At 48.7% G+C, this 66,522-nt stretch overlaps 3 protein-coding genes across 5 annotated transcripts in view; 2 read left to right on the top strand and 1 right to left on the bottom strand.

Annotated features, from left to right (window-relative positions):
• Positions 1 to 1,513, top strand: part of LOC119564794 (adhesion G protein-coupled receptor E2) — a 23,964-nt gene extending 22,451 nt beyond the window's left edge. The window contains exons 10-11 of the mRNA XM_043533242.1: positions 221 to 325; positions 1,115 to 1,513. Of these exons, the coding sequence (XP_043389177.1) occupies positions 221 to 325; positions 1,115 to 1,150 (141 nt within the window). The 3' untranslated portion in view covers positions 1,151 to 1,513. The remainder of the gene's footprint in view (positions 1 to 220; positions 326 to 1,114) is intronic.
• Positions 1,514 to 9,532: 8,019 nt separating this feature from the next.
• Positions 9,533 to 30,796, bottom strand: LOC102938297 (adhesion G protein-coupled receptor E3). The gene is made up of 12 exons (XM_043533245.1): positions 30,557 to 30,796; positions 28,496 to 28,572; positions 28,053 to 28,142; positions 27,334 to 27,517; positions 26,238 to 26,354; positions 25,136 to 25,335; positions 22,793 to 22,963; positions 16,303 to 16,497; positions 15,353 to 15,588; positions 14,584 to 14,650; positions 13,086 to 13,177; positions 9,533 to 9,692 (listed from the first exon to the last, which is right to left on the bottom strand). Exons 2-12 carry the CDS (start codon positions 28,517 to 28,519, stop codon positions 9,662 to 9,664), a joined length of 1,407 nt encoding a protein of 468 aa, XP_043389180.1. The 5' UTR covers positions 28,520 to 28,572; positions 30,557 to 30,796; the 3' UTR covers positions 9,533 to 9,661.
• Positions 30,797 to 55,815: 25,019 nt separating this feature from the next.
• Positions 55,816 to 66,522, top strand: part of LOC102937852 (C-type lectin domain family 4 member G) — an 11,382-nt gene continuing 675 nt past the window's right edge. The window contains exons 1-8 of one of the 3 annotated variants that reach the window (XM_007053745.4): positions 55,822 to 56,076; positions 58,287 to 58,412; positions 60,045 to 60,107; positions 61,720 to 61,782; positions 61,969 to 62,031; positions 63,079 to 63,168; positions 63,992 to 64,143; positions 65,712 to 65,818. In XM_007053745.4, coding sequence (XP_007053807.2) covers positions 55,884 to 56,076; positions 58,287 to 58,412; positions 60,045 to 60,107; positions 61,720 to 61,782; positions 61,969 to 62,031; positions 63,079 to 63,168; positions 63,992 to 64,143; positions 65,712 to 65,818 — 857 coding nt within the window. In that variant the 5' untranslated portion in view covers positions 55,822 to 55,883. Of the gene's footprint in view, positions 56,077 to 58,286; positions 58,413 to 60,044; positions 60,108 to 61,719; positions 61,783 to 61,968; positions 62,032 to 63,078; positions 63,169 to 63,991; positions 64,144 to 65,711; positions 65,819 to 66,522 lie in introns of all 3 variants that reach the window. The other 2 variants (XM_037888101.2, XM_037888100.2) reach the window with 2 other exon arrangements.

The raw sequence follows: 66,522 nt of genomic DNA, 5'->3' as shown, positions 1-66,522 counted from the left end.
GATTAAATCTGGTAAAGTCAGCAAAAATGGACATGGCGTATTTATTCACCATTGTCAACAGCCTGCAGGGAGCCTTCATCTTCCTGGTGCACTGTCTCCTCAATCACCAGGTAACGCCCATGGCGCATCATCAGCCACCCAGTGACTTCACGGGACTTAGTAGTGGCCTGTCTGAGGGTGTTAGTTACATGATGTAGTGACCATGTCCCTTATTCTCCAGGTGAGAGAGAAGTACAGGAGATGGATTAAAGGCACAAGAAAACCCAGCCCCACAACTCAAACGTTTAGTCCGTCTGTGTCCACTGTCCCTACCAGCACCAAGATGGTAAGAGATCCTCTATTCTGTTCCAATACCAGCATCCAAAAGTCGCATCCATCTGGGTCTGTCAGAGCTGCTGAGATGCCTTGTCCCCTGAGTGACACATGCTTGTTTTAACCCATCTGAGAACGGCATTGGGAGTCTTAGTGAGGTTTAATTGCTTCCAAATCAAGGGGGAATCCCAGGTCTCCTAGAACGCAGCACAGAACTCGTCTTTTCTTGCGCACCTCCACGTTCCCTTCCCTTTGCTTCTTTGCAAGCTCCATGCATCACTCGCTGTGGAATGGGCTGGGATACAAATTCAGGTAATTATCCAACTGGGGAAGTTTGCAAACCAAAACCTGGGTGGAAATCTTCTCAGTGCAGATGGGCCAGGCCAACGAAGAGTTAGCACTGGATGGAATTTCCTCTGGCTCCGTTACCTCTACTGGGAAAGGATCCAGAAGCTTTGTCTGGAGCGAAAAGTGGAGACTTATAGCTGGGAAAATCTCCCTGCTCCAGTCCCAGCACGAGACATCACAACCTTTGTCTGGAAGTACACATTTCTGGTTTATTTAGAGCAGCCTCTATTAAGTGCTACTTTATGGCTTACCTGTGCATGGGTTGGGGAAGGGAGCGGGCTTTGTCTTCTCTTATTTAGTTATTTTCCTGCACGTGATGTCACTTCAGTGGAGGCTGGCTGAATTTTGCAGACTCTGCACTATTCCTGAATGAGGACCCAGTCCTGATCCCATTGAAGTTGACTGGAGTTTTCCCTTGGGATTTGCACTCAATGTATATTTGTTTTGCTGGCAGGTGAGTTGGGGAGAGCCCTCCACTTCATCTCCATGAAACAATCACCTCTCCAACCAACAATGTTTATCGTACAGCCAGCTTTGCTGTGTCAGCGGGGCAGTTGCCATTCTTCATCACAACTACATACAAAACCTGGAAGGGGAAGCGGGATTGGACAAAATCCTCTCTCTAATCCAAATCCAAAACTCCTACTGAATTGAAAGGCCACCCTAGGGTTTTAGCTGCGTGTGTCTCCCAGATTTAAAGGGCCAGATCCCAGGTCAAAGAGCAGTTATTTCTTAGGGAAAGCACAACATGTGATGGGGGGAGGTGATTTGCAGAGCCCTTGCGTGCTTTGTGTGTGAGCTAGCTCTGCTGTTTCACTGTAATGTGTAAATAATAAAATAATCTGCTTATGGACCTTGGTTGCTTCTTTGGTTTGAGGGTTTGCTATCGGGTTCTGCCTGTCCTGGAAACCTAGGGCCCAATTCTAAAGCCTCTTTATGCCAATCTGGCAGTGTAAAGAGGCTTTAAAGTGGGCAGAAATGGCCCTGTGATTAGCCTTCCTGGGCAGGAGTCCTTCCTGGCTGCTGTAGAGCTGGCATAAAATCTCTCCATTAGCCCTGCTCCCAGCCCCTGGCAAGGGGGTTGTGACTGGTGGGGTGGAGGCTGCTGAGGGCATGGCTGAAGCACACTGCTTCGTGGCTATTGTCTGCTTCCCAAGGCCCCGAAGGATCCTTGGAAATGCACGAGTTTACACAGCTGAGGACCTGGCCTGTAACTGCACCACTAAATGCTCTTCTACCTTTTTTTTTTTTTTAAGGACATTTGTTTCAAACCGTGCTGTCCCCGCAGCACTAGGAAATTCGCTGACGTCATCGTTCCGTTAGAAACTTCTCCAAACTGAGAGCAGTGACGGTGTCAGCCCACTGCTGTTCGCCGTATTTATTTATGTGATCTGGGCACGTACAGTCCCACTGTGCGTGGTGCTGTACATACACGCAGTCAGAGACAATCCCTGTCCCAAAGAACTCACAATTGTTTACTGTCAATGAGAACACACTGGGAATTCGTTTCCATGGATCTTAGATATGCTGTTCCCCTCCTGTAATCCCTCACACCCTCCGCATGCCAAGGTCCTTCCAAACCAAGGCATTTGACCCTCCAGGGTTGCTTTGTTGCCTTCTCAACTGGTCTCTGAGAGTGGACACATCTGCGCCGAGGGAGGAGAGTCTGTTTCTCAAGATCCACAGGGTCAGGGCAAAGAATGTCACATTTATCTGTGGAAACAGCTGAAAATATTTCCTGTAAAACGTTTCATCCAGGGCCAATGACTCGAGCTGAGGCAGAGAACGATCCCAGGGGACAGATCTGAACACTGCAGAACCAGGGACCATTGATCCCCTCTTCTGTAACATCCTCTGGCAGCTCTCGGTCCCTCCCCATGCACAGAGCTGATGGCACAGCCAGGGGTGAGATGGATCAATGGGATCACAGAGGCCAGATTCTGCTTAGAGTTAAAAAGGAAGTGACTCCAGCCTCCAGTGGGCTCAGTTTACACCAGTGTAACTGAGAGCAGGATCTGAGTCAGAGTTTCCAGCGCCGGTCTTTAGGCTCTTCCCTGCCACTTTCAGGCTGCAACTAATCTCCCCATCCCGGGCTCTGGGAAGAAACCGCATGGACTTTGTCATCTTCACTCCACCCAATGCAGATCCTTTCCCCCACCAAACACTGCATGATGCAGCCCCTCCCTTCCTCATTCCTTGGGTCAGTAACTGGACTAGACCAAACTCTTACTGTCCTGAAGGTAAGCTCCCACTGGTTTCTGTGGCAGCTGTGCCCGAGTAAAGGCTTTGGCCTGGGGATACAGCCATACATACAGTTTTATGGGCCATGTTCTCCTCCTGGCTTCTCTGAAATCAGTGGGGTTGCAGAGGTGAGAGGAGAATGGGGCCCTGTGGTTCTGTGAGGTACCCACCAGGATTATGGCACAGGCTGGACCCAGGAAGCTCCAAAGAAAGGCTCTCTACAGGCTGAGCCAGCAGCTACAGGCAGGGAGGAAGAAGAAGTGCATTATCCCAGCTCAGTGACATTAATATGAGTATATTACCCCTTTTCAGCCACTGGAGTAGAGATGGGGTCTGATGGGTTGGGTCACAGAAACCCCTTTGGGAACTGCCACCTGATGTGCTGTGACTATCTCTGAGCGCGTTTTCCCTGGCATCTTGGGACTTCAGTACCTTGCCTGGTTGTGCCAGACACACTAGCCTGCTACAAACACAGACCCAGGTCCAAACCACGTCCCCCAAAAGCTGCAGGCTTTACTGAAAACAGCTTAAGAAGTGCTCCTGTCTCCAACACCCAGATACCCAGTTCCCAATGGGATCCAACCCCCAAATAAATCTGTTTTACTCCATACAAAGCTTATACAGGGTAAACTCATAAATTGTTCGCCCTCTATAACACTGATAGAGAGAGATTCACAGCTGTTTGCCCTCCCAAGTATTAATACATACTCTGGGTTAATTAATAAGTAAAAAGTGATTATATTAAATATAAAAAGTAGGATTAAGTGGTTCCAAGTAATGACAGACAGAACAAAGTGAATTACCAAGTAAAACAAAACAAAAACACACAAGTATAAGCCTAATACAGTAGGAAACTAAATGCAGGTAAATCTCATCCTCAGAGATGTTCCAGTAAGCTTCTTTGACAGACTAGACTCCTTCCTAGTCTGGGTCCAGCAATCACTCACACCCCTGTAGTTACTGTCCTTTGTTCCAGTTTCTTTCAGGCATCTCTTTGGGGTGGGGAAGCTAGCTCTTGAGCCAGATGAAGACAAAATGGAGGGGTTTCCAAAGGTCTTACATAGTCTTGCTTATGGGTGGAAACCCCTTGTGTTTTACTATGCAGAATCACAGCTACAAGATGACAGGTTTCAGAGTAGCAGCCATGTTAGTCTGTATTCGCAAAAAGAAAATCCACTGAATGCATCCGAGGAAGTGAGCTGTAGCTCACGAAAGCTTATGCTCAGATAAATTTGTTAGTCTCTAAGGTGCCACAAGTACTCCTTTTCTTTTAGCTACAAGATGGAGTTTTGGAGTCACATGGGCAAGTCACATGTCAATGCAAGACTCAGTTCTTTACAGGCCGACACCATTGACTACATGTTAGTTTGAACGTTCCCAGGAAAGCTCAGCTGTGGGTTGGCATCTTTCAATGTTCATTGTTAGTTAAGTACTCCTAATTACTTGAATAACCACTTCACACTATGTTGACCACATCTGTTTTATGTGCTTCCTACAGCAAACACTTTAAATATAAGCATAGAGCCAATGCTCATAACTTCATATATAAAAATGATACATGCATACGAATAGGAAGAATACATTCAGTAGAACATAGCCTTTGCAAAGACGTTACATGGCATATGTAGCAAAAAACATATTCCAGTTATGTCGTATATGCATTCATAAGCATATTTCTATAATGCATTATGGGGTGCAATGTCACATGGGGATTGTGTCCTGAAACAAAAAATGGATTAGACTGAAAACCTTGAACACAGTCCCAGAGCCAGGTGTGGGCCCCAGTTATACCAGTGTAAATCCAGAGACACTCCATAAGAATCCATGGAGTTAATCCTGATTTACACAGGTGTAAACACTCAGAGCTCAGATACCATGGTGATGGGTGTGGAATAAGAACCTGGGGGGATAGAGAGAGATTAGAGAGACAGAGATGTGAGCAAGTCTGGCCTGCTGGTGCCAACAGAGTATGCAGATTACTCTCTCTCTGGCAGATGCATGCAGTATTGATGGAGAGCCAGAGACTCAGCTGATGTAAATCGGCTTTGCTGCATTGAAAGCAGGGGAACTACCTGATTTACACCATCCGAGGATATCGCCTGGAGTGTCTAGAAGAAGCCAAACCCTTTTTAGTGGAAGTTCCTCCTGTTAGAGGAGGAAGAAGGGAGAGGGGATCCTACGGGCTTTGTACACAGGAAGAAAGTTGTTGGTTTCCTATCCACCAGCACCACAAACCCAGCCTGGGACCTAGGAGTCCAGTTAGGATCATTAGTGGGGTGAGGTCTGCGGATGTATGGCAGGTGGGCAACTCATCGATAGCACTCGGGGCAGCTTAGTGTCACTGGGGAGGATCTGCATTTACTGTTGGGGAGTTCTGTAGCCATCTGGGTTGAATGCTGCAGAAATAGCCACCACCAGGCTGGGAATCCGTAGCCGAACGGGTACATGAATCTCTTCTTGAAACAGCTGGCACTGGTGTAATTCATGACCTTCAGGTTCCCGATGGTGAGGAAGAGGTGCAGCCCCTCCAGGAACATCCAGGTGAAGCAGGCCAGGAAGAGGTAGTGTAGGAAGCCAGCAATGACAGCACATGCCACCAGGGGGAGACAGAGAACCCAGGGACACTGCAGTGGGGAAGGGAAATGCTGAGTATGGGGGAGACCTGCCAGGGGGTCAGACTGGGATTCTTGTTAGCACAGCTCTCCAGTTATCGTGCTCTGTGACTTAGAGACGGCAGGTTCCTCGGTCTATTGAGGGTCCTGTGGCTGCACATTGCTGATGTAGGAAGGAAGCAGAGATTAGTGGTTAGAGCAGGGGAGCAGGGCTCAGGGGATCCTGGTTCTGTTTCCAGCCCTGCCACAAATTCCCTGGGTAATAGCGGACAAATCACTTAGTCTCCCTATGCCTCAATTCCTCTCCTGTGACATAGGCAGAGATTTGGCCAAACTCCTGGGGATGGGGAGACTGAGGCCACTGTGCCCAGTTTGAAGGGGCTTAACAGGGGGTGGAAACATCCCCCTGGTGAATCCCCTCTGTGTCCTGCACAGCCAGAATCCAGGCAGCACAAAGGGGTTCAAAGCCACACACCCCAGCTCTGTTGCGAGTGGAGAAACAGAGCAGGGGAGAATCAGGCCATACACGACTGTGGGTGCGGGTCACCACGGTGAGGAAGAGCAGGTAGGCCAGGAAGAGGCAGAGCTGCAGGTGGAGAGAAGTGCTGACTGTGATGGGGCAAGGCCAGCTGGCTATAGGAAAGTAGTGGGAGAAAGATATATTAGCCCCAGGCTAAACAAATCCCTGTTACCAGGGTAAGCAAATGGCAGTTGCTCCAGATCAATTAAGGCACCTGGGGCCAATTAAGATCCTTCCAGAAAGCAGGTAAGATAGCTAGGTTGTTTGGGACACCTGAAACCAATCAGGGGCTGGCTGAAACTAGTTAAAAGCCTCCCAGTTAGTCAGGTGGGTGCGCATGTGTCAGGAGCTGTAGGAGGAAGCCGCGCTGCTGGAGAAATGGAGCAGTACAAACCCTATCAGGCACAAGGAAGGAGGCCCTGAGGTAAGCATGATGTAGATCTTGAGGAAGTGGGGGCTGCTGTGGGGAAGTGGCCCAGGGAATCGTACTTGTCCTGTTTCCAAAAAGTCAGCTACCAAGAGCTGCTACTATCAGGAGCTTGGAGTAGAGGGTGGGCCCAGGCTTCCCTGTCCCTTCCCTGACTAATCACTGAGACTGGGAGACGACAGAGACTGTGTGAGGGAGTGTAGCTTCTCCTCCCCTTCCTTGTTGGCTTATGATGCAAATGGCTCAGTAGGCTGTGACCCTTGCCTCTAGAGGGAGAAGGGCTATGTAGAGGGTCACAGTGAGCTCTGAGGCTCGCGTAATCTGCCAGGAAGCACAGGACCCACTGAGACAAGGTCAGAGCTTTGCCACATGACGTTGTGGATGGAGCGGCACAGGAGGAAGGTGAGGATGGCGAGGAGGAGGCACAGCAGGGAGAGGGTCAGTCCCACATAGGAGACGATGGTCAGTGGGGAATTCTCCTGTAACACAGCAAAGGGAGAATCACCAGTGAGCCCAGCCCAGCCCCCTCAGCCCTGAGATCCTGAGGTTCCTACTCAGATGTTACCCCAGCAAAGCCACCAATGGCTCAGGGTCCAGCCCTTTGAGCTGAGTCTGAAAGTGAGATACCTGCACTGTTGTGGGACCCAAAAGGAGAGTGAAGCTGGAGAGATGGTCACAGTGGTGTAAGTGCTATTTGTGTGCAGAGCGGTGCAGCCGGCTGGAGACCAGGTGCCTTTCCCAGCGATGAATTTCCAGTGGATGCAGAGAGCCTCTTCCTTGGCTGTCTTTGCTTGGAAACACAATAACACTATCCTCATCCTCATGAGATCACCGAGATAATGTTGTTTCTGTTATTGTGTGTCTATATCCCATGCAGTAACAAACTCAAGGCCACGTAGTGCCCCACGGCTCTCCCCATGCAGCACCCAGTGCCCATGGATCATTTGATGATGACAGTGGAGAGAGAACTCCGATCCCAGAGCTCTAAAAGCAAAGGCCCTGCTACCTGAGAGCCCTTGTTAGCTAGCAGCACTACAGGGCATGTGGCACATGGCCAAGCCTTTCTCCTTCCATCCAGCAAAGGGCAGTGGTACAACTCCCCCACAAGCTGATTTCTGTATCAAAGAAAGCACTGTTTCATGCTGATTCCCTGAAACCCATAAGCTATAGGAAGCTGCTTTCTCATTAGTTTGGATCAGGGGTGATCCAGGCAGAGCTGTTACCCTGGAGCAGTTTCCACGATGAATCATAACCCAGTGTGACACGGTGCAAACCATCGTAACCTCCCCCAGTAAAACAGCCCCAGTGCATCAGGAATAAGGAGGTCTCTCCACTTCTCAGACACAGTGGGAGCCCAGAAAGGCAGCACAATCCAAAGGCTCAGCAGGTGAGTCCCAGACAGGGAGCAAAGTGAGGGGATCCCCACACCTCTCTCTGGTGCAGGGTCAAGTTCACAGGTCTGGAGAGGTGAAGGGGTCTCCCATCTCCGATGGCCCCACTCACCACCCTGGAGTTCAGCTGAACATTCCTCAGCTTCTCACCAGCTGGTAAATTCCCCTCACTGAGAAATGTCTTGTTAATGATGGAGTCCAAGGTGGAATAAGTAATACAAGCAACAGCCTTGAAACCTGTTGGAACAGGAGATGATACCTCGTTCTGGACATAGGGATGCTGAAGTTGAAGAAAGAGCCAGCCAGGTGCAGCTAACAGGGGAATTTCAGAGAGCATAGCTGCAGAGCCTATGGTTGGAGCTAGAGGGACTTGGTGAGCTGTTCGGTGGTGGTTTGTCTCCATGTAGCTGGAATTTGGGGCCCCTGGAGATGTCGGGTGAGAGAAGTCTGTTCTTGTCTCTGTGGGGGGCAGAAGAACCACCAACATCTGGAAGCTGAAGCCAGACAAAATGAAACTGGAAATCAGACACCACAGCGAGAGCAGTTAACCATTGGAACAAACTCCCAAGGGAAGCAGTGGCTTCTCCACCCCATGCTGTCTTCAAATCCAGACCGACTGCCCTTCTGGAAGGCACCAGGCAATTTAGACAAGCACAAGTTATTGGGCTCAATTCACGGGGCCAGTTCTATGCAGAAGGTCAGACCAGATGATCCAATGGTTCCTTCTGGCCTTAAACTCTATGAGACACCCACTTCATACCACAGAGGCCCTCTGCTGAGCCGTCTCCCCTCGGAGTCCCCACCTCTGTGAGACAAGCAGAAATGAAGGTGTCTGCACAGTCCCATGGCCAACAGCCTGAGAACCACTGGCACAGTCAGCAAGGTCCCCACTCGTGCTGGAGCCAGAGACGAGGCTCCTGGCCTGGGGATCCACGGGGACAGAGCAAGGATAGAACCAGGACGGGGGTTTGGTGCCTGGGAATCGCTCTGTGCTGCAGTTTGGTCCCTGGGCATCTCCATCCCCTGGATGGTACCTTGTGTGGTTGCCATGGTGGCTGTATCACAGGGAATGTCCATCGTCTCCTCCTGAGCTCTCAGCCTGAGGCCCCGCTGTCTGCACTGCAGTTCCCTGTGACACGCGAGTCTCAGTACCTGGTGGGAGGGAGGGGGGAGAGGAAGTGACAGAGCTTCCCACTGTGAAACCACTTCCCCAGGAATCTGTCCATTCTCGCCCAGATCCTTACCCCTCTCCCACTCTGCCTGGGGTGTGAAGGTCTTCAGGGTTCTTCCCTGTTGGGGAAGGGGATGGTTTGGGGCTCCCCCTCTCTGCCTGCCCTTGGCCCATCTCCCCGTATCCCCTCCCCACATGCTGGCTGTATCTCCCTGTGGGTTCTGCATCCCCTCTGCACTCACCCCGCTGGTGGAGTGGCGTTTGGGGTGGGGGCAGAATGGGGGGAGAAGTGCCTGGCTCAGCATAGCTGACCCTAGGGGCAGACTGCAAGTACTGCATTGAAAACCTCCGGCATTTTCTGATACACCTCAGGGCACTGGCTGGGCTGGATTAAAATTCCTGGGGCAGGGGGCAGTGCTGTTCTGTGTCTGTATTGAATGCACTGTATAATCTTCTGTCCCACAGCAGCTGAGAGCCGGATGGCCCCTTCACCTATATATCCTTTCCTTCTGTTCTGAGTCTTCATCTCTGGAGACCGGAGCGCAGTGGCCAGCATGGCCTGTTTCACGGCCTGCATCAGGAGCGTCACAGCCGATGCCACCTCTCCCTCGCTGGCACCGGCCCGGAGGGAGCTGCTGTTCAGGAGGGAGTCGAAAGGGCGAGTTGCTTCCTAGCGATGGGGAAAGACATACCTTGTGCGTGAGGAATCTGGCGGCTCCAGTGCCACATCCCGTGTGGGGACAGTGACGTCACTTGGGAACATTGGGGGTCAGACTGGCCTTTCCCAGCTTGGGGTGCTACACACAAATGGACACTCACCACTAGAAAAAAGAAAAGGAGTACTTGTGGCACCTTAGAGACCAACAAATTTATTTGAGCATAAGTTTTCGTGAGCTACAGCTCACACATCCCCAGTGGAAGGCATAGATATTTTCTGGAGTATCAATCTACACATCCTCCTGCTGTGAGACCCCTACATGAGCTCAGGGGGCACGGGGCTGTGGTGTGCACCCAGGGCAGACCCTCTCACCTCCAATGATAACGCAACACTCCCATCTCTGCACGTGGATGTCAAAATCCTTACACTTGAATTTATGAAGGAGTAACCCCGCAGCTGCAGAGAAACCTCTCACCTGCAATGATAATGCCGCACTCCCATCTCCGCGTCACTGGAGGGGCAGAGTTAAGGTGCTTCGCATGCAGAGGGAGTGAGGGATTGCAGGAGGGTAACAGCATATCTAGGATCCATGGGAACGAATTCCCAGTATGTTGTCATTCACAGTAACCCTGTCCCACACAGGAAAGCAGGGGCCAGTAGCTCCACCCCACTCTGCCCATATCCTCCTGACCCAGTTGCTCTCCAGAGGGTTATTATAATGGGATCTCTCCATCTGCCTTTATCCAGGTTACTGACCTTTAAAGCCATCGCCCAGCTCTTTGTTCTGGGCTGCACATGGAGCTTTGGTCTCCTCCAAGTCGGCCCAGCAGTCCACATCGTCAACAGCCTGCAGGGAGCCTTCATCTTCCTGGGTGCACTGTCTCCTCAATCGCCAGGTAACGCCTGTGCCTGTCATCACCCCTGCAGCACCTTCACCGGCCTCGCAGTGGCCATGCCTGATCTCCTCAGAGTTAGTTACATAGTGCAGTGACCGTGTCCCTCACGCTCCAGGTAAGAGAGGCGTACAGGAGATGGATCAAGGGATTCCGAACGTCCAGCACGAAATCTCAGATGTCTGATCTACCTGGGCGGCAGGTTTGTATAATTTTTGGTGGTGCCCAAGCAGAGCTGTCCCATCCATAGGACGGATCGGGAAAACCACCTCAGGCCCTGCACTTTGGGGGCCCCCGCACTTCAGGGGAAGCGGGGTCTAGGGTGGCCTGGGGGGGGTCAGCGGGTGTCTGGCACTGGCAGTAGCAAGCAACCCTGCCCCAGCATGCCCTGCTCCACCCCACCTCTTTCCACCCCGCCCCCACTCCACCCCTTCCCCCAAACCCCCGCCCATGAGCAATGCTGCAAGCCAGGGGGGTAGAGTGGAGCAGGCTGGGACCAGGTCACTCGCTCCTGCCGGCACTAGGCCCCTCGCTAACCCCCCAGGCAGCCCTGGACCCCATGTCCCTCGAAGCACAGGACAGGGGTAGGCACCACCATGTTGTGTGACGGATACTTGACAAAATTCCTGGACATTTTGGGGGTGGGTATTATGTCATTCAGTCATTCAACCCTTAAAATAGCACACAATTTCCCACACTGAAAAAACACAGTAACCTAATAATAATAATTAATCATAATAAATTCAACTCATAGAATTCATGAGCACACCTCCTTTTTGGAAGTTCATAGTCACTTTTTCTGCAGCTCTTCCAAAGTTAGCAAGACACCGCGCTGCCTGATACCCTTCCACACACCTTAATCTACAGGGACCGTTAGGCAACACCTCTTTAGAACAACAAAGCTGATTTTCACCAGCTGAATATCTGAAGGGTGCTGAGGAGATAGGAGAGAGATGGGAAAAGTCCGTCTTAACCAAAAAACCATCCTAAGGAAGCAGAACTGAATTTAGTTCCTGATTCTACTACAGGCTCCCTATTTGACTTTAGCCAAGTCACCTGATCCCCTCTTCCCCTGCTGTCTAACAGGGGTAATAATTCTTCTGTTCTCCCACCTTGTGTCCATCTCGTCTACTTGGCTTGTGAGCTCTTTGGGACAGGGATTGTCTCTGACTGTGTGTATGTACAGCACCAAGCACTGTGGGACTGTACGTGCCCAGATCACATAAACAAACACGGCGAACAGAAGTGGGCTGACACCGTCACTGCTCTCAGTTTGGAGAAGTTTCTAACAGAACAATGACATCAGCGAATTTCCTAGTGCTGCGGGGACAGCACGGTTTGAAACAAATGTCCTTAAAAAAAAAAAAAAAGGTAGAAGAGCATTTAATGGTGTAGTGACAGCGCTGAAGCTGAAACTCGGTTACAGGCCAGGTCCTCAGCTGGTGTAAACTCGTGCATTTCCAAGGGTCCTTCGGGGCCTTGGGAAGCAGACAATAGCCACGAAGCAGTGTGCTTCAGCCATGCCCTCAGCAGCACCTCCACCCCACCAGTCACAACCCCCATGCCAGGGGCTGGGAGCAGGACTAATGGAGAGATTTTATGCCAGCTCCACAGCAGCCAGGAAGGACTCCTGCCCAGGAGGGCTAATCACAGGGCCATTTCTGCCCACTTTAAAGCCCCTTTACACTGCCAGATTGGCATAAAGAGGCTTTAGAATTGGGCCTTAGGTTTCCAGGACAGGCAGAACCTGATAGCAAACCCTCAAACCAAAGAAGCAACCAAGGTCCATAAGCAGGTTATTTTATTATTTACACATTACAGTGAAACAGCAGAGCTAGCTCACACACAGCACGCGAGGGCTCTGTAAATCATCTCCCCCCACCGCATGGTGTTCTTTCCCTAAGAAATAACTGCTCTCTGACCTGGGAACTGGTCCTTTAAATGTGGGAGACACACACAGCTAAAACCCTAGGGTGGCCTTTGAATTCAGTAGGAGTTTTGGATTTGGATCAGAGAGAAGATTTTGTCCAATCCCGCTTCCCCTTCCAGGTAGTTGTGATGAAGAACGGCAACTGCCCCACTGGCACAGCAAAGCCGGCTGTACGATAAACATTGTTGGTTGGAGAGGTGATTGTTTCATGGAGATGAAGTGGAGGGCTCTCCCCAACTCACCTGCCAGCAAAACAAATATACATTGAGTGCCAATCCCATGGGAAAACTCCAGTGAACCCCTGCCCTGAGCTCTTTCCCGCACTCTGCACTACCTCCTGCACCCCAACCTCCTGCCCTGAGCCCCATCGTACACCCCACACCCCTCCTCCACCCCAACCCCTTGCCCTGAGCCCCTTCCTGCACAACGCACCCCCTCCCACACCCCGCACTCCCTCCTGCACACCAACCCCCTGTCCCAGCCCTACTTTTATGGCCCTGCATGCAATTTCCCCACCCGGATGTGGCCCTCGAGCCAAAAAGTTTGCCCACCCCTATTCTAGTAGATATAGTGCTGTCCTACCTGGTGTCTTTGAGAGTGGACACATCTTCATTAAGGGAGGAGAGTTTGTCTCTCAGGATCCAGAGGGTTACAATAAAAAATGTTAAATTTATCTGTGGAAACAGCATGAAATATTCCTTGTAAAACATGCTAGCCAAGGCCAGTCTCTCTGGCTGAGGCACAGAACAATCCTATGGGATCAGACTGCTGCAGACCAGTGACTGCTCCTCAAGGTGGGTCATATACCATTCGCTACCAGATCTTGGTCCCAGGCCATGCAGGGAACAGTTGGCAAAGGCAGGGCTGCAATGCATCACATGTGATCATACAGCCAGAGGGCCACATTCTGCTCTTATCTGAATCTGGAGTGACTCCACTGATTCCAGTGGGGTCTACAGTTATTCCAGATTTAGAGCTGTGTGATTTGGCCCAAAGCTTCTAGGTCCTGTCTATAGAGGATTCCCTTCAATTCTGAGACTGAAATTAATTCTTAACTCGCTGCCTGAGATGGGGAGGAATCTGCAAGGACATTTGCAACCTTTATCTCTTACAACACATGTTCCCTTCCTTCCCCAAACTCCCCACGCTGCAGCCACCTGCCCTTCCCCCATCACTTGGGTTATTTACCAGCCAGGCTGGACAAGGCACGGGACAAAACTATCCTCATTCCGGCAGAGGTCCCACTTGTTTCCATGGCAGCATTGCATGAGTAATGACATATTATAATTAATCATATTGTGGTAGCACCTAGAGGCTCCAACTGAGATGGCACTGGGTTCTGTACTCACACCTAGAAAGGGGCAGCCCCTGTCCTGGAGCATTTGTTTGCAAAATAACTAGGCAAGACCACAGGCACCAGCTTTCTCTGCGCCGCCCAACCCCCCACCCCACCCCAGACCCCTCCCTCACCCAACCTCTTCTCCCAAGCCACCTCTTCTAACCTTCGAATGGCCCCAAGTCCTGCACCCACCCCACCCCTTCTCCAAGCCCTTGCCTCTTCCCACCCCCAACCCACCTCTTCCCACCCAGTTCCGCCCCCTCCCCCACCACGCGTCCTGCACACCACAGAACAGCTGACTGCGGGAGGCGCTGCGATGGAGGGGGAGGAGTTGATCGGCACGGCCGCCGGCAGTGGGGAGCTGGCTGCCAGTGGGTGCTGAGGATCCTGTATTTATTTTCGGTGCCTATGAGCAAGACAGACAAAGGGTGGGAGGAGAAACAGAGGTACAGCGAGGGGAAGCTACTTCCCAAGTTAACACAGCAGGCCAGTGGCAGAGTCAGGTCCCCTGACTCACAGCCTAGTGCCCGACCCATTCGCCCTGACTGCCTCCATAGAACGTAGGCTATTCTGTTAGTGGGAAATCCTGCACTGGCCAAAGAGGGAGGAATGAAATGGGGTCTTCTTGGACTCTTTCATCTTAAATTCTCTGGGAGATATTCCTCTCTTGGCTCCACGGGACTCCACAGGGTCGCAGAGGAGAGAGGAGAATGGGGCCCTGTGGTTCTGTGAGGTACCCACCAGGATTATGGCACAGACTGGTCCCAGGAAGCTCCAATGAAATCCTCTCTCCAGACTGAGCCAGCAGCTACAGGCAGGGAGCAAGAAGAAGGTGACTTTAATGGGATTACGACCCTTTTTCAGCACCACGGGCAGAGAGAGGGTGTCACAGGGCAGCTGGCTCTCAAAAGCAAGATGGATCTCAGCCAGCCTGTGACATGGCCGACTCTCCTGCGGGCTGCAGGAGAACAGCCCTCCCCATCTACCTCAGCAGCTCCTGCTTTCAGCCTCCTCAAATGACCCTTTCTGGTGGATGGGCGCAGTATTGAGGGAGGGCCAGACATGCAGCGGATGTACATTGGCCTAGCTGCACTGAAGGAAGTGGAGCTACCCTGATTTACACCAGCTGAGGATCTAGCCTGGGGTGTCTAGAACCTGCCATGCCCTGTTTTAGTGGAGTCGCTCACTTGAGAGAGGGGATCCTCAGGGATTTGCCCACAGTAAGAAGGTGCATTTGTTTCCTACCCACCAATGCCACAAACCCAGCCTGGGACCTGGAAGTCAAGCTGGGATCTTTCTGGCTTGTTCTTCCGCATCACCAGTGGGGCGAGGAGTGTAGATGTCTGACAGGTGGGCAACTCAACTACAGCGCTCAGGGCAGCTCAGTGTCACAGTCAGCTCCCAGGCAGGGTGAGCAGGGAAATCTCGGTTCAAGTCAGACCTGGGGTGAGCCGAACACCTGCATGGAAGCCAGATCCCAGCTCCCCTTCGGGATGGGCACTGCACTTACTGGTTGGAAGTTCCATAGCCTCCAGGATTCACCGCTGCAGAAATAGCCACCACCAGGGCGGGGAATCCGTAGCCGAACGGGTACATAAATCTCTTCTTGAACCGGCTGGCGCTGGTGTAATTCATGACCTGCAGGTTCTGGACGGTGAGGAAGAGGTGCAGCCCCTCCAGGAACATCCAGGTGAAGCTGGCCAGGAAGAGGTAGTGTAGGAAGCCAGCAATGACAGCACACACCACCTGAGGACAGGAGGAGAGAGAGCTCTGGGACACTGCTTCTGGGAAGGGAAACACTGAATTTGGAGGTGGGGGGACTTTTGTGAGGATCATATAGGGCTCTTTATTAACACATGTCTCCAGTTATGGCTCTCTCCCAGGGACAATATGTTCTTCAGTCTACAGGAGCTTGTCTAAGGGCAAGCTGGCTGGCCCTTTCAATCATTCAGAGTCCAGCCCGGTCCTGATCTCCACTCAGAAAAGATGGTTTCTGGGGGTTGTAGTTCCCAAATGAATCGTGGAAATTGTTGGATACTGTGAGGAATCCTAGGATAGGGAGCAGGGACATAAACAAGTTCCCGGTCCTCATAATAGGGAGAGACCTGGAGGGTGTCGGTTTTCTTCTCTGTATCTGCTTCAAGATATAGGTGCCTTGCATCTGCCCATCAGTGTGGGGGCAGAGAGGACAGGCAGGGGACTGTGACTCTGGAAATCGAGGTTCCTTTGTCTGATGAAGGATGGAGCCCACAAGGGAAAGGGAAAGACTGGTTTCACCCAGAGAGATTTCTTTTGCAGGGGAGTAAATAATTATTTCTGCGGGACTAAAGAGCATGGAATAAATGTTACCGTCCAGCTGAGGGTATAAAAAGGTGCTGGAGTGAGGGGAGCTTTAGAAATGCTGACAGAGGATCTGGACACAGCTCAATTTTAAACCAAGAATAAAAGTGGGTAACTGACCCCACTGCGGGTGCGGGTCACCGCGGTGAGGAAGAGCAGGTTGGCCAGGAAGAGGCAGAGGCAGAGCTGCAGGTGGAGAGAGGTGCTGACATTGCGGATGGAGCGGCAAAGGAGGAAGGTGAGGATAGCGAGGAGGAGGCACAGCAGGGAGAAGGTCAGACCCACGTAGGTGACAACAGTCAGTGGATAACTCTCCTGTAACACAGCAAAGGGAGACTCACCAGTGAGCCCTGAGATGCTACATGGGAAATAAAGGGAAGTAAGGACACCCTGGGGAATTACAGACCAGTCAGCTTAACTTCCGTATCCCGAACGATAATGGAGCAAATAATTAAGCAATCAATTTGCAAACACCTAGAAGATAATAAGGTGATAAATAACAGTCAGCATGGATTTGTCAAGAACCAATCATGTCAAACAAACCTGATAGCTTTCTCTGACAGGGTAACAAGCTTTGTGGATGGCAGGTGGGTGGGGGGGAACGGTAGATGTGGAATATCTTGACTTTAGTAAGGCTTTTGATACTGTCTCGCATGACCGGTCAGCCTCACTTCAGTCCCTTGTAAAATCATGGAGCAGGTCCTCAAGGAATCCATTTTGAAGCACTTGGAGGAGAGGAAAGTGATCAGGAACAGTCAGCATGGATTCACCAAAGGCAAGTCATGCCTGACTAATCTAATTGCCTTCTATGACGAGATAACTGGCTCTGTGGATGAGGGGAAAGCAGTGGACAAGTTATTCCTTGACTTTAGCAAAGCTTTTGACATGCTCTCCCACAGTATTCTTGCCAGCAAGTTAAAGAAGTATGGGCTGGATGAATGGACTATAAGGTGGACAGAAAGCTGGCTAGATCGTCGGGCTCAATGGGTAGTGATCAATGGCTTGATGTCCAGTTGGCAGCTGGTATCAAGCGGAGTGCCCCAGGGGTCAGTCCTGGGACCAGTTTTGTTTAACATCTTTATTAATGATCTGGATGATAGGATGAATTGCACCCTCAGCAAGTTTGCGGATGACACTAAACTGGGGGCAGGTAGATATGCTGGAAGGTAGGGATAGGTACAGAGTGACCCAGACAAATTGGAGGATTGGGCCAAAATAAATCTGATGAGGTTCAATAAGGACAAGTGCAGAGTCCTGCACTTAGGAAGGAAGAATCCCATGCACCGCTACAGGCTGGGGACCGACTGGCTAAGCAGCAGTTCTGCAGAAAAGGACCTGGGGATTACAGTGGATGAGAAGCTGGATATGAGTCAGCAGTGTGCCCTTGTTTCCAAGAAGGCCAACGGCATATTGGGCTGTTTTAGTAGGAGCATTACCAGCAGATTGAGGGAAGTGATTATTCCCCTCTTTTCGGCAATGGTGAGGCCACACCAGGGGTATTGCGTCCAGATTTGGACCCCCCACTACAGAAGGGATGTGGACAAATTGAAGAGAGTCCAGCGGAGGGCAATGAAAATGATTAGGGGGCTGGGGCACCTGACTTATGAGGAGAGACTGAGGGAACTGGAGTTATTTAGTCTGCAGAAGAGAAGAGTGAGGGAGAATTTGATAGCAGCCTTCAACTACCTGAAAGAGGATTCCAAAGAGGATGGAGCTCGGCTGTTCTCAGCTGTGGCGGATGACAGAATAAGGAGCAATGGTCTCAAGTTGCAGTGGGGGAGGTCTAGATTGGATATTAGGAAACATTATTTCACTAGAAGGGTGGTAAAGCACTGGAATGAGTTACCTAGGGAGGTGGTGGAATCTCCATCCTTAGAGGTTTTTAACGCCTGGCTTGACAAACCCCTGGCTCGGATCATTTAGTTGCTGTTGGTTCTGCTTTGAGCAGGGGATTGGACTAGATGACTTCATGACGTCTCTTCCAACCATAATATTCTATGATTCTATGACCTTTTCATAAACAAACTAGGGAAATACAACCTAGATGGAACTACTATAAGGTGGGTGCATAACCGTTGGAAAATCGTTCCCAGAGAATAGTTATCATTGGCTCACAGTCATGCTGGAAGGGCATAACAAGTGGGGTCCTGCAGGGATCAGTTCTGGGTCCGGTTCTGTTCAATATCTTCACCAGTGATTTAGATAATGGCATAGAGAGTACACTTATAAAGTTTGTGGATGATACCAAGCTGGGAGGGGTTGCAAGTGCTTTGGACGATAGGATTAAAATTCAAAATGATCTGGACAAATTAGAGAAATATTTTGAAGTAAATAGGATGAAATTCAATAAGGACAAATGCAAACTACTCCACTTAGGAAGGAACAATCAGTTGCACACATACAAAATGGGAAATGACTGTCTAGGAAGGAGTACTGCGGAATGGGATCTGGGGGGTCATATTGGATCCAGGGCCGTCCTTAGGATTTATGGGGCCATACGCAGTATTATTAAACTGCTGCCCCTATGCCCGATGGCAGCAAAGGATACCGAGACGCCCGGCTCGCCTCACGGCGGCGGAGACTCACAGTCCCTCGCAGAGATCCCCGGACCCTCCGCCTCATGCAGAATGCGCGGTGCCGGCGCATTCGGCTCTGTGAATATGGCCCCTGCCTAAGGACACTGCAGCGCATGCTGGGTGTGCGGGAGCCGACCCGCTCTTACCTGCTGTCATGGGCGGTGCGTGAAGCTGCTGCTTGGGGAGGCTAGCTCCCCAGCCCACCTCTTCTGCCTGTGGCCCCGCCCATACTCCACCCCTGCTCTGCCCCAGGCCCCGCTCCTCTCCAGTGTCTCCCTCCTCTCTTCCCTCCCCCTCCCGGCTCATCCCCTTCCAGCCAAATCCCTGAACCCAAATGAAGCAAATGACATTAGAAAGAAATTGCATAAGAGTGGGGTTTTTTTTTTCAAAAGAAAATGGAGCATGTTTTCCACTGCATGCCAGAAGGTGAAGACTGGACATGCAGAAGGTACCTAATTAAAAGCACTAAATTTAGGAATAAAAAATGTCAGTCTCAGGTATTTTGGTATACGCTGAAGTTTGTCAGAGATTTATTTGAAAAAACTTTGTAGTAAGGGCAAGTTGGCTGTCCTGCCGAATACAACATTAAATATTATGGAATACATCATGCAGCTCTTCTCTGTTTTATATTTTCTTAATCAGTATTTCTATGCTCGTTTTATTTTTTAAATGTACTCTTAAGCCTTCATAAAGTTATCATTCCAGATGACTTCATATTTAACTCACTGAAACAAAGACATTATTTTAAATTAATCAGTCACAGAGGTTTAGTGTGTTCATAACAATGTTCATTGCTTTTAGAGAAAGGAAAAACTAATTTACTTTGTGTGATCTCCATAACAACAGACACGTTTATGAAATTTCACCAACTTCAAAAAATATGTTTCCAAAGATTTTAGGCATAACAAAGGATTTTATATCTTACTAATGTACTGATTTTGCTGGAGAGTTCTCTTAAAACTAGTTCATCAAATGATAGCTCAGTGGTTTGAGGATTGGCTTGCTAAACCCAGGGTTGTGAGTTCAATCCTTGTAGGGGGCCATTTAGGGATCTGGGGCAAAAATTGGGGATTGGTCCTGCTTTGAGCAGGGGGCTGGACTAGATGACCTCCTGAGGTCCCTTCCAACCCTGATATTCTATGATTCTATGAAATAGTCAGAAGTAAAGAAAGGGAAACTCGTTTGTCCAGCTATCTGGAAGGAAAGGGGTGTTGTCCCTTTAAGAGCTAGGCTCTCTTCAATGGGGGGGGGGGGGGGAAGGGAGAAAGGGATGGACAGAAAGACTTTGGAAGTAAGTTTTTTGTACTATAGTAATTAAAATTAAAATGTGTATTTTAGATAAGAGTGGTCGTTTGAAGGATTTATTTAAAAAACTAGATGTCTGATGATCCAAGCATTTAAAGCTAAAGATGAATACTCCGATTGTGGATCTAAAAATCTATGCAGGGATTCTTTAGAGATGTGATTTTATGATCTTCAGCAATCTTGTAATGAAATATTTTTAAAGCACATTTTAAACTAAGGTCCTGTAGACTAACATGTTCTGAGTAAATATTACAGTAATGCACAACTGTTTTTATCAGTAAATTCAGAAACTGAGAGTATATACCCAGGGGTTGGCAAATGCCTGTTAAATGGCTTCATTACCACTTGAATGGCTCTTTAACAGTTTCAGTGTTGTTCTAACAGGTCTGGCAGGCTGGAGGCTTTTTCATTTTAAGTTACTAGATCCCCTCTGGAGTAAGAGTCACCAGGCTGCAGCAGCTGCAGGAAGGGTCAGAACAGGGATAGGAAGAGGCAGAAGGGTGGACACTAAGACCCACGGGTGCCCCAAATTTTCAGATGCCCTACACAGCCTTGTATGCTGCGTATGCCTTAGGACAGCCCTGAGTGGATCACAAGCTAAATATGAGTGAACAGTGTAACGCTGTTGCAAAAAAAGCAAACATCATTCTGGGATGTATTTTCAAGGAGTATTGTAAGCAAGACACGAGAAGTAATTCTTCCGCTCTAGTCCACGCTGATTAGGCCTCAATTGGAGGACTGTGTCCAGTTCTGGGCGCCAAATTTCAGGAAAGATGTGGATAAATTGGAGAAAATCCAGAGAAGAGCAACAAAAATGATTAAAGCTCTAGAAAACATGACCTATGAGGGAAGGTTGAAAAAATTGGGTTTGTTTGGTCTGGAGAAGAGAAGACTGAGAGGGGACATGATAACAGTTTTCAAATACATAAAAGGTTGTTACAAGGAGGAGGGAGAAAAATTGTTCTTCTTCACATCTGTAGCAAGGGCGGTTTAGGTTGGACATTAGGAAAAAATTCCTAACTGTCAGGGTAGTTAAGCACTGGAATAAATTGCCTAGGGAGGTTGTGGAATCTCCATCCTTGGGGATTTTTAAGAGCAGGTCGGACAAACACCTGTCAGGGATGGTCTACATAATACTTATTCCTGCCGTGAGTGCAGGGGACTGGACTAGATGACTTCGAGGTCCCTTCCAGTTCTATGATTCTATGGACTATGGGTGACCATTTATAATATGGTTACCAATGTTACAAAATTTCAATGAATCTTACCAGATATGCCATGTAAGGTATCAGTCGAAAAGTTACAATTTGTAAGTATGATAATCTTGTTAAAATGTATGTATCGTCTTTGCATTGTGAGTTATAAATGTGTGATATGTCTGTGCTGTGTTTCTGGGTGACACCCCCAGACAGATTGGCCTCAGCACTATCCAGTCTGTTTGGTGGCCCATTGAGGGTAATCACCTATACCAGTGTTTCTCAAACTGGGATCCACGAGGGCATTCCAAGGGGTCCACAGGCCCCGCTGACCAAGTCCTCCACCTCCCTCCCAGTGCCTTCTGCATGCTGGGGAACAGCTGTTCAGCGGCATGCAGGAGGCGCTGAGAGGGAGGGGGAGGGGCGGGGATGGGGATGGGGTACGCTCGGGGGAGGGGGAAGAAAGAGGCAGGGAAGAGGAGAAGCAGGGGTGGACCGGGGGTGGGAAGAGGTGGGGTGGGCCTTAGGGGAATAGATGGAATGGGGGTGGGGTCTGGGGCTGAGCAGGGGGTTGGAGGTCTGCGAAAAATTTTAAATCAAAATGGGGGTCCTCAGGTTCTTAAAGTTTGAGAATCGCTGAGCTCTAGAATGAACGCATTGAGAGAAGCCAGGGGCTATGCCCAAGAGTCAGCAGGACATGTAGGGACATGCCTATGAACAGGGGACTCCAAGTACCTTTCCATGCCCATGTGCTGTGATCTTCTCTTTGGGACAGAGGAAGTACAAGCCACATGGAAAAGGATAGAAAAAGGCAGCTGCATCACCTCCATTTTGTCTTCAATCCTGCTTCTCACCTCTGGAGTAACTTCTCAACAAACTGACGCTTTGAACAGAGGTCTGATAGACCCATCTAAGCTTTGGGTGTGTTCCAGAGGGACTTTACAAGCCAGCAAACTCACCAACGCTGCTAAGAACCTGATATATGGATCTTGAAGTCATATGTATTGGATTGCTTTGATCATTTAACAACTCTCTTCTCTTTCTTTTCTTTTCATTTATAATAAAACCTTTAGTTTTAGAAACTAAAGGATTGGCTGGTAGCTTGGTATTTTGGGTAAGAGCCAAACTAATATTGACCTGGCAATGTGGCAGCCCCTTTGGGGATCAGACGAACATTTTGTTAAGTGAATAGCATTTTAAGCAACCTCTCGCTTTACTGGACCTATCTGCTGATTGGGAGCCAGAGATGGGAATTCAATAAAGGTGACTGTGTGATTTCTTTTTTTCAGCTTCTCGGTAACCAGTGTTGGGGATCCGGAGCACAGATTGTGACTGGTTGGTGATTCTAACTACACTGTTAACCACCAGATCACAATCCCAGCCCAGCCCCCTTGACCCTGACCGATCCTGTATGGCCACAGATTATACCCTGAGGTTCCTACTCAGCGGTCATTCAGGCAAAATTCCCATTGATTTTGTCCAAGTAAGGAACTCAGAGTCCAGCCCTTTGATCTGAGTCTGACAGTGAGATACCTCCATTCTGGTGTGACCCATCAGGAGTGCGAAGCTGGAGAGACGGTCACAGCTGCAGATGGTGTGAGTGCTGTTCGTCTGGAGACTTTTGCAGCCATCCTCAGCCCAGGTGCCTTTCCCAGCGATGAATTTCCAGTGAACGCAACAAGCCTCTTCCTCCTCTTTCTTTGCCTGGAAACCAAAACACCATCATCCTCTTCACTGGATCACGGGGAGAATACGATTTCTTTTGTCACACATCTCTAAATAGACAGTAATAAACCTGAAGTCACCAATGGCTTCATGGCTCTCATTGTGCTGCACGTAACAGCCATTTGGGACTTCCCATTGGCAGTGGAAATACAAGCGAGATCCTCCATCTCCAATAGCACAAACCCCTTGTGATGCTGTCAGGGTTCCCTCCCCATTCTGAAATCTAGGGTACAGATGTGGGGACCCGCATGAAAGATCCCCTAAGCTTATTCTTACAAGCTTAGGTTAAAACTTCCCCAAGGCACAAATTCTTTGCCCTTGGAGGGTACGCCGCCACCACCAAGTGATTTAACAAAGAATCAGGGAAAAGACCACTTGGAGAATATCCCCCCAAGCCCTTACACCCCTTTTCCTGGGGAGGCTTGAGGATAATATCCTAACCAATTGGTTACAAAGTGATCACAGAGCCAAACCCCTGGGTCTTAGGACAATAGAGAAATCAGTCAGGTTCTTAAAAGAAGGATTTTATTTTAGAAAAGGTAAAAATCACCTCTGTAAAATCAGGATGGAAAATAACTTTACAGGGTAACAAAAGATTCAAAAACACAGCAGAACTTCCTCTAGGCTTAGTTTCAAAGTTACAAAAAACAGGAATAAACCTCCCTCCAGCAAAGGAAAAATTCACAAGCAGAACAAAAGATAATCTAACACGCCTTGCCTGACTTTTACTTACAATTTTTGTAATATGAGAGACTTTTAGGATGGTTTATAGGAGAAGGAGTTTTCTGACCTGATGCTTCTCTGCTTCCCAAGAGAACACACACAAAACCAAAGCCTTCCCGCCCCGCCCCAAGATTTGAGAGTATCTTCTTTCCCCACTGGTTCTTTTGGTCAGATGCCAACCAGGTTATTTGAGCTTCTTAACCCCTTACAGGTAAGGAGGAATTCTAGGCTACCCTTATCTGTATGGTTATGACAGATGCAGCAGGGAGTGGGGAGTATTGATCTGGGAATGTTGCAGGGGAGTTTTACTGGGACTGTCTGCATTGGGGATGGGAGACTTTCCTTGTGGGAAGATACCTGAGCATGTAACATGAGAGCCCGGGAGGGGGGTTGGGGCCAGGTGACACCTTCTGCCCGGGAAACTGGACAAAGGCTGGAGGAGGGGGGTGAGAGATGGCTGGAGGGGGTTTCAGTTTGGAGCTGGCTGGGGAAACAGAGGGAGCCCCGGGACTGGGGTCTAAGCTCCCTGCCCCACAGAAGGACTTGACTGAAGGGTCCGTGTTGTACCTACCAGCTCTGTTTGGGACTGTGTTCCTGTTGTCCAATAAACCTTCTGTTTTACTGGCTGGCTGAGAGTCACAGTGAATTGCAGGAAGTGGGGGTGCAGGGCCCTGGCTCCCCCACACTCCGTGACACCCCTGACCCCAGAGCTAAAGTGGTAATTCCCTTAACTCTGAGTACTGTTGAGTCTATAGAACACAATTGTACAGTTCTGATTTGAGCCATTAAAAGGCATTCATATACCCACCCACAAATATCCACATGCACTCTAGCAAGTTCATTACTTTATCAAAGAAGGCACCATCTCATGCTGCTTCTCTGAACTCTGCTATCTATAGGGCAGAGGTCCCCAAACAGTGGGGTGCGCCCCCCTAAGGGGACATAGAGGAACCTTCAGAGGGACATGACAAGTCCCGGGTCAGCCCCCATGTGGGGCAGAGAGGGACACCATCCAGCCCCTCCCCACCCTGAGCTCTGCTCTGGTCCCACCTGTAGCCACATCCCCAATTTCCAGCCCCATGCTTGGTACCATTCCCAACCTCAGCATGTCTCCACTCCCAGCCCCAGCCCCTTGCAGCTCCATTCCCGGCCTTCCATTTATTCCTGCTCTGAGGGGTGAGCCAGGCACAGTTGTTATTCCTGAGCATTTTACATGATTAATCATAATCAGGCCTGGTGTGAACCCTATGTAATGTCCTCCATCAAAACAGCCCCAGCGTCAGGACTGAAGAAGCTCCCTCTCTTTCTCAGATAACTGTTTCTCAGTCCAGAAAGGCAGCAGAACTCAAATGCCCTGCAGGAGACGCACCTTTCAAGTGCCCAGCTGGAGTCCCGGGCACACAGCAAAGTAAAAGGATCTACACTCACCTGTCTATGGCGCAGGGTGAAATTCACAGGTTTGGAGAGGTTCATGGGCGTCCCATCTCCGATAGCCCCACTCACCACCCTGGAATTCAGGTGAAAATTCCTCATTTTCTCATCAGCCATTAGATCTCCCTCGTCGAGAAATGCCGTGTTAATGATGGAGCCCAGGGTGGAGTAAGAAATAAAAGCAACAACCCAAGGATCTGAAAGAATGAAATGGTGACTCATCATAGAGACAAGGACACTGAGACAAAAAAAGAGCACGCCAGGTGCCAAAGGTCACAGCGAGTCTGGGGCAGAGCTGGGAAAAAGAACCCAGGAGTCCTGGCTAGCATTTTGAGCTTTAACTACTAAAATATGTTGCCTCCTCCCTCTTCTTCCACAGAAGCACTTCTGTGTTGGAAACATCTGGCATGCACGATGGGAGTGTGATTCCTAAAGTGCACTAACGTACATTAAAGCACACTAGGGAACCTTTAGTGCACACTAGTAGGGTCTATATGGACCAATTAATGCACAGTTAGTTAGTGCTCTTTAGAAATCATACCCCCATACTGCACATTATCCAGCTCGGTACACAGCCCTAGGTGAAAGGCACTGAGGTGAAGCCATAGTTTTTCTTGGTTAGGAGAGGCAGAGGGGTTGGTTAGTGAGGAGCTTTCCCTGGGGCTAAAGAATTAAGAACCAGTCCCAGTTACGTCATACTGGCCTGAAAATTGGAGTAAAATTGGTCAATATTATCCTGGTTCCATTCCAGGAAGTCAGACACGTCAACCTGGGGCCTAGCTGGGCTCATCATCAGGACATCATGCGTTGGGCCAACGGATCTCTGATCTTTCCATTCTCTGGACCAATTCATATGCCCATCAAAGCTTCTCTCTCCTCCCTGCCCCACATGGGTTGGTTTTCATGCTGCGGGACAGCCAGGAATGAAGGGTTCTGCAGAGCTCAACGGCCTGAGAAACACTGGCTCAGCCAACAAGGTCCACACTAGTGTCAGGATAACAAAGGCAAGCAAGCCAGCGTGGGGTGAGAGGAAGGGGAGAACTAGGGCCGGGGTTTGGTGTCTAAAGGGGTGAGTGCCTGGGAACCACCAGGATGGTACCTTCTGTGGCTGCTCTGGCGACGGCATTGCAGTGAATGTCTATTGTCTCCTCCTGACCTCTCAGCCTGAAGACCTCATCACAGCAACTTGCAGCTGGGACGAGGAGCGTCTCGATAGCTGGGGAGGGAAATGGCAACACCTCTTGCTGCAAGGGCAAGGCAGGTTTGGAGCTCCACTATCTCTGAATCCCACCACCCCTCCCCCTTCCTCCTCACCTCCATCTCTCTGTGTTACCCTGAGTCCCTCTGGCTGACCTTCTGTGATCCATCATGCCTGCGCCCCCATGAAGATGCAACTGTGCCAAGAGGCAGAAGGCAACTTCTCCCTGCTGCCTCACCTCTGCGCTTTAGCAGGGGAAGCAGCAAGAAGGGGTATTGCTGGGGCAGAGAGTGAAAGGAGGAAGTAGTGGCAGCTGCCTATGGCGACAGGAGGTTGGCATTGCTTTTAAACCCTTCTCAGGCAGCTGCCATTGCTGCAAAGCCCCAGGGCTGGGTTTATGGGTGGCGGGTAGCATAGGCCAGGGAAGGCTGTGCCTCCCCAAACAGCCTGGCGTGGCCCCACCCATGCTTTGCCCCCAGGCTCCCTCCTGTCTGCTTCCAGTTCCCTTCCGGCTCTTCCATGGCTGAGAGGCTGGGGCAGGCAGGCTGGGGCAGGCAGGTGCTCACAAGGCCCAGGGCTGGGGGCGCTGAGGCTGGGGCCATGCCACGTCACGCTGTCTGCCCATCTGCCCGGCGCTGGAGTTGGGGATGCTCCGGCTGCCCAGCACTCTAGGGTTGGGGGTTCTCCGGCTGCACTACCCATCTGACGCTCCGGGTCTGGGGTAGCGCGGGGTGCGAGGCGGGTTTCTCTGGGCTCTAGTGGAAGACGGGGGATGGAAGAGGAGGGGATGGGCCTTGGGCAGAGAGGGAGGGGCCTGGGGCTAGTTTCTCTCAATGGTTAACCTCTCTCAGTGGCTCATTCACCTGCCGCCCAGGGCTGGGTTTTAAACCCTGAGAGAGGGGCAGTGAGGCTGCAGTGGTGTTCTGCACTGAAAAGAGTATAACCCCCTAACTCACACCTGCCACGAGGCGATGTGGGAGCCTCTCATCCTCCTCACCCATAAACTCTGTTGTCACGTTCTGGGTCTTATTCTCCGGAGACCGCAAAGCAACCGTCAGTGCAGCCAGTTCCACACTCTGCAGGAGGAAGGTCACGGCGGAGGCCATGTCCCTCTTTCTCTCAGTCCCACCAGCACTGAGGATGGAGCTATTCAGGAAGGAACCAAAGGGGCGAGCAACTTCCTGGGTTTGGGAAAGCAAACACCCTGAGAAGGACGGAGGATTTCAGTGGTTCATGAGACACTTTCTTCAGACTCCCAGGGGAACAATGACCCTCTTTGGGACATACGGGTTCATAGTGACCTTCCCACTCAGAGGGACTGCAGCATTCTCAAAGAGGGAGCCCTTTACTGAGCGAGTGAGGCTACTGAGGCTTGCTCAGGACTTCACAGTAACCTGAAGCCAGGGTACGTCTAACACCGTGTGTCATTCGCTCCTCATCCCTGGTCCCTTCAGTGTAGGTGCCAGAGAACATTACAACCAATCAGCAGACATCTCGGTTCTCTCTGTATTGCCCCCGGAAGCAATTTGGATCTTCCTAGGACCAGTGGGGACAGAACCCAGATCCCCTGCCACTTCAGCTAGAGATCATGCACATGCGCACACACACCCCTTTTCTGAAGAGCAGCTACAATTTCCCCCAAAGTGAGACGGCTATATCAATACTCAGGGCATTTGGCCATAGAGCGCCCACACACGTAGGGGCAGAACCTCTAACCTCCAGCGATGCTGCTCTGTCCTCTGCACACATGGTCTCCAAATTCACTAAGGTTGAATTCATGAAGGAGCAAAATTCACTGGTGCTGCCCTGCAGAGCAATCAGAGGAAATGGGTTATTTCTACAAGCATGGAAAGGCCACCCAAAATTAAGGTAAATGGTTCCTCATCGTGATCTTGCTTTGACCTATGGTTGGCTGGCTGTCCCACTACTATGCCCACAGATTAAGACATGTTAAGGCTAAGTGTGCTGAAGCCCACAAACATGCTGATATTTAACATAGTATTGAAGGTTGAGTTTTCAAAAGCACTTTGTGTTGGACTGATTCTGCTCCCACTGAAGTCAGTGGTAAACCTTGGAAAAGCAGAGAATCCTCAGGCTCAAAGTTTTCTGTGTACTCTTTGTGAAAACCCTCAAAGCCCAAATAAACCCCTTACATGTAACTGCTGAAAGATATCTTTGCACATCTTCTACAGCTCTTTTGTCTGTTGAGTCTCAGTCTGGCATTTAAAGGTAACATCTAGCAACAGAAAGAGAGGCACGGACAATTACATCAAGTCAACATCTGCAGGGCTAAGGTTTTCAAAAGTGTCTCGTAATTTGAGACATCTTAAAAGGGCCCTGACTTTCAAAAGTGCTGAGCGCTCACCCTCTGAAAATCAGGCCCCTTTAAGGTGTCAGGTTAGGCAACCAAAATCACAAGGCGATTTTGAAAATCTTGGCGTAAGTGACACACCTAAGACCACACTCACACGGACTCTATGACGGAGCTGGGAATGGAAGCTTGATCACTTGAGTCCTAGCCTAGCATTTTAGCCACAAGGGCCATCCTTTCTTCCTTCCAGAATACAAAGTTGATGATCTCCTGAAACCCAGCAGGTGTTTTCTCCCTTTAACTCCATTGATCCCTTAAGCCCTGTCTGACAACTTTCAACTGAGTCTACAATCAGTTAGCAATACATTCAGTCCTAAAAGCCTGGTGTGTGTCCACACATCACCTGGTTAATACTCACTTAAGCTTTGTCTGTGTGTCTCATTGATCAGTGTGTCTTATGTGTCCTCTGGGGCTGCTCCACCAAGGCTCTGGTTCTGCTACAGCTCCTAGCTATGGGAGTTCGTCCCTTAGCTCAACCAGGAGTGGGTCATGGAGTTACAAGGTCCTGGGTTTGATCCTTGGGGATAACCAAGATGACTGTTACATCAATACTCGAGAAGTTTCCCTTCCCAAGAACTGTTCTAACACTGCTCTTGTACTTCTAAAAGGCCTGCGTCTCATCAAGGTTTGTCTACACTAGGAACGCTAAAGTGGTGCAGCTGAAGCTGTGCCACTGTAGTGTAGACACTGACGATGGTGATGGAAGGGTTCTTCCATTGCTGTAGTAAATCCGCCTCTCAGAGGTGGTAGCTAGGACAAGAGAAGAAGTCTTCTGTTGACCTTGTGTTGCCTACCCTGAGGCTTAGGCTGCCTTATGATTGACTGAAGTTTTAGGTGTTGAGAGGCCTCAGTTACACTAAAAGCCTTACGTTGCTCTGGCCTGGAAAAGGCGGTTCAAGTGTCTGGAAAAGGCTCCTAAGAATGTTCCCTGTGGAGGGACCCTCCACAGCGAGTGTGGACCTGGTATAAGGGCCTTTACATGAGCTTGGCTTCATCTGCAAGGCAGATCAAGGATGTGGTCAGAACATACCATGCTACAGCTACTTTCTGGTTCTCAGGGGCCATGGGAAGCAGAGGGTAAATTACAGCAACCCTGCATGGTCCCAGAATGCACAGAGCACAAAGGTGGCTCAAAGCGACCTGTTCCTCCACCATTTCTGTTCCCTGGTGCAAGCACAGGAGTGGCATAAGTAAGAATCAGGCACAAAATTCCCTTGGGTACCCAGAGGGCATCACAACCAAGTGTAGGAGGAAAAGTGCAACGGTCCTTAAGCCAATTCAGACCAGCTGGCGAGCAGCCGCCTAACTGCATGAGCTGGGCGGAAACTAGTTGAGTGCAGCTAGCAACACAGGTACAATCTTAGGCCTGGACTACGCCTAAAACTTAGGTAGATCTAGCTATGTCGCTCAGCGGTGTGAAAAATTCACACCCCTGAGAGACGTAGTTAAGGCGTCCAAAGCCCAGTGTCGACACCACTTGGTTGACAAAAGAATTCTTCTGTCAACCCAGATACCACCTCTCGGTGGGGTGGATTAACTACAGCGACAGAAAAACCCCTTCCATCGCTGTACCAAGTGTCTACACGACAGTGCTTCAGAGGCACATCTGCAGCGTCGTACCTGCTACTGTAGCTTCTGTAGTATGGACATAGCCTGAGTAACTGTGGCTAGTGGTGGCCTAGGGTGGCAGGCTGGGCCAAATTCTCAGCTGGTGTAACTCAATGGAGCCCCATCAAAATCAACAGACTCTACACCAGGCCCATGGTTGCCTCCCCGGTTGTGACACTGTTTTCTTTGCAGCATGCACAGAAAACGTGGTCAAAATAGATTTAAAACCCAGGCTACTCACTCTTCCTGCAGGAACCCGGAATCCCATAGCTGTCCATGGCAGCAGTGCCAACACTCAGGAGCGCGAATGGAGAGCTGGCATGTTCCACAGCATGGGATCTCATGGCATGTCCAAGCGTATGCATGCCCCAACATAACTCAGTGCCAGGGACTGGGTTCCACTCCACATCCCTTAGAGGCTGATTGTCTAAAGATGATGGCGCGAGTCTCCAATGTATTGGCCACCATCAAGGCAAAGTTCTTGAAGCCCTCCTGCTCATTTATAGAATACATCAGGCAGTAACCGGCAACATCTGGAACATTCATCAGGAAGGCGTGGGAGGAATTAGGGTTAGCTGCGCCCAGGCTGTAGAACACCACCTGGATGCCCACGTTAGCAGAGATGTAGACTGGGATTGAGGGCTTGAAAGGAAGTTGGAGTACATTGCCTCCTGTTAGAGTAACATTCTCTTGCTGTTCCCCTCGTTGATGCAACACAGTCGTGCTCTGGGAAGCAGTGATATAGACTATGTCATCTACTTTCTGCCAGGGTAAGGGAGGAATGATGTATGTTGTACCCCAGCTGCAGACTGGTAGGAGCTGCTCAAAGACGTGGTTGCATTTTATGCTATTACAAAAACACACCTGGCCAACCAAGACGGCCACTGGCTTTTCTGAGACAATCCTGGTGCCAGACAGATCTTCTATGCCTTGTAACTGGATGCCTTGGAAACTGAGGAGCTTAATTCCCAGTTTAGTGCCAGTGGAGTAGACCTCTGTTAGGTAACGTAACTTGCCTTTCACATGGACCTTCACGGAGCTGGGCTCTTGGTACGTTATAATAGAGAACTCTGGGTAACTACTGAAGGATTCCATAGAGGGAGTCACTACGTAGTGTTCATTTCCCAAGCTGGAGTCAGGATACAGCACAGTGGTCTCAGGGCTCACATGTTTGTTGCTGACAGACACTACCGAGATATCTTTGTCAGCCTTGACTAGGACCACCTTGGAGACCACGTCACTGCCCTTAACTCCCACTGACTCTGGTAGCCTGACCCGCACCATCTCTCCCTGATTTACCATAGTCTTATTCTCAAACCTTGCCCCGTGAAACAGGTAATTGGGGATGGAAACAGACACTGAAGTGAAGGCAAAGTAGCCAGTAATTTGCACTTCAAATTGACTGGAGTTCCCACAATCCTCCATGTAGGAGGTGATGAATTCTCTTCCCAGAGTCTCAGTCTGACATGTGCCTGCAAGGAAAAATAGCAATAAAACATTGGAGGTAGAAAGAGACACTGTCAAGAGGTGGATAGAGTAAAAGGGACTGGATCAACTTTGTTCAGGTCAAAAATTAAGACCCAGTAAAAAGAAACAGAGCTTGAAAATCTTAATGCAGCTAGAAATTTTCCCCATTATATTTTTAATCTAAATGAAAATATTTTTTGTCAATAGTACACATTATTTTAAATAATAAACAAGCGCAACTTAGACAGCTTAGAACCCAACAAAGACTTTGGAACCAAACATGACTTCGGGGAACGTTCCAATCTGGACCAGAACTCCATGATTGTCCCTGATCTCTATAATTGTTGAGAACCAGAATCCTGGATCCAAACACTCATGGAAACACAGAAAAATGTCAGATCCAGGTGCACACTTAATGATTTGGACTCAGCTCTAAGAATAATTGTTTGCCCTCCCCTAGCACCTCCTGTCTAAGCTCCAAACACTTTACAGACAGACATTCAATAATTCTCAGTCCCACCAGGAGATGGGTCAATATTACTGTCCCCATTGCACTGAGCGGAAAACTAAGGGACAGAGAGGATTAGGAGCTTGCTCAAAGTAACCCCACAAATCAGCAGTAGAATAAGAATAGAACCCAGGTTTCCTAATCTCAGTCTCTTGTGCTCTAAGCGTTAAAACCTACAACCCTTCCCAGCGTTGGGAATAGAACCTTGGTCTGTTGTGCTGAGAAGGGTAGGTGCCTTGGACCTATTGGGGTAAGGTAGTAATAAAACCCCTTTGTACTATTACAACATTAAACATATACGTGTGGTTTGGGGTCTTGTGTCAAATTATCACTGGCACTGTCTCCTTTTGTAACCACCACTGTTAAATATATATATATATATATATATATATATATATATACACACACAGAAAGAGAGAGAGAGAATTCTTTATTAAACACACATAAGAAACAGATAAATGAAATTACAATTTAAAAAGTTAAATAAAACTTTCATTTAATAAGTTTCCTTTATTACTCTTTTAATTATATAGGGCCAGATCTTCAGCTAGTGTAAATCAGTGTAGCACCACTGATGACAACAGACCTTAGCTGATTTACAACAGATGAGGATTCTGCTCATTACCCCCAAGCTGATATCCCACTTGGCTCTTTATAGAGAGATCCAGAAACATTGTATCTCCCAATAAACATTTTATCCTCACTCCCAGAGCTCTCTTTCTATCCTGAGTGGAAAGAAAACTAAGGCCAAATGTAATATAGCTTCTCAAATTTCCACTAGCTGAGAATCTGACTGTCTAGCTTCAGGCCCTTTAATATGATCAGTGAGGGGAGATATTGTGAAATGCTGGGCCTCCTTCTCCTGTCCCTTACACCATATGACCTCCATTGATTTCAGTGCATTTCTCCTGATTTACATTGATGTACGTGAGAAGAGAATGAGGCCCATCGTTCTTAGCCTGAATGGGAGCTGGCGGCTGGATTTAGGGGCAGGTGACCCCTAAAGCCGGGCGGTGCTTACCTCAGGCAGCTCCCAGTCGGTGGCTCAGTGGGGCTAAGGCAGGCTCCCTGCCTGCCCTGGCTCCGCGCTGCTCCTAGAAGTGGCCGGCATGTTTAGCCCCTAGGCGGAGGCGCAGCCAGGTGGATCTGCATGGTGTGTGCTGCCAACGACAACAGCCAGCACCCCCACAGCTCCCATCGGCCACAGTTCTCGGCCAATGAGAGCTGCGGCGTTGGCACTGGGAGTGGCGGCAGCACTCGGAACTTCACTGATTGCCGCTGCGCCTACGGGACGGACATTCCAGCTGCTTCCGGGGAGCTGCACAGAGTCAGGACAGGCAGGGAGCATGCCTTAGCCTCACTGCGCTGCCTACCAGACTTTTAATGGCCCGGTGAGTGGTGCTATCCGGAGCTGCCAGGGTCCCTTTTCGACTGGGCGTTCCGGTTGAAAACCAGACGCCTGGCAACCCTAGTATCACCAGCTAGTCAAATGAGACTGGGATGCATCATGCCTACAAATCGTGCATCAAAGTAATGACATGGGCTACAAATGTAATAAAAATAAGGCATTTTAAAGTTTAACAAATGGAGGGGGGTGCACACCATTTGGTCTAGGGCCAGACCTGGCTGCTGGTCCTCAATGCTTCTCAGGATTTAGCTCCATTTGTAGGATTTCCCAGCACTTCTAGTTTCTACATGAAATTGATCGTGATCTCAATTTTCATTTGCAATTCTGTAATGCTAACAGCTTCTTAAAGGGGAAGCTGTGAAAAGGACAGACCCAGAGTTACTGCTACTTCATTCTCCCTCGCTCCTTTCTGACAGACTTCCAGGGACTGCAGTCCCCTATAGGAAGTCTCCAGCTACCGCTTTCTGGGCCCACCTCTGGCTTTTCAGTGTGGCCTAGTGACACTATTAAAAGACCTCTCAGTGGGACATGGCAGCAGAAAGAGGTTCTTGTTCACCATGGGACAGAGTGTGAGCAGACTAAAACTAGAATACCCTAAGGAGTGACAGAGGGAGAAAGAGGGAGTGAATGAATAAACGAGTACAGAGAAGGAGGAATTATCCCTGACACCCAATCTTCCCTGTTCTCAAAATTCTGGGTTTTCCCTTCAGGGTCTGTTTAGAACCTGAGGTGTACCCAAGATGAACAAAATTTGTGTAAAATCTAAGATATGGCAATAAACAACACAGGGAGACATTACTAAATAAAGGAGTCTAAACACCTTCGCATGAGTCTGGCCCTAATCTCAGTTACACTGGTGTCAATTTGGAATGACTCCATTGATTTACTTTTATTGGCGTTATCCTGGATTTATCCTGGGACTTAGGAGATCAGAAATAGGATCAGGGCATTGGACCTCATTGATGTGGGGAGAATGGAAGGTAGACACTGGATTTTTCCATTCTAGTCTCATCCTCTGATGCTCTGTAGGAGGCAGCTGGGAGGCTGGAGTCTGAGTGGCTTCTCAATGGCCTGAGGCAAGGTGTCATGGAGTCACAGGGTCTGGTCTATGCCGCAGCCTGTAACCAGTCCCTTTGGAGAGATCCCTTTAGTGTGCTGGGACCCAAGGACCCACACAGTTCCACAGGGGCAGACCTGTAGCCTCCAAAACTAGGCCTTTGGGTGCCAGCAATCCCCATCATTTTCCATGGCTCCCTGTAGAAAGTCCAGCAGAGCCAGAATCCAGTGGGAGGTTTGTTCTTTACTCCTTCAGGGAACAATGCTCTCAGTGAGTATTTGCAGTAATGCCAGGCAGCCTTTCCAAAACAAGCTAAGAATGTATCAGCCACCTGGCCTACAGAATCCGACAGTCCTGACTTTAGCATAGAGAGGCACAGGTTAAGACATGGGCCATGCTGACCAATGCCAGGGCTCCCATGAGCCAGGCTGCTGTAGCAACAAACCATCCTGGCGCTCTCTCACCATTTCTGTTCCTTTAGTTCCAGGTGTGTTTCTTGTGTCTCTGAAAGCTCAGCTCTAACCCAGGCTACTGTCATCTTTCCCCTTGTTCTCCTGCAAGGGGCCGGGAAATCTCCTTCCTCTCAGCTGTTGGTCACAAGGAGTGAATGTCCCTGCCACTCGGGTTTCCGTTGTCTCTTCCAGACCCGCCATTCACATATGTAGATTTTCTTTACTTAGTTTGTTAATGACTCTGGTCTCCAGCCAGACTGTTGAGTCAAATACCACATCACGTTCCTTTATGCTCAATGCCCAGAAATGCAAAGGCTGGAGGAAAACTGAAGCATGCCCAGGAATCATAAATCATTACCAAAATTCACACAATCACCACACAGGGCTTTCCCCCTTTGCCCTTGTCATTTGGGTTCTGTCAGATATAATCTTCTCCCATTTGTTCCTCCTGGGTCAGCATGCCCAATGCTCAGCAAGGAAACAAACACACGCCCTAGAGAGGGGCAAGATGCACCATAAGTTTGCAGGAGAGCATGTATCTTGCTAATCTGTTTAGCCAAGAGTTGGTGCTGCAGCTGCTCTCTGTCCACCTGTGAAGCCCAGCTGGTAACAGAATGTACATCTACACCGCGCAGCAGACTGCAGCAGCAGGGCTCAGAACCCAGCTCGACAGACTCGGGCTCGGGCTCCTGTGCTAAAAGTAGCTGAGTACACAGAGCTTCTAAGTTGCGGGTGGCTTGGACTGGAGGTCAGGCTCTGAAGTCTGGGGAAAGGAATGGGCCTCAGCTGGTCCAAACCACAACTTAAAAGTGCTGACTACACAGCTCTTTTTATCATGGTAGCACAAACCTGAGTCTGTCAAGGCGGGCTTGAAGGGTCCCTGCCACATGTTATAGTTACTAGTTTAGAGTCTGGATTAATTTAGTGGCTAGCTAGGTTGATTGTGGGTAAGGAGGAGCTAGGTTGTGTTGGTTACAATAAGATACTTTGAAGAAGTTTTGGCAGGACGAACTGAAAGTTTTGTGGTAAGGCATTTTGTTTATACAGTGATTTTTTTTATTGGGACGAATGAATTTTGTATTGTTATGCTGTAATTAATTGTTGGTTGATGAATGCTTGTTTTTTAATTTATTTTTTATTTTGTTTTTTATTAAGTTTTTTAGGGAGTTATTTTATGCTGGTTTTATTACAACTATTTTGTTTTTATTGACAGGTGCTTCTTTTATGTTTAGAGTTGTTCATTTGCTTTTTTGATATTTTAATAGGGGCGTGTTGCAATTTTTTGGAGCTTTTATGTTTGTTTGGGGGTTTTTTTTAGAATATTTGGTTTGGTGATGGCTTTTATATTTATTTTTTAATATATATATATATAATTTCATCTATGTATGAAACAGGATTGATTTATACAGAGCATTTGAACAGAAACATTACATTGCAATGCAGGAGAAAACAATTATTGCATTTTTTTACTTATTTTAAAATGCTAAACTTACAGCAAAGTGGGGACCCTAAAGGTCTGTTACTGCTTTGAAATCAGCTTTCGACACAGATTTTGGCGGCTGCATTTTTACTAATGGCCCATTAGGCCATTTTTTTTTACTTTTAGGAAGGGTGGCTGGCAGGATATGGTTGAATTATCTACTACTATATTGAATGCAGGCTACATTATTAATCTTTATTTTTTATTTTAAATTATACAAACTATAAACAAAAGATGTCATTACTACATTGGGTTTGATTTTTTGAGAACCATTTTTGAATGGGTTATATTTGACATCATTGGTTTATAGCGATAAACTGAGAGGCAATTTGAGCTTCTGGCTGTCATTTAAAAACCATTATTTGTTTTTGTTTAATAGCACATACAACACATGCTTAGCAAGCAAACACAGGACGATATTAACACAACTTGCAGTAGGTGAAACATGACAGACAATACGCTTTTAGAAGTCGGGACGAGCCTGTAACATACCTTCGTTCGTTTGCTGTTCGTTTTATGTTAGTTGCATTTAGTATTTTAACTTTGAGTTTAGTTTTATTTAAAGCAGCTTAATACATATGTGGGAGTCTTTTTTTAGGCTCCGTTCTTTTTTTGGCTGCCAGGCAAATTTATAATAACGTTTAGTCGTTTACATTGAGATAGTATTAGGACAGCTATATTTTTACTGGTTTTTTTATGGTACTGCTTTTTATAGTAATTAGGGAAGGTGTTGGAATGGCTTTTTTTATATTTATATTTAATTTTATACAACACACAAGTGCATGTAGCTGGGCTTGCATGCTGGAAGTTGATTAAGACTTGCTAATTATTAATTGAATTTTTTAAAGCAATTAATGTTTGATATAGATTTATATATATATATTGGTAATTTTATTGTGTGCTTTCACATTTTTTGGTTTATTTTTTATTTTTATGAACAGATAAACGTTGTGTTTTATGCATATTTTGCTTCTAAATGTGCTTTTATTATTTAAGGATTCTTTGTTGTTAATAGACTGGCATTTTTTGAATTTTGCTTTTTGCAGGGTTGGTTTTTGTCAATACAGGTAAAATGCTTATTAATTTTTTTTTACTCAATGCAGAATTTTGTTTGTAACCTAATATATAACAACGCCAGCAACAAGACAAACAACACACAAAACACAAAACAATTTTTGTTGCGACAGTAAATTCATGGCATTTTGGGTTGCTTTTTCGCTGGTGCCAGCATTTTTTGATTTTTTGAAAGACAAAAGGAACGTGGTTTTACCCCTTTTGGGGTGGTAGATTATTGCTTAAAATTTTCTCTTTATAAATATTTGTGCTGATTGCCGGCAAAACAGAGGAATTACCCTTATACTTTTTTGTGTTTTTGTTCTATAGGCAGGCCAGGTTTTAATGGCTTTTACTATTTAAGAGTTTTGGGTGAATTATTTTACTGTTTAGTTATTAAATGTATGAGGTGGTGTACTTCAGGGGTTTTTTTATACAGCAGACTAAGTTTGTAATTTTTTTTTGCTGTACTAAGCTTTAAGTTTATTTACAGGTAATAGCTGAGAAGCATGACCATATGACTTTAAAGGTTTTTTTAAAAAATCATACATAATATGCATTGTTACCGGGGTACTTATTAACATTAAATTTATCCTAATGTTTAATATTAATAATAAATGTATTTAAAGTATTTTGTTATACTGTACCTTTTATTTAGACTATTTGTTTTTGAGGCCAGTGTATTGAATGTGGGTTTTTTTAAATTTTTGCATAGGCTTTTTAATTTAATTATATTTTGGGGGGGTTGGGAATTAAAAGGTGGGGTGGTATGCATATAAGCAGATTTTTTTTTTACTTGTTTTTAGATTTTAGCATTGCATACACAAAAAGGTATGTTTTTATTTAGAGTTAATTTTTTTTATGTTTAGGTTTTCTTTTTCTTTTTTTCCCCTTTTTTCTGGATGGTTATAATTTGAGTTTTTTGGTTTTAGGTAGTTTGTTTGCTAATTAGGTATGTTTTTTATTTGCAGGTTTTTTTGTGCGGCCATTGATGGGCAGGGTTGGTTTTTTTGTGTGGGTTTTTTTAAATTACTTAGGTAATTTGCATTAGCACAATGCTGTTTGGCTTGCTTTTGGATTTAAAGCCATTAGCAGAACTTAGAGACTTTGTTTTAAAAGGGACACACTCAACTTCCACTAGAGTTCTGATTACTTTTTATTTTTAACTTTTGCTTTTAAAACACACAGCCATGTGAAAAAGAAAACACAGACTATGGTGGCTCCCTTTGGGGCCTTAATAGGATTTAAATTAAGTAGCATGTTTTGTTTGCATTTTTTGTTTGCATTTTTTTGCATTATACCCTGCACATTTTGTTCTGGGCAAAATGAACATTTTTTATAGTTTAACTTTTATGACATTATATTAGCCATATTAATTTTTACTTAAGGTATAACTGGGTTTTGGGGTTTTTTTTGTGCTTACCAAGTTTTTATGTACTTTTATTAAAGTGACAGTTTGATTACACAGAGCCACCTTAAGGCTCAGTGTTTTTAATGTTGCTTTTTTTGTTTTGTGCACCTTACCCCTGCTGTTCCTCCAGAAGGGCACTGTTTTTTAAATTTTTAAATTTTTTTATTATAGCTTTTATTTGATATTTTGTTGCCAAAACACAAATTTAGATTTTTCTTTTATTTTGGGAGTTTGACTGCCTTACTGCAGCCACGACTTTGGTCTTTAAAAAGATATTGAACTTTATAAAGCACTGAGGTACCTTAAGGGTTAAATGCTAAATACCAAAACCAAACCACACTAGTTATTTGCATTTGGCAAAAAGTATTGGTTAGTTTTGCACTTCTGAATGAAAGATTCAAATGGATTTTAGTGGTATTATTTAAAAATAAAAGCAAACCAATTTATTTTAAACTTACAAAACAAGAGTTTTACAAACTAGGAGTATTGATTTAGGTCTTGAAAACCTTACATATTTACACAATATATTTACACACACATACATTTACACACACACGTGTATATATACATATTTTTAAAAAACATTTTTAATATTGCTGTAATAATTTTTACACAGCTGTACATAGATGACATTTTTTTTTCATTGGGACCAATGAATTTTGCACTGTTATGCTGTAATTAATTGTTGTTTGATGGGTGCTTGTTTTTTTAATTTTTTTATTGTTTTTTATTATTTCTTAGGGAGTTATTTTATGCTGGTTTTGATCACAGCTATTTTGTCTTTATTGATAGGTGCCTGTTTTATTTTTAGAGTCATTAATTTGCCCTCCTCTGACATTTTAATAGGGGCATGTTGCAATCTCCTGGCGCCCTTACGTTTGTCCTTGGTTCTTTCCTCGAACATCTGGTCTGGTGATGGCCTTTACACTTATTTTTTAACAGACACTTTCCTCATTTACACACAAAACAAGATTGATTTACGCAGAGCATTTGAACAGAAACATCAAATTGCAATGCAGGAGAAAACAATTATTGCATTCTTTTATTTATTTTAAAATGCTAAACCTACAACAAAGTGGTGACCCTAAAGGTCTGTCTCTGCCTTGAAATCAGCTTCAGACCCAGATTTTGGCTGATGCATCTTTACCAATGGCCCATTAGGCCATTCCTTTCTGCTTTCAGAAATGGGGGCTGGCAGGATATGGTCAAATTATACACCAATACATTTAATGCAGGCTACATTATTATTCTTTATTTTTTATTTTAAATTATGCAAAATACAAACATAAAATTTTACTGCTACAGCTGTGTAATTGTACCCTGATAGGCCAGGGAACCTCCGAAGTACCTGAGGACAGAACCCTTGTAACTTCCCGTCCCTGGCATCTCCAATAAGTTGCCAGCTGGCTACTCCCAGCTATTCAGAAGATAGCGGCTTGCCTGCCACACTCTCCCATACATAACAGCTTTGTTATCACTAACTCAGTTCTACTTACTTGGAGGAAACGCGAAGCCTCAGCATGCCATGGCTGCTCAGAAGGCAAACTCTGGGATTCTGACCTTGCAGCTTCCTTCTTAACCAGAAACAAGACCCAAAGCAAAACTGACACAAACTCGCCCACAGCATCTCCCTTATCTTCTCCTTATCTCTGATGTCTGGATACAGAGTCTTTGGGCCGAGTTCACCTCAGTGAAGTCAGTAACTGATCCCACTACGGGCATGGGCCCTTTATTATTTATTATCTTCCCTCACCCCTGCAGTGTACTAGGTGCCCTCACAGGGCAACAGGGAATCAGACAGGCCTTATGCTGCAGTTTACACTCTCATGGGAGATCTGGCACACCAGGTGAGAGCTGTATACAATTGGTGCTGAAATAAGACGACTGTCCAGGTAGGTAGTCCACCTCCCCGAGAGGTGAAAGTTAGGTGGAAGGCAGAATTCTTCCATCAACCTTACGCTGTTGACACGGACACTTAGCTCGGCTTAACTGCGTCGCTCAGGGATGTGGATTTTTCCAACCCCTGAGTGAAGTCGCTGGGTCGATTTAATTTTCTAGTATAGACCAGCTGACATGCAGTTCCAAAGTGTAAAAGCTCATTTGTGCTTCCCATGCATCACAGCTGCTTACAGACGGCTTCGATTCTTGTGAGCCCCAAGCGAGTATTTTCTAATGAACAGTTTATATGTCGAATTTCATCACTTTTCCCACCCTCACTTGCTCGGGTGCCAACCACAATGTTTGTCCAGGGTTTGAAATTATTGGTGCCTTTCAACTTGAAACATAACTAACCAGCTTAGGCCCAAGGTCTTGGCTGTGCCCAGGAACCTCTTAGGGCTTGGCTGGTTCTACACCAGCCCTGATGGAGTCTGGTGCAGCCTGGGGGCTGCCAACTGGTAATGCCTGCCCCGCCAGCTATGCTGGAGCTGGAGGGGAAGCTGCAGGAGCTAGCTACGTTGGCCCTACACCCATGGAGGACTCCCTACCCCAGGGGACATGAGGTCAGTGTTCGTACAAAGGGAGTGAAGTGGGTCAGAGGATCAGGCGTATTGTAAATATCACTCTTGAGTGTGCCGTTCTCTGCTCACTTTCACTGGCTCTTCCTGCTGTACAGAGACCTGATGGATGGAGGCCAGCTGTGCACAAACGGCATTGGTTGGTTGGGGCCTGGGTGCACAAAACCTAATTGATGGGGTGGGGAGGGAGGCGAGTGCACACAAACCTGATTTTGAGAACCAGGGGCATATAACTCCTTCTCTGGCCAGAGCTATCGTTCTGCCGGAGCGTCTCGTGCCGCAGAGAAGAGTTCCGTGCAACTGCTGGATAAAATATTCTCTGCCATCAGCTGCACTTCTTCCCGCAATTTTCTCCCCCACTGGGATCTGCAGTTAAACATGAACAACATGTTGAAAATGAAACCCACAAAAGGAAGGAAATAAAAAGCAAAGCCAGTTCCCATGACATGGCTCCAACTTCTCCAGCACAGTCACACTGTGTCATTACCACAGCTTCCGTGCCCCACAAGCCCCCCCGAAACACCAGCCTTTCATCAGCCGGGTGCACTCAGTGCTCCCGACACAACCAGCCACTGCATCGAACATCCTCAACACTAGTGCTGCTGGGGAAGAACTGCTCTGGCAAGGGGACAGTTGCAGTGCATGGTCCATGTTGTGTGGGGACATGTAGCTCAGCCTATGCTGGGAGCCTCACTAGCCCTTTCAGTCTGGGCTTGGCCTCCTGCATCAGCTCAGTGTTTTGGCTCAAACAATCTCTGTGCTGAGCCTGAGTTTAACTCCCCCAGGTTAGACGTAGAACACTTCTGAAGAACTTCCTCATTCTCGTTAATCACCCCATCTCGTCCCTGTGCTAGTTCTGAGCATGACCCTACGCCCGAGTGAGTGGAAGTTCATCATACAGGGCCAGATCCTCAGCTGGTGTGAATGGGTGTTGTTAGGATATAGATATTCAGGTCTGTCTGTAAAGGCCTATACTCTAAGAATTTTGGTGTATTCTTACCACTTGGCTAGTTATAGAGATAGAAAAGAATCAAAATCACTGTCTGCTAGTTCTGAGCATGACCCTACGCCCGAGTGTGTAGAAGTTCATCATACAGGGCCAGATCCTCAGCTGGTGTGAATGGGTGTGTTGACTTCAGTGGAGCTTTGCCCATTTACACCAGCTGGGGATCTGGCCCCATTGACTCCAATGGAGTGGTGCTGATTTACACCAGCTGGGGATCATGCCCCACTGGCTCCAGTGGAGCTTTGCCCATTTACACCAGCTGGGGATCTGGCCCCGTTGACTAGAATGGAGCAATGCTGGTTTACACCAGCTGGGGATCTGGCGCATTGACTATCTGCTTCTTGAAGGTGACAGTTGCAGATGTGAGCTAGAACCATAGCTGAGATACGGACAACACCTTCTCACTGATAAGGAGCCACACTGCCATCTGGTTGAAGGTCTGGGTTTTTATTAAGATATGTTACGTTCCAATAAATGTATTCCTGGGTTTAGGAGAGTGTATATAAGCGACCTAAGCATTATCGCATTATCGACCTAAGCATTATCGCACCTGGAGTTGCAGCTAGCAAGAGATGTCAAGAGTAACAAGAAGGGTTTCTTCAGGTATGTTGGCAACAAGAAGAAAGCCAAGGAAAGTGTGGGCCCCTTACTGAATGAGGGAGGCAACCTAGTGACAGAGGATGTGGAAAAAGCTAATGTACTCAATGCTTTTTTTGCCTCTGTTTTCACTAACAAGGTCAGCTCCCAGACTGCTGCGCTGGGCATCACAAAATGGGGAAGAGATGGCCAGCCCTCTGTGGAGATAGAGGTGGTTAGGGACTATTTAGAAAAGCTGGACGTGCACAAGTCCATGGGGCCGGACGAGTTGCATCCGAGAGTGCTGAAGGAATTGGCGGCTGTGATTGCAGAGCCCTTGGCCATTATCTTTGAAAACTCGTGGCGAACGGGGGAAGTCCCGGATGACTGGAAAAAGGCTAATGTAGTGCCAATCTTTAAAAAAGGGAAGAAGGAGGATCCTGGGAACTACAGGCCAGTCAGCCTCACCTCAGTCCCTGGAAAAATCATGGAGCAGGTCCTCAAAGAATCAATCCTGAAGCACTTACATGAGAGGAAAGTGATCAGGAACAGTCAGCATGGATTCACCAAGGGAAGGTCATGCCTGACTAATCTAATCGCCTTTTATGATGAGATTACTGGTTCTGTGGATGAAGGGAAAGCAGTGGATGTATTGTTTCTTGACTTTAGCAAAGCTTTTGACACGGTCTCCCACAGTATTCTTGTCAGCAAGTTAAGGAAGTATGGGCTGGATGAATGCACTATAAGGTGGGTAGAAAGCTGGCTAGATTGTCGGGCTCAACGGGTAGTGATCAATGGCTCCATGTCTAGTTGGCAGCCGGTGTCAAGTGGAGTGCCCCAGGGGTCGGTCCTGGGGCCGGTTTTGTTCAATATCTTCATAAATGATCTGGAGGATGGTGTGGATTGCACTCTCAGCAAATTTGCGGATGATACTAAACTGGGAGGAGTGGTAGATACGCTGGAGGGGAGGGATAGGATACAGAAGGACCTAGACAAATTGGAGGTTTGGGCCAAAAGAAATCTGATGAGGTTCAATAAGGATAAGTGCAGGGTCCTACACTTAGGATGGAAGAATCCAATGCACCGCTACAGACTAGGGACCGAATGGCTAGGTAGCAGTTCTGCGGAAAAGGACCTAGGGGTGACAGTGGACGAGAAGCTGGATATAAGTCAGCAGTGTGCCCTTGTTGCCAAGAAGGCCAATGTCATTTTGGGATGTATAAGTAGGGGCATAGCGAGCAGATCGAGGGACGTGATCGTTCCCCTCTATTCGACACTGGTGAGGCCTCATCTGGAGTACTGTGTCCAGTTTTGGGCCCCACACTACAAGAAGGATGTGGATAAATTGGAGAGAGTCCAGCGAAGGGCAACAAAAATGATTAGGGGTCTAGAGCACATGACTTATGAGGAGAGGCTGAGGGAGCTGGGATTGTTTAGTCTGCAGAAGAGAAGAATGAGGGGGGATTTGATAGCTGCTTTCAACTACCTGAAAGGGGGTTCCAAAGAGGATGGCTCTAGACTGTTCTCAATGGTAGCAGATGACAGAACGAGGAGTAATGGTCTCAAGTTGCAATGGGGGAGGTTTAGATTGGATATTAGGAAAAACTTTTTCACTAAGAGGGTGGTGAAACACTGGAATGCGTTACCTAGGGAGGTGGTAGAATCTCCTTCCTTAGAGGTTTTTAAGGTCAGGCTTGACAAAGCCCTGGCTGGGATGATTTAACTGGGACTTGGTCCTGCTTCGAGCAGGGGGTTGGACTAGATGACCTTCTGGGGTCCCTTCCAACCCTGATATTCTATGATTCTATGATTCTATGATTATATTTGTACTGCCTTAGGATGAATAGTTAAAGACACCAAGACACTGAAATCTCGGTCCATTCTGATAGTAAGCAATGCTCAGTCTTGGCATTACGTACTTTACGTTGAGGCCAGGACTCAAATGGTGCTGAGCCCTCTGCACTGTGGTAAATTTCACCCATGAGGAATAAGTTACTTGGGGAAGCAAATGATTATGAGGTGCCCAGGCTGGGCGGTGTGGTAGGGCAGCAGGAAGTGTGAGCAAGGCAGGGTGGGAAGATAGCTCTGTCCTGTCTGCAGTACTTTTGGCTGATATGATGGCATGTAACAAGATGTGCATCAGGTTGGCTTCCTGTGTTGTTTTTCTGAGATAAGGGATCTGCAAAGCTCAGAATCCTCAGCACTCGTCCTTTCCTGATAGCCTCTGAGTCCCCGTGGGAAGCTGAGGTGACGGGACTCTGTCCAGTGAGTGGAATGAAGTCAGTAGGATGAATTCAGGGGTGGATTAGGAGAGTCCAGAAGGGTCTAAGTTGATGTAACTTGCAATTACTTCTGGTCCCTCCAATATGAATGTTCCACCAACTGAGATGCTGTCCTGACAGTGAAACATCCTTAGATTCATAGAATCATAGAATCATAGAATATCAGGGTTGGAAGGGACCTCAGGAGGTCATCTAGTCCAACCCCCTGCTCAAAGCAGGACCAATCCCCAATCAAATCATCCCAGCCAAGGCTTTGTCAAGCCTGACCTTAAAAACTTCCAAGGAAGGAGATTCTACCACCTCCCTAGGTAACGCATTCCAGTGTTTCACCACCCTCTTAGTGAAAAAGTTTTTCCTAATATCCAACCTAAAACTCCCCTACTGCAACTTGAGACCATTACTCCTTGTCCTGTCCTCTTCTACCACTGAGAATAGTCTAGAACCATCCTCTCTGGAACCACCTCTCAGGTAGTTGAAAGCAGCTATCAAATCCCCCCTCATTCTTCTCTTCCGCAGACTAAACAATCCCAGTTCCCTCAGCCTCTCCTCATAAGTCATGTGTTCCAGACCCCTAATCATTTTTGTTGCCCTTCGCTGGACTCTCTCCAATTTATCCACGTCCTTCTTGTAGTGTGGGGCCCAAAACTGGACACAGTACTCCAGATGAGGCCTCACCAGTGTCGAATAGAGGGGAACGATCACGTCCCTTGATCTGCTCGCTATGCCCCTACTTATACATCCCAAAATGCCATTGGCCTTCTTGGCAACAAGGGCACACTGCTGACTCATATCCAGCTTCTCGTCCACTGTCACCCCTAGGTCCTTTCCCGCAGAACTGCTGCCTAGCCATTCGGTCCCTAGTCTGTAGCTGTGCATTGGGTTCTTCCGTCCTAAGTGCAGGACCCTGCATTTATCCTTATTGAACCGCATCAGGTTTCTTTTGGCCCAATCCTCCAATTTGTCTAGGTCCCTCTGTATCCTATCCCTGCCCTCCAGCGTATCTACCACTCCTCCCAGTTTAGTATCATCCGCAAATTTGCTGAGAGTGCAATCCACACCATCCTCCAGATCATTTATGAAGATATTAAACAAAACCAGCCCCAGGACCGACCCCTGGGGCACTCCACTTGACACCGGCTGCCAACTAGACATGGAGCCATTGATCACTACCCGTTGAGCCCGACAATCTAGCCAACTTTCTACCCACCTTATAGTGCATTCATCCAGCCCATACTTCTTTAACTTGCTGACAAGAATACTGTGGGAGACCGTGTCAAAAGCTTTGCTAAAGTCAAGAAACAATACATCCACTGCTTTCCCTTCATCCACAGAATCAGTAATCTAATCATAGAAGGCTATTAGATTAGTCAGGCATGACCTACCCTTGGTGAATCCATGCTGACTGTTCCTGATCACTTTCCTCTCATGTAAGTGCTTCAGGATTGATTCCTTGAGGACCTGCTCCATGATTTTTCCGGGGACTGAGGTGAGGCTGACTGGCCTGTAGTTCCCAGGATCCTCCTTCTTCCCTTTTTTAAAGATTGGCACTACATTAGCCTTTTTCCAGTCATCCGGGACTTCCCCCGTTCGCCACGAGTTTTCAGAGATAATGGCCAATGGCTCTGCAATCACATCCGCCAATTCCTTTAGCACTCTCGGATGCAACTCGTCCGGCCCCATAGACTTGTGCACGTCCAGCTTTTCTAAATAGTCCCTAACCACCTCTTTCTCCACAGAGGGCTGGCCATCTACTCCCCATGTTGTGATGCCCAGCGCAGCAGTCTGGGAGCTGTCCTTGTTAGTGAAGACAGAGGCAAAAAAAGCATTGAGTACATTAGCTTTTTCCACATCCTCTGTCACTAGGTTGCCTCCCTCATTCAGTAAGGGGCCCACACTTTCCTTGGCTTTCTTCTTGTTGCCAACATACCTGAAGAAACCCTTCTTGTTACTCTTGACATCTCTTGCTAGCTGCAGCTCCAGGTGCGATTTGGCCCTCCTGATTTCATTCCTACATGCCCGAGCAATATTTTTATACTCTTCCCTGGTCATATGTCCAACCTTCCACTTCTTGTAAGCTTCTTTTTTATGTTTAAGATCCGCTAGGATTTCACCGTTAAGCCAAGCTGGTCGCCTGCCATATTTACTATTCTTTCGACTCATCGGGATGGTTTGTCCCTGTAACCTCAACAGGGATTCCTTGAAATACAGCCAGCTCTCCTGGACTCCTTTCCCCTTCATGTTAGTCCCCCAGGGGATCCTACCCATCTGCTCCCTGAGGGAGTCGAAGTCTGCTTTCCTGAAGTCCAGGGTCCGTATCCTGCTGCTTACCTTTCTTCCCTGTGTCAGGATCCTGAACTCAACCAACTCATGGTCACTGCCTCCCAGATTCCCGTCCACTTTTGCTTCCCCCACTAATTCTTCCCTGTTTGTGAGCAGCAGGTCAAGAAAAGCGCCCCCCCTAGTTGGCTCCCCTAGCACTTGCACCAGGAAATTGTCCCCTACGCTTTCCAAAAACTTCCTGGATTGTCTATGCACCGCTGTATTGCTCTCCCAGCAAATATCAGGAAAATTAAAGTCACCCATGAGAACCAGAGCGTGCGATCTAGTAGCTTCTGCGAGTTGCCGGAAGAAAGCCTCATCCACCTCATCCCCCTGGTCCGGTGGTCTATAGCAGACTCCCACCACTACATCACTCTTGTTGCTCACATTTCTAAACTTAATCCATAGACACTCAGGTTTTTCTGCAGTTCCATACCGGAGCTCTGAGCAGTCATACTGCTCCCTTACATACAGTGCTACTCCACCACCTTTTCTGCCCTGCCTGTCCTTCCTGAACAGTTTATAACCATCCATGACAGTACTCCAGTCATGTGAGTTATCCCACCAAGTCTCTGTTATTCCAATGACATCATAACTCCTTGACATCACCAGGACCTCCAGTTCTCCCTGCTTGTTTCCAAGGCTTTGTGCATTTCTATACAAGCACTTGAGATAACCTGCTGATTGCCCCTCCTTCTCAGTATGAGGCAGGAGCCCGCCCCTCACAGATGTTCCTGCCTGTGTTTCCTCCCGGTATCCCGCTTTCCCACTTACCTCAGGGCTTTGGTCTCCTTCCCCCGGTGAACCTAGTTTAAAGCCCTCCTCACTAGGTTAGCCAGCCTGCTCGCAAAGATGCTCTTCCCTCTCTTCGTAAGATGGAGCCCGTCTCTCCCCAGCACTCCTCCTTCATGGAACACCATCCCATGGTCAAAGAATCCAAAGCCTTCTCTCCAACACCACCTGCGTAGCCATTCGTTGACTTCCACGATCCGACGGTCCCTGCCCCGTCCTTTTCCTTCCACGGGGAGTATGGACGAGAACACCACTGGCGCCTCAAACTCCTTTATCCTTCTTCCCAGAGCCACGTAGTCCGCAGTGATCTGCTCAAGGTCATTCTTGGCAGTATCATTGGTGCCCACGTGGAGAAGCAGGAAGGGGTAGCGATCCGAGGGCTTGATGAGTCTAGGCAGTCTCTCCGTCACATCGCGAATCTTAGCCCTGGCAAGCAGCAGACTTCTCGGTTTTCCCGGTCAGGGCAGCAGATAGATGACTCAGTCCCCCGGAGGAGAGAGTCCCCGACCACCACCACCCGCCTAGATTCTCTGGTGTGTCTGCGCCAAGAGGAATTGTTCGCAGAGTCACAGATTTTAAGGCCAAAAAGGATTATTAGATCAAGTCTCCTCTCCTGTGTAACACAGATCATAGAATTTCATCCAGTTACCTTCTATTGAGCCCAGTAAGGGGTACTTGAGTAAAGCATCTTCCAGAACGGCAGCCAGTCTGGATTTGAAGACTCAGGAGCTGGTGAATTCCCCTCTTGATCTTCATTTTGCTATGCTAAACAGATTGAGCTCTTCAAGTCTCTCACTGTCAGGCATTTTTTCAACTCTTGAATAGTTTTTGTACCTCTTTTCTGCACCCTTTCATAGAATCATAGAATAGCAGGGTTGGAAGGGACCTCAGGAGATCATCTAGTCCAACCCCCTGCTCAAAGCAGGACCAATCCCTAGGTAGTTGAAAGCAGCTATCAAATCCTCCCTTATTCTTCTCTTCTGCAGACTAAATAAGCCTACTTCCCTCAGACTAAATAATCACAGTTCCTCATAAATCATGTGCTCCAGACCCCTAATCATTTTTGTTGCCCTCCGCTGGATTCTTTCCAATTTGTCTACATCCCTCCTGCAGTGGGGGGGGACAAATACTGGACGCAATACTCCAGGTGTGGCCTCACTAGTGCTGAATACAGGGAAATGATCACATCCCTCAATCTGCAGGCAATGCTCCTACTTATACAGCCCAAAATGCCATTAGCGTCCTTGGCATCAAGGGCACACTGTTGACTCATATCCAGCTTCTCGTCCACTGTAACCCCTGGGTCCACTCGGTCCCTAGTCTGTAGCAGTGCATGGGATTCTTCTGTCCTAAGTGCAGGACTCTGCACTTGTCCTTGTTGAACCTATTCAGATTTCTTTTGGCCCAATCCTCTAATTTGTCTAGGTCCCTCTGTATCCTATCCCTACCTTCCAGCGTTTCTACCACTCCTCCCGGTTTAGTGTCATCTGCAAACTTGCTGAGAGTGCAATCCATGCCATCCTCCAGATCATTAATGAAGATATTGAACAAAACCAGCCCCAGGACCAACCCTTGGGGCACTCCACTTGATACCAGCTGCCAACTAGGCATGGAGCCATTGATCACTACCCGTTGAGCCCAACGATCTAGCCAGCTTTCTATCCACCTTATCGTCCATTCATCCAGCCCATGCTTCTTTAACTTGCTGGCAAGAATACTGTGGGAGACCGTATCAGAAGCTTTGCTAAAGTCAAGGAATAACATGTCCACTGCTTTCCCCTCATCCACAGAGCCAGTTATCTCATCATAGAAGGCAATTAGGTTATTCTGGCATGACTTGCCCTTGGTGAATCCATGCTAACTATTCCCGATCACTTTCCTCTCCTTGAAGTGCTTCAAAATTGATTCCTTGAGGACCTGCTCCATGATTTTTCCAGGGACTGAGGTGAGGCTGACTGGCCTGTAGTTCCCAGGATCCTCCTTCTTCCCTTTTTTAAAGATGGGCACTACATTAGCCTTTTTCCAGTCATCCGGGACCTCCCCCGATCGCCATGAGTTTTCAAAGATAATGGCCAATGGCTCTGCAGTCACATCCACCAACTCCTTTAGCACTCTCGGATGCAGCGCATCTGGCCCCATGGACTTCTGCTCTTCCAGCTTTTCTAAATAGTCCCGAACCACTTCCTTCTCCACAGAGGGCTGGTCACCTCCCCATGCTATGCTGCCCAGTGCAGTAGTCTGGAAGCTGACCTTGTTCGTGAAGACAGAGGCAAAAAAAGCATTGAGTACATTAGCTTTTTCCACATCCTCTGTCACTAGGTTGCCTCCCCCATTCAGTAAGGGACCCACACTTTCCCTGACATTCTTCTTGTTGCTAACATACCTGTAGAAACCCTTCTTGGTACTCTTAACATCCCTTGTTAGCTGCAACTCCAGGTGTGATTTGGCCTTCCTGATTTCACTCCTGCATGCCTGAGCAATATTTTTATACTCCTCCCTGGTCATTTGTCCAATCTTCCACTTCTTGTAAGCTTCTTTTTTGTGTTTAAGATCAGCAACGATTTCACTGTTAAGCCAAGCTGGTCGCCTGCCATATTTACTATTCTTTCTACACATCAGGGTGGTTTGTTCCTGCAACCTCAATAAGGCTTCTTTAAAATACAGCCAGCTCTCCTGGACTCCTTTCCCCCTCATGTTATTCTCCCAGGGGATCCTGCCCATCAGTTCCCTGAGGGAGTCAAAGTCTGCTTTTACTTGCAATGCTTGGCTGTCTTCTACCAGGCTCTAAGGGCACCTCTTTGGCTAGCATTTTCCATCAATATATGAAATTGGTGCTTAGACTTCAAATAGGCACAAGCTCCCTGAGGTCAAGCATGAGTAACTCCATGGCAGTCAGTGAGGTTACGCAGAGTTAGCACAGAATCAGGCCCAGAGAGTCTGGGAAGTGCTTCGGGACTAATGACTACAGATGTAATGTGGAGAAGTAGTGCAGCTCAGTTGTGTGTCATATGCCCAGTACTGCTAAGAGAGGGTCTCCTTTACCCTGAGAGATCAGGGTTTTGAAGCAGGAAGATCTGAATTCTGAGCCTGCTGCCTTGAGTTCCACAGAAAGCAGGCTGCCATGCAGAGACATCCCAGTTTCCTGTGTGGCTAGGGGCTTGTTACAACATTATAATGGGTTCCTCCGGAGTGAGACATCCCACACACCAACAGGGTCTGACGGGGGTGGCCTGGCCTGCCGCTCTGGTGTCTTGTCCCTCCATCCCCATTGGACTAGAGTTTAGGCTCAATTTTTGGAAGGAAAATAGCAGCACTGCCTGTGGAATTCCTCCCGACCAGTGCAGAGTCCCTGGGATGAGAGGAGAGATGCTTCAGCCAACAGATTCACTCTCATCATGGAAGCTAAATATTTATCCCTCGCCTTTCTCATCAGTAGATCCCAGTATCACTGTCCCCCGTATACAGATGGGAACCTGAGGCTCAGAGAGGGGAAGTGACTTGCCCCAGGATCAGCCAGCAAGCCACACTAGGTCTAGAACTGAGCTCTCCTGAGAAGTAGGCCAGTGCTCTGCCCACTAGTCTACACTGCCACCAATTCCACTGTGGCACAGTTCTCTATGTAATCTCAGGTGATGGGGGATATGAGTCAACAGTGGTACCACTGAGAACAGTCTAGATCCATCCTCTTTGGAACCCTAGACACCATAGATTTAGTGACATTGGTGCAAAAACTGAGGCAGAGCAGCCCACAGAGAGGCGGCGGAGCCAGGCCAATCATTTACCTGCTGGCCCAGGTGAGATCTTCCTTTTCCTCTTTCTCCGCTGGGTTCCCCTCTCAGCCCAGTTTTCAGAGATATTCTGCAGCTCTGTCACTGGCAGTGTCTCTGTCCTGAGCAATCTTGGCATTGGAGTCAGCCAGCTGGAGATTAGAGCCATTTCTTGAGGAACAGACGATTATTATTTATTTGTATTACAGTAGCATCTAGGAGTCCTGGTCAGGTACCAGAACCCAAGATATCATCCCCTTTCTTAAGAACTCTACTCAGAACAGAACTCCCTGAGACACCCACCTCACTGTTACAGTCATAGGATCATAGAATCATAGAATCATAGAATATCAGGGTTGGAAGGGACCCCAGAAGGTCATCTAGTCCAACCCCCTGCTCGAAGCAGGACCAAGTCCCAGTTAAATCATCCCAGCCAGGGCTTTGTCAAGCCTGACCTTAAAAACCTCTAAGGAAGGAGATTCTACCACCTCCCTAGGTAACGCATTCCAGTGTTTCACCACCCTCTTAGTGAAAAAGTTTTTCCTAATATCCAATCTAAACCTCCCCCATTGCAACTTGAGACCATTACTCCTCGTTCTGTCATCTGCTACCATTGAGAACAGTCTAGAGCCATCCTCTTTGGAACCCCCTTTCAGGTAGTTGAAAGCAGCTATCAAATCCCCCCTCATTCTTCTCTTCTGCAGACTAAACAATCCCAGCTCCCTCAGCCTCTCCTCATAAGTCATGTGCTCTAGACCCCTAATCATTTTTGTTGCCCTTCGCTGGACTCTCTCCAATTTATCCACATCCTTCTTGTAGTGTGGGGCCCAAAACTGGACACAGTACTCCAGATGAGGCCTCACCAGTGTCGAATAGAGGGGAACGATCACGTCCCTCGATCTGCTCGCTATGCCCCTACTTATACATCCCAAAATGACATTGGCCTTCTTGGCAACAAGGGCACACTGCTGACTTATATCCAGCTTCTCGTCCACTGTCACCCCTAGGTCCTTTTCCGCAGAACTGCTACCTAGCCATTCGGTCCCTAGTCTGTAGCGGTGCATTGGATTCTTCCATCCTAAGTGTAGGACCCTGCACTTATCCTTATTGAACCTCATCAGATTTCTTTTGGCCCAAACCTCCAATTTGTCTAGGTCCTTCTGTATCCTATCCCTCCCCTCCAGCGTATCTACCACTCCTCCCAGTTTAGTATCATCCGCAAATTTGCTGAGAGTGCAATCCACACCATCCTCCAGATCATTTATGAAGATATTGAACAAAACCGGCCCCAGGACCGACCCCTGGGGCACTCCACTTGACACCGGCTGCCAACTAGACATGGAGCCATTGATCACTACCCGTTGAGCCCGACAATCTAGCCAGCTTTCTACCCACCTTATAGTGCATTCATCCAGCCCATACTTCCTTAACTTGCTGACAAGAATACTGTGGGAGACCGTGTCAAAAGCTTTGCTAAAGTCAAGAAACAATACATCCACTGCTTTCCCTTCATCCACAGAACCAGTAATCTCATCATAAAAGGCGATTAGATTAGTCAGGCATGACCTTCCCTTGGTGAATCCATGCTGACTGTTCCTGATCACTTTCCTCTCATGTAAGTGCTTCAGGATTGATTCTTTGAGGACCTGCTCCATGATTTTTCCAGGGACTGAGGTGAGGCTGACTGGCCTGTAGTTCCCAGGATCCTCCTTCTTCCCTTTTTTAAAGATTGGCACTACATTAGCCTTTTTCCAGTCATCCGGGACTTCCCCCGTTCACCACGAGTTTTCAAAGATAATGGCCAAGGGCTCTGCAATCACAGCCGCCAATTCCTTCAGCACTCTCGGATGCAACTCGTCCGGCCCCATGGACTTGTGCACGTCCAGCTTTTCTAAATAGTCCCTAACCACCTCTATCTCCACAGAGGGCTGGCCATCTCTTCCCCATTTTGTGATGCCCAGCGCAGCAGTCTGGGAGCTGACCTTGTTAGTGAAAACAGAGGCAAAAAAAGCATTGAGTACATTAGCTTTTTCCACATCCTCTGTCACTAGGTTGCCTCCCTCATTCAGTAAGGGGCCCACACTTTCCTTGGCTTTCTTCTTGTTGCCAACATACCTGAAGAAACCCTTCTTGTTACTCTTGACATCTCTTGCTAGCTGCAGCTCCAGGTGCGATTTGGCCCTCCTGATATCTTTCCTACATGCCCGAGCAATATTTTTATACTCTTCCCTGGTCATATGTCCAACCTTCCACTTCTTGTAAGCTTCTTTTTTATGTTTAAGATCCGCTAGGATTTCACCATTAAGCCAAGCTGGTTGCCTGCCATATTTACTATTCTTTCGACTCATCGGGATGGTTTGTCCCTTAACCTCAACAGGGATTCCTTGAAATACAGCCAGCTCTCCTGGACTCCCTTCCCCTTCATGTTAGTCCCCCAGGGGATCCTGGCCATCTGTTCCCTGAGGGAGTCGAAGTCTGCTTTCCTGAAGTCCAGGGTCCGTATCCTGCTGCTTACTTTTCTTCCCTGCGTCAGGATCCTGAACTCAACCAACTCATGGTCACTGCCTCCCAGATTCCCATCCACTTTTGCTTCCCCCACTAATTCTACCCGGTTTGTGAGCAGCAGGTCAAGAAAAGCGCCCCCCCTAGTTGGCTCCCCTAGCACTTGCGCCAGGAAATTGTCCCCTACGCTTTCCAAAAACTTCCTGGATTGTCTATGCACCGCTGTATTGCTCTCACCGCTGTATTTCCTGATATCAGGAAAATTAAAGTCACCCATGAGAATCAGGACATGCGATCTAGTAGTCTCTGGGCTGGAGAGGTGATTTTGCATCTCTAGGAGCCAGATACCTTTGAAAATCTGGCCCCAAGTGCCTTTTGAAACTGGGATTTATGCTCCTAAATTACTTAGGGTACGTCTACACTGCGATAAAAAATCCACTGCACTGAGCCACAGAACTGGGGTCTATCGACTCGGGCTTCTGGGACTTGTGCTGTGGGGCTAAAAATCGCAGTATAGACGTTTGGGCTTGGGCTGGAGCCCCGGCTCTGAAACATGGTGAGGGGCAGGGTCTCAAAGCCTGGGCTCCCACCTGAGCCCAAATGTCTACACTGCAATTTTTAGCCCCTGCAGGCTGCCCTTGTAGATTGGCTTCCTGTTTGGAGCAGAAATCGGTGACATGGAGTCAGGTGTTTTCTTAGTGCCGTTTGTTTATTTGCAAGATGTTCACCGTTCTGTTTCCCTGAACAGCAATGTTCACAGACTTCACACGCGAGAACCCCTCTTGCCGGGCCCAGGGTAAGGACATGCCCAGCTCCGAAAAGATCCTCCCACTTAAAGATTGTCTGTGCTCCTTGGGTCACTGGGTGGGTGGCTATTTGTCAGCTGCACCAGGAATACTGATTGGATGAAGGCTCCCAGCTGCTAGAGGAGAAGTGACAGGGTCACAGATCTCTGTGTTCTGAAGAGAGGAAATGTGGCTGGGTACATGTGTTTCCTTTTCCAGGAAAGATGCTCAGAGCCTCAGCTGGTATAAAAGCCACTTGAGCCATTGGGGTAGGAAGAGGCTCAGAGTGATGCCTTCAGGCAGCATTTACCAAAAGTGCGAAGAGTCCGACCAAGGGACGCTCAAGGAACAGGAGACAGAAATGGCTTTTGGGAGAGCAGGTAACCCCAGGCTGCATTAGTGGGAGAGTGCGCAATCATTTCCTGCTAATCAGCTCACTCCTTGATAACACGCCCTGATCCTGCAGACTCCACACCCCAGTGAAGCCAAGAGGAGGGCGGTGTCAGCGAGGTTTGCAGGATTGAGCCCTACTTATGGAGTGGCATAGTGCTCAGCAGCGAAGTCAGACTCGAAGGCAGGTCTGTGCTCTGGGAGGGTGGCGTTTCATACGTCACAGCAGGAGGTGCTGGGCAGAGCCAGGCTGAGAATTCCAGGCTTGTCTCAGCAGCATTTCATCAGATGTTTATGTTTGGTGCTTGCACACTAAGGCAATGAGGGGTCTAAAAGCGGGAGAGCAAGAGAGAGAGAGAGAGCGAGTGTATGGGGGAGGAGGGGTGCTGTATGAGGATAGATAGATAGATAGATAGATAGATAGATAGATAGATGTGGATGAACTGGTGTGTATGGAGATTGTGAGATAGATATGGATGGATGTGCGTGTATGGGGATGGATAGATAGATGGGGGTATATGGAGATGGATGGAGGGGAGTGTATGGGGATGGATAGATGGATGGGGGGTATATGGAGATGGATGGAGGGGGGTGTATGGGGATGGATGGATGGATGGGGGGTATATGGAGATGGATGGAGGGGGGTGTATGGGGATGGATGGATGGATGGACGGATGGAGGAGTATGGGGATGGCTGGATGGGGTTGTATAGGGATGGCTAGCATTTATGGGATTGAATGGATAAATGGATAAATAGATTTTGCGTCCATATTGCACTCAGGACTAGTGTCCACAATGCACGAGTTGCTGGGCGCTGGAGCCCGTCATACACAATTGCAGGTTATACCATCAGGAGCCTTGGCCCTGATCCCTGTCCCAGGCCCGGGGTGGACGTGTTACGAGAGGCATTTCGGAGCCAGAGTTCTGCTGATCAGGCAGGATGTCCCTGCGTTGTGCAATAGGAACATGCCTCGTGCAATTCTGCGCTTACAGCAGATTTGTGCTTCTTTTCTTCCTCTTTTTTTACTTTCATTCCTGGGAAGCGAAGGGGGATATGTGCGTGTGTGTGTGGGAGGGGGTGCTGATTTGAGATGTAGGCGTTGGAGACACAGCTGCTTCCTTCCCCTCCCCAGCCCCGCTGCTGACAGCAGCACAGTGGGCTGGGGCAGTGGAGGAAGGGGGGGTTGGCTGGTGAGTACATGGTACTGTGCATGGAGCAACGCTCTGAACCAAGGGCTTGTCCCTGCCTGGAGGAGGCTACAGTGGCTGGGACAGAGCAGCACAAAGCTGGGGGCAGCCTCTCTGCCTGGCAGGCTTCATGGCGCATGAGTCTGCAGCAAGATGGGGAGGAATCTTAGAGGACAGTGTATGGGAGAGCATAGGGCACTGAGGGGGAGGCCAGGGCTGGCCATAGGGAGGTGGTACAAGCAACCATCAGGAGGGGAGCACGGACTGAACAGGGGGTGAGGGGGAGATGTAGGCAGGGGTTGCAGCCACGGAGCTGTATCCTGATGGTGGAAGGCAGTCAAAGCAGAGAGAGGAAAGGGTGGGAGGTGAAACCCCAGGGAATCATCCCAGCATCTCACATGGATCTCATGGCCTGGCTCCCCCAAAGGATCCTTGGGAAAACAGAGGGGACTCCCAGGAAATAGGGTTCTCTTACTTCTGGGGCTTAGGCTCAATGGAAATCCAGGTGGCCAAATGATAGATAGATAGGGTGAATATAAGGAGCAATGGTCTCAAGTTGCAGTGGGGGAGTTCTAGGTTGGATATTAGGAAAAACTTTTTCACTAGGAGGGTGGTGAAGCACTGGAATGAGTTACCTATCTCCATCCTTAGAAGTTTTAAGGCCCGGCTTGACAAAGCCCTGGCTGGGATGATTTAGTTGGGGGTGGTCCTGCTTTGAGCAGGGGGTTGGACTAGATGACCTCCTGAGGTCTCTTCCAACCCTAATATTCTATGATTCTATAGGGATAGATAGATAGAGGGTGTGAATTCCCCTGCATGTTCTGTGCTGCACAGAGATTCCTGACCCCAGTGGCACGTCCATCACTATTTACGAATTACAATAATAGTGAATTCTGAATTCCCCTAGTGCCTTCCCCGCGAAGCTTCGAGCACACCTGCCCCCGCAGCACTGGTTCGCCAGAGGGCAGGGACCGATGCTCTAACCCCCGCTGTCTCTGCTCCTGCCTTCCAGGGAATTCCTTGCTGCAGTGCGGTAGGGGCCTGAATGGGGAGGAAAGATCAGTATTAACCCTTTACGCTGTGCACGCCGTGTCGTTTGTGTTATGGGTCATCCTCCTCGCCATGGTGATTGGAAAGTGTAAGTATCCCGGAATGCGTTTAGGACTATCACACAGGAATGGACCAGTGGAAAAGACCAGGGGTGAAATCCTGACTCCATTAAGTCAATGGCCAAACTCTCATTGGCTTCAGCAAGGCTAGGATTTCAGGCCATGAGTCCCTCCCAGCCAGGTCCCCTTATGTCTGGCAATGGCCAGTGTCAAGACACTGCAGGAGAAGGGATATAGGCCCCCGCAATGTGTTTCATTGTGCCATAGTGCTGCTAATTGTAAGACAAGGCTCATTAAGTCAGGCCACCTGCCCTCCAATTCACAGCAACGGGGCACCTTCCCAGCGCCCTCACTGTGAGCAGGAACACGCTGGTGTTTGATTCTTGAATGTATTCACAGGTACAAGTGAGTACAATGTGTGTTGGGATGCCCTCTAGCAGCTGCTCCACACAGGATAACAGCCTAACTACTCCTGCCAGCTAACAGAGTAGCTCCTGTAGCTCAGAAGATCTTTGCTGTGGCAGGGATTCACGTCCTGCTGAGGAGCCTTGGTGGGTGTCATTACACATAGCAGCCTCAGCGTTGTGAACTCTAGATGGTGTTTGAATTGAAGCCCCAGCTCCAGGAGTGTTGTGATTAGGTGGGAATCTGAGCTTTCATTTAAACTGAGATGGATTCTAGTTGCAGAGAAAAGCTTGGGAAAGCAATGTAATGGCTCAGAAACCAGGAGGCAAAGAAAAGAAAAGTCAAGTCTATTATTTTTCACAAATCTCTTGATTTTTAAGCCAATCTTGTGATTGGTTTTTAACCTCTGGAGTTGGCCAGACTGCGCCAGGGCAGAGGTCATTCAGAGGGGACTCTGGGTGAAATCCTTGAAGCCAGTGAGGCACCTAAGTCTACTACTGCAATCCACAAAACTCCCACTGAGCACTGTAGGTGCCTAAACTCACTCGACACCTCTAGGCATGCGCACTCCTGCCTCCCTCGAGGCATCTGGATGCTTGTCTCCCACCTAAGCCCCTATACAAATCCTTTCTGCTCCTCTGCCAGGGAGGAGGGATTTGAACCTGGGTTGCCCACATCCCAAGTGAGTGTTCTGACCATTGGGCTATAAATTATAAGGTGGGCAGCAGCACCTCCTCCCCTGCATTTTGTGTAGAGCGAGGCAGGCACCTAACTCATTCCCAAAAGACACTACCTAGGTGCCTAAGCCAGGAGAGGAGTTCCTGTTTGTTGATCACTAGCGGAGCTAGATACTTCCCATTCCTGCAGCCTGGACTAGCATGCAAAGCTCTGAGAAAAGGGCAGGGATGGCTCATCAGTATCTCCCATTGGCTACTTACACAGCTCCCCGCCTAGCGTGCTGGGTTTTGGGGATTGCACTCAGATGCATTGCTCTCCCCAGTCATTGTGTCGGAGCCTGGGCATGTAACTCGGCTTTGTGGGTGTTCCTGGGATTTTCTAGGCACTGTGGTGCTCAGCATTGCAATGCCAAAATCCCTTTGGGGATATCACCCTCAGAGATTATCTCCACAGGGGGAAGTTGGAAAGTAGAAATGCAGCATGTTGCTCTATGCTGTGAACCCAAATCGAAAACTCAGCCCCCCGCCCTGCCCCCCCAAACCATATAAACAACAGCTGGTGTCTGTCCTTCTGTCTAGACTCGGAGATGTCCAAGGAGCTGGAGCAGTTGCAGACTGGTCAATCCGTGCTGAGAGGCAACGGTAACAATTCAGTTTACTTATGAGTGTCCGTGTATTTGTATTACTGATGTTGCCCCTTTGGCAGAAGCCAAAATCAGAGGTGCTGTCAGGTTTGTTCCTGTTAGGGGGAGCAATCGCTGCTCCCAAGCAGGTCTGTTCTCGCTGTGATCTTGTTTAGTTACAACATCTTGTTCCCTTGAACACAGCAGGAACAAACAGCTGCAGGCTGTTCCCTGTCTCGGAAATCTCCGGTCTGCCCCTTCAGCTCTGTGCCCAAGAAACTCCATCTCTGCTTCCTGACAGGGTCCCGCTCACAGCTCCTTCAGCCTCCCTCACACACAGGCTGCTCCGAACACCTGGGACTACAACCAGGTGCCCCTCGGCCCACACGGCTCTTTCCTGCCATGCAGCCTGGTGCCTTGGGTGGTCACTTTCATTGTCTGCAGCTGTTTCACTACATAAATGAGGTTGATTGCTCCTCCTGTTGTGTCTAAAAGTGGATACTTGGCACTCATTGGCTATAACAAGGACTGTGATTGTCTATGGATCCCAGACTCGCCTGTTAGGTGTATTATGGCAGCACCCAGGAGCCCCGGTTATGAACCAGGACTCCATTGTGTGAGGTGCTGTACAAACACAGTACACAAAGCCAGTTCCTGCCCCAAAGAGCTTCCAACCTAAGTGTAAGACATGGGATGATAGGTGGAGACAGACAGACAGGCAGAGGGACACAGGGAAACAAGAAATACCAAACCTTTCTTCTTTTCTGTTCTGCTCCTATTAACTAACTAATGGTTTGATCTGAAACCCACCGAACCAATAGAAAGGCTCCCATTGTCTTCAGTGGTGTTTGGCTCAGGGTCTATCTAACTAGCTAGGTTCCTGTCTGCATTAGGGAAGTTTGCACCATCATTGCTCATAGATGTTACAGCCAGAAGGGACTGTTATGGGCCTCAAGTCTGACCTCCTGCATAGCAGAGGCCACAGAATCCCACCCAGCGATTCCTATATCCAGCCCATATCTGGTAGTCGAGCTGGAGTGGAACTTTTAGGAAGAGACAGACAATCTTTTAATAAAGTCCAGGTGATGGAGAACCTGCCCCTTGTCTACAGACCGTGTCCTGATAGGTAAATGCTGATGCAAACCACTAATGTAGACACACACTGGGATGATGCAAAGTAGGACTCACATCAGTGGGTCTAATCCTGGTAACCTGTGCAAGCCTTGTGCCATGTGTCTGCACTAGGGATTTGCACCAGTCAACGGTGACACTAGTACAAATTTCCCTAGTCTGGATGGGCCCTAACTAAACTCACTAATAAGCTGTCTCCAGGCAGGGCTGGTAGCTGGAGGTGGGGTCTGAGTGAATGAGCACAAGTCAGGGAGCCCCGAGTTCTAATCTTGCTTCACTACCTGGCCTGGGGCAAGTCGCTCTCCATCTCGGAGCCTGAGTCATGGACCATCATGGCCAGGGGACGAAAGCAAATCCATCCGCGCTGCCTCTTCCCAGGAAGGAAACCAGCCCCGGGAGACCCCAGTACCCGACAGACCCGCTCTGCTAGGGAACACGGCCCTGCCCCATGAGATGAAGAGAGGGGTAGTTCCCAGCTCACTGGCCTCTGTCTCTTCCAGGCTCCAAGACAGCGAAGCAACTGGAGACACTTCATTTCAACCAGTCCGCCATGCACAGCACTGGTACGTACTGAAGCCCTCACAGACCCACAGCCCAGCATCACCTCTACGAACGCCCTGCACCCCAGTGACGTCACTCCTCCTCCTCCCAAGCTCCCCTCAACAGCCCCGATTCCCTGGCCACCTCCTTGTTCCTGCTGAGCCCTGGGTCCCCTCTCAGGAACGTGATCAGCCCTGTTTATCTCTCAGAGGTGGAGCTGGCCATGGAGCTGAAGAGGCTGCAGTCAGACCAGGCCACACTGAGAGTGGAAGGTGAGTGCCCATGGCGGGGCGGGGGGCAGGGAGCAGGGCTCAGGCAGAGGAGGGGGTGGAGAACAGCAGAAAGTAGAGAGCGGGGTGGAGAAGCCCCGCGCCAGGTTCCCATGGCGATTTGGGATCCATTCCACCCTACACCGCCAGGCCAGCCGGCGCAAGCAACATTTGGGATCAAGTCACCGAGGCTGGAAACCCGGGCCCTGCCCTACTCTGGGTGACCCACCGGAGGGGCGGGGGCACAGCCAGTGCCCACTGAGCCTCTGCACTCAGGGCTCCTCTTGTACCAGGCTCACTGTGTGTGACTAGCTGGGGTGAACTGGGGAAGCCAGTTCACTCCTCAGTTCCAGGGATTCTCACCCCAGGTGCATTCCTGGTCACTGCAGGAGTCTCTGGCCTTTAGGGACTCCCATGGGCTGGGCTGCTACAGAGGGGGGATCTGACTGTTTCTTTCTCCCTAGGTTCACTTGGGACTGCTAGGAGAGGGGATATGTGTTTTGGAAGCAGGGGAGGGCCGGGGGGAGGGAGATGGGGATGGTGACTCATTAGTGGCTGAGGGGAGGCAGGTAGATTAAAGGGCTGGGCAGAAGATGACCCAGGTGTAATAAACTGGGGAGCCAGAGGCAGGGAATTGTGGGGCAGGGCAGTGTGCCTGGGTATGAGGCAAGGGCAGGGCTCCTGCTGAGGTTTGGGGGCGGGGACCTGGTTTTAGATGAATGATTTTGACCCTTGTGAAAGGTTCAGGTTCAGATGGTGATTCCGGTCGGGTCTCCAGTCCCTAATGACCGTATCAGACTGACCGTGTAACAAGCTCTGTGACTCCTGCTGCTGGGATAGGGGCCCACTACAGTGTCACAGCCAGGCCCCAAATCCCAGTGTTTACGATCTGCACACAGGTGTGCGAGGCCTAGCTGCACACACCCGCTGCTCTAGCTGGCTTCTGGCAGCTTCTGAAGTACAGAATATGGTGAGCGCCACTCGAGGCTCACAGACTGTTTAAAGGGATACAACCCTATTCCTACATGTGACAGTGTGTTGTGTTTGCAGTATCAGAGGGTCTGGCCAAAGCAAAAAGTGACAGAGCTAACATCAGGGCTGAGGCCTACAAGATTCTGGATGCTGTCCAGAAAAGGAACGGTGAGACACACGCCAGCCTCGACTTGCTGAGACTGTCAGCTCTTCACGGCAGGGACCGTCTTTCTGTTCTGCGTTTGTACCATGCCTGACACAACGGGGCCTGATCTATGACTGCGGCATCTAAGCACTGCCATAATACACGTAATAAATAATGTACGGCACCCAGCAAATGGGGGCCTGGGCCATGGCACCTCGTCCAGTTAGAATTCCTGCTCGTTTTCCCCACAAGCAGTGATAATGTTCAGGGGGCTAGCTGGGATTTCCCCTAGGTTGTCAAGGAGTCAGTTTTGTCTAATAGTTAGAGCAGGGGACTGGAATGCAGGACATCTGGGTTCTATTCCCATCTCTGGGAGGTATATGAAGTCTAGTGGTTAGAGCAGAGGGCTGGCCACTGGGACTCCTGGCTTCTATTCCCAGCTCCTTGAGGCCAATGTTGTGCAGTGCAGTGGCTTTCAACCTGTGGTACGCAGACCCCTGGGGGTCTGCAGACTATGTCTAAGATTTCCAAAGGGGTCTGCACCACCATTAGAAATGTTTTAAAGGGCCGTAAACGAAAAAAGGTTGAAAACCACTGGACTAGTGGTTAGAGCAGGTGAGGCCGGAAATCAGGACTCCTGAGTTCTCTTCCCAGCTTGGGAATGGTCTTGAGCAAGTTACTGCACCTCTCTCTGTCTCAGTTTCCCCCCCTCTGCAAATTAAGGGTGACGCTTCCCCACCTTGGCTAGGCGCGTTGAGGTCATTGGCTAAAGGGCACTGGGCAGACGCTATTATTGTCCATTGCAGTCCAGCGCTGAGAGTGACCTCTGCTTGTCTTGCATTGCAGACTCTGCCTGCAGCATTTGTCCAGCCGGCTGGCTGCTGAATTCAGGGACCTGCTACTACTTCTCCACAGTGCGTAAACACTGGTCCTATGCCAAGCAGGCCTGCAAAGACCAAGGTGCCGAACTGATTATTATTGATAACCCACAAAAGCAGGTAAGTCAGGCTCACTGAGTCAAGCCACACAGCTCGGACAGGGCGTGGAGATGGTGTCCCAGCAATTGGGAGGCTCTTGGCATGAGAGAGATGCCTGGGGACAGGATAGTAGCTGATGTTTCTCTGCTCAGTGCCTAGGAAACACATTATGCACTGGTGTAAAGATGTGCACAAGAAGGGCAACAAAAATGATCAGGGGGCTGGAACAGCTCCAGATGAGGAGAAATTAAAAAGAGTGGGACTGTTCAGCTTGGAAAAGAGACGGCTAAGGGGGGATGTGACAGAGGCTATAAAACCAGGACGGGTGTGGAGACAGTGAATAAAGAAGTGTTATTGACCCTTCACAGAACACGAGAACTAGGCGTCACCTGATGAAATTGATAGGCAGCAGGTTTAAACCAAACCTAAGGAGGTATTTCTTCACACAGCACACAGTCTGAGGAACTCACTGCCAGGGGATGTTGTGGAGACCAAAAGTATAACTAGGGTCAAAAAAGAATGAGATGAGTTCCTGGAGGACAGGTCCATCAATGGCTATTAGCCAAGATGGTCAGGGACATAACCCCATGCTCTGGGTGTCCCTAAGCCTCTGACTGCCAGAAGCTGGGATTGGATAACAAGGGATGGATTACTCAATAATTGCCCTGTTCTGTTCATGCCCTCTGCAGCACGTGGCCCTGGCCACTGTCGCAAGACAGGACACTGGGCTAGATGGGCCATTGGCTTGACCCAGTATGGCCGCTCTTAGGTAGCCATTTGCAGTGCACAAGAAATTGTCTTGGCCCTACAAAACCCAGGGACCATGCTACATATACTTGAGCACCATCTATTGGCACAGGACCGAGTAGCAAACCACTTCCCAGAACACAGACTTCGGGCACTCCCCCAACTCCCAAGAGTTACTGCACAATTCATCCCAAGCGCCAGTCAGGCTGCTGGGGACCCTCAGGCAAGTCAGCCTGACAGCTCCAGGAAAGCTCCCTGGGAAGGGAACCTTTGCGGGAGTCGGAGAGAGAGCCCTGATTGTAAGGAGTGATGGGGAAAGGGTTTGGAGACACAGCGTCTGGTGGAGGCCTGGGATCCATGAGATCGTGGTCACTTGGGAGCTCCCTGATGTTTTCTGCCTAGCCTCCATGTCCACATGGTGCTTCCACATCGATCCAGAGCCGCAGCTCCCTCAGCAGGTCCTTTGGGAGGGGAGCTAGCCTGGTCTAGTGGTTCAGGACAAGCCTGGGAGCCAGGACAGCTGGGTCCTACTCGCTGCTCTGCCACTGACCTTGTGTGTGACCTGGCACAAATCACCATGCCTTAGTTTCCCCTCTCACCCTTGGTTTTGTCTGTTGGATTGTAAGCTCTTTGGGACAGGGAACGTCTTTCACTAGGTGTCTGTGAAGCACCTGGCACAATGGGGCCTCAATCTCAGTCGCTGCCTAACCCAATGGGCCACATCTCGGCACAAGGAGAACAACAGAGAGCCAGAGAGGAGTACGGGCTGTGTGAGGTGGGATTGGGATGGTGCCTTAGATTTGGGCCATATTTTATTGCAATCAATCATTTTCTTTTTTCAGGAGTTTTTGACAAAGAACGCTAACGGCAAGCAGTACTGGATTGGCCTGCACGACGTTAGCAATGAAGGGACATTTATATGGGTCGACGACAGTTCTGTGTCATACAGGTCAGCCCAATCCCGCTCACGGTACATGAGGGCAGGGTGGGGGGTTGGCTCCAGTGCAACTGGCCAATCAGTACGTTTCAAACACATTGAGTCATTGGCTAAGTGGGTGGAGCTGCCCTTTCTTGATTCATCTTCCATCTGCTCTGCTCTTTAAACTGTCCAGGGCTTCCCCACAGGGAACCAGAGCTAGTGGGGTAGAGAACAAAGTGGTGGAATTAAATTGTCACCTTCAGCTGAGCAGTAGCAGTTTTCAGGGTCTTACGGGGCAGTTTCCCCTTTGAGAAGAAATCGGTGGAATCTGGCTCCTTCTTAGTGTAACTTGTTTATTTACACTAGACCTGGGGCACAGGTATCACCAACAGCACCCAGGTCAGTCCCCTCTTGCATAAACCTCAGCCCAAATACCCCAGTGTTCCCAGGAAGTGACTCTATCCTGAGAATTAACTCCACGTAGAGAGTCAGGCTGGAAGCGAGGACTGACCAAAGAGAACGTGGATCACAGCACTAACCACGCAGGGTGTCCTCCAAGCCTGGTCAGTGCTCACCCACTCAGGAAAAGCACTTGTAAGACTGTGGGTAACTCTCACTGTAACAGTACGGCCCTGATCCACCACTGTATTACCCCAGGTTTACACCAGTGTAAATTCCATTGAAGTTAATAGCTAGACCAGTTTAAAACTGGAGTAACAGAGGTCAGTCAGGCC

Source organism: Chelonia mydas, chromosome 20 (assembly GCF_015237465.2).
Source record: "Chelonia mydas isolate rCheMyd1 chromosome 20, rCheMyd1.pri.v2, whole genome shotgun sequence".
Lineage (NCBI taxonomy): Eukaryota > Metazoa > Chordata > Testudines > Cheloniidae > Chelonia > Chelonia mydas.
The sequence above is the reverse complement of the archived record's forward strand: the minus strand, read 5'-3'. Positions and strand labels throughout refer to the sequence as shown.

Coding starts and splice junctions, on each gene's coding strand:
- LOC102938297 (XM_043533245.1), bottom strand. CDS start 28,519: ATGTGCAAAGATATCTTTCAGCAG. Junction 16,498..22,792: donor TGGGTCACACCAGAATGGAG/GTATCTCACTGT, acceptor GCTGTGTTACAG/GAGAGTTATCCACTGACTGT. Junction 9,693..13,085: donor TCCACTCTCAAAGACACCAG/GTAGGACAGCAC, acceptor CCCCATCGCTAG/GAAGCAACTCGCCCTTTCGA.